At 53.9% G+C, this 53,692-nt stretch overlaps 4 protein-coding genes across 12 annotated transcripts; 3 read left to right on the top strand and 1 right to left on the bottom strand.

Annotated features, from left to right (window-relative positions):
- The first annotated feature begins 1,321 nt into the window (after positions 1-1,321).
- On the top strand, positions 1,322-9,546 carry SH2B1 (SH2B adaptor protein 1). Of its 6 annotated transcripts, XM_028529765.2 has the most exons (11): positions 1,362-1,448; positions 3,035-3,062; positions 3,428-4,455; positions 4,719-4,820; positions 5,069-5,160; positions 5,270-5,445; positions 7,113-7,316; positions 7,493-7,704; positions 7,849-8,020; positions 8,481-8,580; positions 8,759-9,546. In XM_028529765.2, exons 1-11 carry the CDS (start codon positions 1,443-1,445, stop codon positions 8,793-8,795), a joined length of 2,157 nt encoding a protein of 718 aa, XP_028385566.1. In that variant the 5' UTR covers positions 1,362-1,442; the 3' UTR covers positions 8,796-9,546. The 6 variants fall into 6 exon arrangements, with proteins under 6 accessions (XP_028385558.1, XP_028385549.2, XP_028385532.2 ...); XM_028529757.2 differs by lacking the exon at positions 3,035-3,062 and having other exon boundaries at positions 1,322-1,448; XM_028529748.2 differs by lacking the exon at positions 3,035-3,062 and having other exon boundaries at positions 1,322-1,448; positions 7,849-8,076.
- A 4,047-nt stretch (positions 9,547-13,593) lies between these two features.
- ATP2A1 (ATPase sarcoplasmic/endoplasmic reticulum Ca2+ transporting 1) lies at positions 13,594-29,318 on the top strand. Of its 2 annotated transcripts, XM_036021214.1 has the most exons (23): positions 13,594-13,885; positions 14,209-14,226; positions 14,633-14,715; positions 16,126-16,230; positions 16,931-17,069; positions 18,991-19,071; positions 19,939-20,024; positions 20,180-20,477; positions 20,656-20,822; positions 22,506-22,594; positions 22,854-22,956; positions 23,202-23,333; positions 25,042-25,164; positions 25,289-25,507; positions 26,219-26,554; positions 26,743-26,963; positions 27,064-27,266; positions 27,449-27,534; positions 27,625-27,758; positions 27,871-27,988; positions 28,187-28,304; positions 28,585-28,628; positions 29,035-29,318. In XM_036021214.1, exons 1-22 carry the CDS (start codon positions 13,768-13,770, stop codon positions 28,587-28,589), a joined length of 2,982 nt encoding a protein of 993 aa, XP_035877107.1. In that variant the 5' UTR covers positions 13,594-13,767; the 3' UTR covers positions 28,590-28,628; positions 29,035-29,318. The 2 variants fall into 2 exon arrangements, with proteins under 2 accessions (XP_035877107.1, XP_028361100.1); XM_028505299.2 differs by lacking the exon at positions 28,585-28,628.
- On the bottom strand, positions 29,275-41,244 carry RABEP2 (rabaptin, RAB GTPase binding effector protein 2). 3 transcript variants are annotated; one of them, XM_028505307.2, is made up of 13 exons: positions 39,893-41,224; positions 39,231-39,440; positions 37,039-37,196; positions 34,803-34,913; positions 34,365-34,715; positions 33,165-33,260; positions 32,968-33,066; positions 32,015-32,170; positions 31,000-31,177; positions 30,846-30,857; positions 30,703-30,758; positions 30,339-30,455; positions 29,275-29,906 (listed from the first exon to the last, which is right to left on the bottom strand). In XM_028505307.2, exons 1-13 carry the CDS (start codon positions 39,951-39,953, stop codon positions 29,805-29,807), a joined length of 1,707 nt encoding a protein of 568 aa, XP_028361108.1. In that variant the 5' UTR covers positions 39,954-41,224; the 3' UTR covers positions 29,275-29,804. The 3 variants fall into 3 exon arrangements, with proteins under 3 accessions (XP_028361108.1, XP_028361116.1, XP_035877108.1); XM_028505315.2 differs by lacking the exon at positions 30,846-30,857 and having other exon boundaries at positions 39,893-41,244; XM_036021215.1 differs by lacking the exon at positions 32,015-32,170 and having other exon boundaries at positions 39,893-41,243.
- Positions 41,245-43,551: 2,307 nt separating this feature from the next.
- On the top strand, positions 43,552-49,831 carry CD19 (CD19 molecule). The gene is made up of 15 exons (XM_036021198.1): positions 43,552-43,927; positions 44,191-44,433; positions 44,928-45,137; positions 45,235-45,528; positions 46,546-46,656; positions 46,952-47,000; positions 47,322-47,410; positions 47,803-47,916; positions 48,045-48,146; positions 48,239-48,310; positions 48,426-48,485; positions 48,597-48,653; positions 49,199-49,291; positions 49,392-49,493; positions 49,661-49,831. Exons 1-14 carry the CDS (start codon positions 43,843-43,845, stop codon positions 49,481-49,483), a joined length of 1,671 nt encoding a protein of 556 aa, XP_035877091.1. The 5' UTR covers positions 43,552-43,842; the 3' UTR covers positions 49,484-49,493; positions 49,661-49,831.
- Positions 49,832-53,692: the final 3,861 nt, after the last annotated feature.

Here is a 53,692-nt window from a genome sequence, read left to right as displayed (position 1 = left end):
AGGAAGGAGGAGGATGACCAGAGAACTAACACCTTTTTCATTGATATCTTTCTGTGAACTGGGTCGATGGATGACTAAAGATGGTGATGGAGACAAAGGGCATCTGTAAGCTGATGTTGGTTCAGTTACAGCTGTAGAGGCTGGAGGACTAAAGCTGGATAGTCCAGAACTTGCCCTTCCACAATGAAATTTTCCAACTCCATCCAGCAGTCTCAGCCTTGAACATTTCCATGTGAATTAAGGCATTTACCCATCACCAAACTCTTGGGTCACTTGCCTCTGTGTTCCAGGATGAACACTTAATCCAAATCAGTAAGTTAAAGTCAATTTGGGGATATTGCAAATCTCAGAAGAGGCAAGCTCCTATTAGAGTTGCTAAGCTATTAGGACTATAGTCCTAATGGTTTGGAGCTATAGAAAGCTATTTCACCACCAAGAGAGGAAAGCCTGCCTGAGAATGAAGCCAAATGTGTGGGGGAAAGCAGAGCCTAGAGAAGATGAACCACAGGTTCCAGATAACTTTTGGCCCTTTTATTCAGCTAGCCCTGAAGAAGCTTAATCTACTCTGGGATTTTCAATAGCTTGAGTAAAGAGATTCCCTTATTGCTTAGGGCAACTGGAGTTTGGTCAGTGAGAGACCTGAATTGATTAAGGATTTCTTCATGCTCTTGACTTAAACTACCCTCTATACCTTAATGATTCTCAATTCCTCTATCTGGTCTTGATGGCTCTTCTAAACTGCAGACTGTACGCTCACCTGCCTCCAGACGTCCACGAGCATGTCCCAAACTGACCTCATTATTTTTGGCTCCCTCAGTCGCACCCCTACTCCCGCCTTTATTTCCTGTCAGAGATGGAGTCTCCAACCTCCAGTCTGTTTCCTCGGAGAAGCCAAGGTCGCAAGTTCATGCTCCGCCTCCTCGCGGGGCCTCACCAAGGTCACCCGTTTGTTCCCTTGCCCAGCTCCTTGAGGGCAGTAAGCCGTCAGCAGCCGGGCCAGGCGCTCTAGGCTGCACTGGGCCTTCAAAAAGCTTTCTCATCTCTCTGGTTTCCACTACTAGGTGGCCACTCTAGCCTTCAACAGGCCCTCGGGACTCTACCGCCTAAAGTGGCTTTTCTATGGTTAACTTCTCTCCTTTGTCCTGAATTTCCTCTGGGAAGACGCTCTGATGGGACCCAACTCCCCCCCTACGGCTGCTTCTGTCACCGATCCCTCCAATAGTGACACCCTGTTAGGTCTTCAGGGTTGCCCAGAGTGGGAGGATGGCGGAAGTGAGTGTGAAGGTGCCCTTCCCTCTCGCCACTCTTCTCTATGATCGCTTCCTTCGGTGACGAGAAAAGGGGTCCCGGAGCTTGCGCAGAACGGGGCTGGGAGATTGTGGCGGAGGGGGGGCAGGGAGCGGGAGCTGCCGCCGCCGCCGGAGCTAACCGCGGGGACCGAGATGCAGGTGGGACCGGAACCGGAACCCCCCCCTCTTCAAGTCCTTCTTCCCTCTCCGCGGTCCGGCCCCGGCGCCTCTGAGGAGCCCTGGGTGGGAGCGGGCGTGGGGGACCAGAGGCAGGAGGGCACTCGGCCCAAGAGAGTGCAGCAGATAGGGCTGGTCCCCAGAAGACTGCGGCCCCGGGGTGGGTAGAGCGTGTCCAGGGAGTAGGGTCGGGTCAGAGTGGACTGCAACGGGCCCAGTGGGTACGAGCCAGGAGCGGAGCTTGAACCCTCCACCACCCGCCGTTCGGGAAATACCAGAACTGAGCCAAGAGGCAGGTGCACGGGGAAAATGTGTCTTGAGTCCTGCTTGACAGAAGAGAAACTTCAATCACCGGCTCAGTAGCCGCAGGGTCAGCGGGCCTGAAGGGGGCTGGGTCTGCGTATGGTTAGAGGGTTGGGTGGGCCCTTGTGAGCTGAGGTGGCCTCTGTCTAGAGATTGGTTTCTCTTCTGTGTCTGCACCTCTTGGCTCAGTTTCCCTGTGCTCCATGACTCGTGCATCGACTGGCTTCTTCTCATTGGTTTGGAATTGTCCCTGTGGTTGGAGCCATCTGAGTGTGTAGGGCCTAGGCCAAGGAGGAAGGGGAAGGGTTGCTGACTGTGGTTCTGAACAGGAGTCTGAGATTTTAGGGAGACTTTCCTGAGCTACCCTCACCCCGGTCCTGCTGCCAGTCATCTTCCAGTATAATATGGGGGGGAAACACTGACAAAAGAGCCATGGCTTGTAACTTCCATGCCCAGTTCTGCCATTTGCTATGTGTAAGACCTTGGGAAATCTCCTTCTCTAACTTCTGTTCTAGAAGATTGGAATCCATAAAGATAATAATAATGGCAGTCGTTATCATGTGCTTACTTTGTCAAGCACTGACATGTTCCATTTAATTCCCCCGACAATTCTAGGGGTTGGAGATCATTAGCTCTTTTATGGATACAAAAACTGAAGCTCAGAGAGGACATATACTTTGTTCAAGATCACACAGCTAGTAGGTGTGAGAGCCTGGATTTCTGATTGCATAACCCACGGCCTTAGCCAGCAGGCTAGCCAGCCTTTAGAGCACACTCCTGAGTGAGAGAAGACGGCTGTGAAAAGTCCTAGGGCCCCAGCCCCCCGTAATGTTTTACTTACTTTGTGGTCAGCAAAGACTTGCCCTGACCCAACCCATAGTCTTTCTTCACCTGGTGCTGCTGCCTCTGAGCCCCAGACCAAAGGGGCACCAAAGAAGTGGGCTGTGACCGTTCCAGGCCTTCCTCGTACAGCGCTTGGGTGTAGGGCCCTGGGGTCAGCTATCAAGACAATTGCTGTTTGAATCCATCATCCATCCATCCATCCTCCTCAGTGTGCATCCTCCCTCCTCAGAGCTGGACCTCATGATATATGAGGCAGGGTCTCTAAGCTCTACAGACCTAGCTCCTCTGAGAGCTGGGGCAGTGAGGGGCTATGACTGAGCCTGGTCCAGCGAGACCCTGGGGACAAGGACTATGCAGTGGGAAAAACAGTAGACTTGGAGGTCTGAAACTTTTCTGAGCTTCGGTTTCCTCATCTGTTGTAGAGGTTATTAAAGCCTCTCACAGGGAAAGGTAAGAACAGCATGTGGGAAGCATGTGATAAATATTGAAGGATCTGCTTTAGAGAAGGGAGGTGACATGAAAAAGATTCCTTTTTAGAGGAAGGAGCTCCACAGCCGTTTATCACTCCTGGAACCAAAGCCTGGGAAGTGGGGTTGGGAAGACAGCAGGATAGGTGTAGGCTAGACACTGGGGAGCCAGTTGTCTGGGGCTTGTGGGGTTCGAGGGTCGGGGAGAGGGAAGGGAAGCAGTTGGTGTTCTTCCCCATTGCTTTCTGAGGAGCCTAGACCAGATTAGGGAGTCTGGCTCGGGTGGGGCTCCGCCCCCAGTCCCACCTCAGCAGTGACTCGGTGTATGTGCCTCTCTTCCTTCTGCAGCTGCTGCCGCTCACCCCGTGTCTTCTGGCCGCTTCCCTCTTTGCTGCCCCTCCCCACAGGTTCCCCCTCTCCACTTCCTGGGGACCATCATGAATGGTGCCCCTTCCCTGGAGGATGGGGCCTTCCCCTCTCCTCCCCCCTTGCCACCACCCCCGCCCCCTAGTTGGCGGGAGTTCTGCGAGTCCCATGCCCGGGCTGCTGCCCTGGATTTTGCCCGCCGTTTTCGCCTCTACCTGGCTTCCCACCCCCAATATGCAGGGCCCGGGGCTGAGGCTGCCTTCTCCCGCCGTTTTGCTGAGCTCTTCCTGCAGCATTTTGAAGCCGAGGTAGCCCGGGCCTCTGGCTCTCTCTCACCACCCATCGTGGCTCCTCTGAGTCCTGGTGTGGAGATCCCAGCACATGACCTGTCCCTTGAGAGCTGTAGGGTGGGCGGGCCCCTGGCTGTGCTGGGTCCTTCTCGATCATCTGAGGACCTGGCCGGCCCCCTCCCTTCTTCAGTCTCTTCCTCTTCTACGACCTCCTCCAAGCCGAAGCTAAAGAAACGCTTCTCCCTCCGCTCAGTGGGTCGCTCTGTCCGCGGTTCAGTCCGTGGTATCCTACAGTGGCGGGGGACTGTTGACCCTCCCTCCCCAGCCGGGCCCCTAGAGACCTCATCAGGCCCCCCAGTGTTAGGTGGAAACAGCAATTCCAACTCCTCTGGTGGAGCTGGGACCATTGGCAGGGGACTGGCTAGTGATGGAACATCCCCGGGGGACAGATGGACTCACCGTTTCGAGAGGCTGAGACTCAGTCGGGGAGGAGGGACCTTGAAGGATGGAGCAGGGATGGTGCAGAGGGAAGAGCTGCTGAGTTTCATGGGGGCTGAAGAGGCAGCCCCAGACCCAGCTGGAGTGGGCCGGGGAGGAGGGGCAGCTGGGCCTACCTCAGGGGGAGGAGGGCAACCACAGTGGCAGAAGTGTCGCTTACTGCTTCGAAGTGAAGGAGAAGGAGGAGGAGGAAGTCGTCTGGAGTTCTTTGTGCCACCCAAGGTGAGACCCAGAGGAGGGGGGTGACTGGGAATGAGTGATTGAGTTTCCAGAGTGGTAATAGCCTATATACATAGCTTTGCTTACTTTGGTTTTTAAAGCTAACTTCTGACTCTGAATTAGTAGCTCTGGGCAAGACTGAAAAAGTAGTAGTACTCGTTTTGTCTAACTCCCTTAGGATACAGAAGGAAAGATGAATCTCTGGAGGGACGGGAAAGATGGTCTTGGCCCACCAAAAATCTGGATCTCGTTCTCTTCCAACCTAGGCATCTCGGCCGCGACTCAGCATTCCCTGCTCTACCATCACAGATGTGCGGACAACCACAGCCCTGGAGATGCCTGACCGGGAGAACACTTTTGTGGTTAAGGTGGGGGCCCTGTGCTCCCCTGCCCCCTTGGAGCACCCGTGTTGGGGAAAATGCACTTAGCACATATAAGCAAGGGACATTGGTGGAGGGAGGTGCACGTGTGTCAGGTTCCTTGAGAGTATGTCCCTGAGGCTACAGCTTTTCTGGGAGGAGGGGAGAGAGAGAGGATGTTCTTGTTCTTACTAGGGGTGGCTTAAGGCCTCCGGAACTGGAAATGGCCTGTGGGCCTCCTGTTGTCCCCATCATAGGTGGAAGGCTCCTCAGAGTATATCCTGGAGACCGCTGACGCTCTGCACGTGAAGGCCTGGGTGTCCGACATCCAAGAATGCCTGAGCCCGGGGTGAGGATCCTGATTCTGGCACTGAGGGGACCACGGGCTGGGTTGGGAGCGGCCTTGTGCCGCTCACCTCGTGATTTTCCTCCCAGCACCATTTTCCCTGTCTCTGCAGACCCTGCCCTGCTACCAGTCCCCACCCCATGACCCTCCCTCTGGCCCCTGGGACCTCATTTCTTACAAGGGAGAACACGGACAGCCTGGAGCTGCCCTGCCTGAATCACTCAGAGAGCCTGCCCAGCCAGGATCTACTGCTGGGACCCAGTGAGAGCAATGACCGCCTGTCGCAGGGTAAGGGTGGAGCCTTGAGAACCACAAACCTCAGAACCTGCCACGTAAGACCTCTTCTGCCAGGCTCCACGCCCTCTCTCCAGACTCTACTGTGTCACCCCATTCCTGCTCCTCAGCGACCCACCCCCACCCACCAATTGTTTGTCTTTTGTCCCTGAACATGCCAAGACACAGTTTGCCATTGAGGACCATCAGCATCACTGTCCCACACAAGCCCCAGCGAAACTCCTAGCCTGCTTTCTATGCCCGGCCTTGTCACCTTTTCCATAGCTTTATGCAGACCACCACTCTGGCTGGAGATAACAGGTCTCTCCTTCGGGCCTCCATAACACTTTGTACACATCTCTTTCTTGCTCTTACTCTGTGTCTCTGTGCGTGTGTGGATGGTGCCAAATTTTCCTTTGAGTCTGTACTTGCTGGCCTGGCTAAACACACGCATCCCTTACTCACACACATAAACACACAGAGACCCCTAAGTCTACCAGACCCCAGCACACCTTTCTAAACTCCAGTGTACCCTTTCCTCATGACCCTCCATTCTGAGTTTTAGTTTCACAGTGCCTTGCACACAGGCTGTATTCTGTGAGTAAAACAAATTATAGAATCTTAAAGCTAGAATGGACCTTGAAGCCATCCGTTCCAATCACCTGTGTTCTCAGGCAACCAACAGCAGGGAGGAGAAACAGCGTTTCTGATCTCACCTGAGAGTCACTGACAAAGACAGGCTATGCCAGCTTGATGCCTGAGTCACCGCCCTCCACACCTCATATATACCTGTCTTCTGAGCAGCGACTATGCACGACAGTCCTGTGGGCTCAGGCCTGCCACTCAGCAGACATTTGGGAATGCCCTAGTACCGGCCTGGCCCTGTGCTAGGCTCAGGAGCAGGGTGGGGGAATGCAGACATGCCTCAGATGAGCTCCTTGCCCTCCAAAGGCTCACAGTCTAGCTGAATAAACATCACTTTCTAAAAAGCAGGACTCTAAAATGGAGAGCCTGTGCTGAGTGCCCTCTGAGCAGCACAAGAAGGAAGTACCTTTGGAGCTCAGAGGTGGACGAGAATCAGGGAAGGTGGAATAATAGCGAATATTACAAAGAGAAGGTGAGAGAAAAGAACACAGCTGGTGGGGTGGGGAAGAGCACAGCTTGGAGGAGGCACATGGTAAGAGCCGAGACCTGAGATGCAGGGAGCCTGGGAGATTGGAAAAAATTGGATGGGACAATTGGGTTAAAGTAGAAGATTCATGAATACAAGTTAATGTGAAGGTCAAGTTAGTTAGGTTGGGGAATTACTAGAAGGAAGATCTGATGCCTCTGAGAGTTGAAGGCTTTGTCCTATTGGCCAAAAAAGAACCCATTTTTAATGCAAAAATATTTGAGGTATTCTTTGCTCCATTTCTACAACAGTAGCTGTTGATTCAAAAAAGATGAAGGATCTTTTGGATTCAAAGGACCTACTTTCAGTAAGTGTAGTCCTTGAACAGTGGATGAAACAAGTTAGGAGCCGTTGGTAAAGACATCGGGGGTCCCTGCCTAGAGTAGGATCCAGCATTTTAGCCAGCTGACCCTGCCAGTGCACACGGGGTGGAGGGGCCCGGGCCCACCAGGCCTGCCACAGAGTAGCTTCTCCAGTTCTCAACTTTGCCCCCCTCTGTTTTTTTTTCCAGGGGCATATGGGGGCCTCTCCGACCGCCCCTCAGCATCCATCTCCCCCAGTTCTGCCTCCATTGCTGCCTCCCATTTTGACTCAATGGAACTGCTTCCCCCAGAGTTGCCACCCCGCATCCCCATTGAAGAGGGACTCCCAGCAGGGACAGTGCATCCCCTCTCGGCCCCCTACCCACCCCTGGATACTCCAGAAACAGCCACAGGTACCAGAGGTTTGGGTGTGTGCCTATGTCCAGGTCCAGTTGCCTGCCTACTTGAAACTCTTGCCTTGGGGTCCTGAGGAATCTGATCCAGGGGGAGGGAAAGCAAGGCTTTCTTCTCCCAGGATGGGGGAAGCTTCCTTGACACCCAGGTTTCCCTCCCTCTCTCCTTCCTGAAGGGTCATTCCTGTTCCAGGGGGAGTCAGAGGGAGGTGAGGGGGACCAGCCCCTCTCAGGGTATCCTTGGTTCCACGGGATGCTCTCTCGACTCAAGGCCGCCCAGTTAGTACTGGCTGGAGGCACCGACTCTCATGGTGTTTTCCTGGTACGTCAGAGTGAGACGAGGCGGGGTGAATACGTCCTCACTTTCAACTTCCAGGGCAAGGCCAAGGTGAGTGAGTGCCTGAGGAAAGGGCTCTGTTCTACGCAGAGAGCTTGTGGGTGGAGCGGGGGGAACATTGTTACCCAGGGGAGAAGTGTTCTGTAATCGGTAGGGGTTTGGGCTCCTGTTTCACCTCGCTCATCCTGCCCTCAGCACCTGCGTTTGTCACTGAACGAGGAAGGTCAGTGCCGGGTCCAGCACCTGTGGTTCCAGTCCATTTTTGATATGCTCAAGCATTTCCGGGTGCACCCCATCCCTCTGGAGTCTGGAGGCCCCAGTGATGTTGTCCTTGGCAGCTATGTCGTGTCCTCCCAGCGACAGCAGGGTGAGCAGAGCAGGTCTGCAGGGGAGGAGGTGCCCGTGCACCCAAGAAGTGAGGAGGTGTGTGTGCCAGAAAGGTGGGGTGGGGAACTGTGAGGAGCAGAGGCTTTGTTAGGGTGAGCAGGGAAAGAAGGGGCCAGTGTGTTAGGATTTCCGAGAGAAAGAAGTATGTTGAGAGGAAGGCAGAGGGCGCCTGGCTAGAACTGGGGAAGCAGCTGAGAGTGGGTCGGCGCATCCCCATTCCATCAGACCCTCTGTTCCATCATCTGTCTGTCTCCCAGATCCATCCTCCCAGCCTTGTCTTTGCCCTTCCTCACAGCCTTGCCTTGGGCCTGCCCTTCTAGGAATGCTCGGTTTGATATCCCTCCCACTTCCCTTGATGTTCGATGTCCCTGTCTGATCTGTCCCTTTTCCCCACCCCAACGTCCCATCTGTCCCCACGTTCCCCCCCCCCCCCCCCCCAGGCCGAGAGCAGGCCGGGAGCCATGCAGGGGTGTGCGAGGGAGATCGATGCTACCCCGATGCCTCCTCCACCCTCATGCCCTTCGGAGCGAGTGACTGTGTGTAAGTGTGGTCCTCCTCTCACCGCCGCCCATGATCCATCTTCCATGGATGGGGGGTTGCTCAGGAGACTGGATGTGGGGGAGATAGCACATGGCTCCTGGGGGGTGAGTGAAGGGGAGGCTGCTGCAAGAGCTTGCCTCCCTCCACAATCAGTCTGTCTCTTACCATTCCTATCCAGAACCGAACACCTCCCACGACTCACCCCCGCCCCCTGAACCCCCTTCATGGACAGACCCCCCACATCCTGGGGCAGAAGAGGCGTCGGGGGCGACAGAAGTGGCGGCAGCAACAGCCACAGCAGCCAAAGAGAGGCAAGAGAAAGAGAAAGTGGGCAGTGGAGGGATCCAGGAAGAGCTGGTCCCCGTGGTTGAGCTGGTCCCCATGGTTGAATTGGAAGAGGCCATAGCACCAGGCATGGAGGTCCAGGGAGGCTCTGGATCTGGTGGGGTCTCTGGGGCAACACTGATGGTGCAGCTACAGCAGTTACCACTAGGGGGCGATGGAGAAGAAGGGGGCCATCCCAGAGCCATTAATAACCAGTACTCCTTTGTGTGAGACACCCTACCCCCACCCTTTCTCCACTTTCTTGCTCCCCAGCCCCCAGTTCCTGAGACTGGGGCTGAACAAGGACATAGAGGAGCGGTAGGCATCCCCTCCCCATATGCTTCCTTTCCCTTGATGGCCAAGGGCATATATGTTGGTACAAGAAGAGGTTCAAGAGCCCTGTCAACTCCTCAGTTCATACACTACAGGTGCCCCATCCCCTGGGGAGGGGGTTCGGGCTCCATTACCTCCTCGAGGGGCTCTTAGGTCAGCCCCACCCCTGGGGGCCATTTCCCCATTAACTACCCCCCCAGCCCAAGGAAGGGTGAGGGGGAAGGGCTGTCAGTTAATGTTAAGGTGGTTGTTGTTGTTGTTTTAAACAAAATGGAGAAGCATAAATAAATAAAAGGGTTTATCTCAGTTCATTGTGGTGGCTGTGGCCAGTGTTTGCAGTGGGGGCTGGGACAGGTGGGTCAGGAAGGCAGCCCACTTGTGCTGTGAGCTCTGGAGCTGAGAGGCAGAGGGCTGGGTCAAGTCACGTCCCTGCCGCTCCCTTGGCCTGTGCTTTGCTCCTCTGTGGGCTGTCCTGTTTGTGGGCGGTAAGTGCAGAGCCAAACAGTGCTTCTCGAGGTCTCCAGCTGAGCTCTCTTAATGGGACAGGACAATGAACAAGCAGTGCTGATGATCTCCAAGGACCTCCTGCTCCAAATTCCTCAGCTAAGGCTTCCTACCCTGGGTAGAAAGCAGGCAGAGAGAGATCATGGGGGTGGGGCTGGGGGCATGGTGGCTGTATAGGGGGAGGTTTGATGTGGCGGCCATGGAATCTGGCTGCAGAGGGGTCCAAGGATAGGCTGATTGTCCCCCTTCCCAGAGCCAAGCTGGGAAGCTAGAGAATAGATGGCAGAGAGCACTGGCTTCTACTCCTGGCTTTGCCTCTTATTGTGTGGCCTGGGCAAGGTACAGCCACCCCAGGCCTCAGCATCCTCATCTGTAAAATAGGAAGTTGCCTGTACGTTGGAGCTGTTGACATAATTTGCTTGTCCTGGATAATGTTTCCATTGGAATTCCACATAAAAGTTCAAATTATTGACGTCTTTTGAAAATCAGACGATTTCATGCGGTTCACCATCCACATCTGCTCCATCCCCGCCAGATCACTTCACTCACATGACATGCCTGGCCCTGTGGGTACTTGAGTTGGCAAAGTCTCCCCTTCCTCCTCATGCCCACACCCCCACACCCGTTTAACCCAGGCTCTGCTCTCCAACCTGCAGCTGTGCCCTCTGCCAGTGGAGGGCGCCCCCAGGCTTCCCAGCTCTGCACAAGGTGGGTGCCAACACGGAGGGGGCAGATTCTGAAATCTTATTTTGCTTTGCCGTCTCCCCTTCCCGCCTCCATTCAGCTCTGTCTCTTGCCATCCTGCCTCTCCCCTTCCCTCCCAGGCAGTGTGCTGGAGTTCTCCTGCCTCTCAGCCTCTGTCCCCACTTCTAGGCCCTACCCGTGCTTATGACCTTGCTATTCTGGGCCTTGTGTCCTGTTGGGAGATGGACAGGAGACAGCTGGGCTCACAGGCCACCCAGGCTTGGGGCTAGCTGGGGGAAGCCTGCTGGCTCTCCCAGTTTTGTTTAATCCCTGGGACTCCCCAAAACCTTGGCTTCAGGAGACTGGAGATGGAATTGGCCTTGCAAAGGTGGGATGGTTTGGGGATCTGGGTGCTATATATTTTAAAAGGGAGATGGTGAGAAAAGATTATGGCGTCCTAGCGTAGGCAGGGCCTGATCCTCTCCTAATCTAGCAGCAACTGGTGCTACCAGGCTCCCCCTCCCCCTAAACCCTGCCAGCTTTCTGGGACTTGCCTTCTGAAGATGGGTGGGGAGGGGTACATGGACCCTCCTATATCCCAAGATTCGTATGCCTTGGCTGGAGGAACCTGAGACTATTTCCCTCTTAGCCTTTATGGATCGTTCAGTTCAAGTTCCAAATTGGTCAGGGATGGGCCAGCCTCTGTCTCCATGTCCTTCAGAATTAGACCTCTCCCATTCTGGGTGTCAGCCCTCAGATAGGAAGGGAAGAACACCTGCCAGCTCTGGGCTTGGAGACCCCCAGTGGGAGGGATCCGAGAGCGCGAGGGCCTCCTCGTGAGCCTTCTTCCATCCCAGTTCACCCTGATGGTGGTGGCATTTGCAGCTCTTGGCTGGTGTTTTCCCTCTCTGGCTTCATGTTCCCCCTCTGGGAAGTTGAGGGAGGGGGAAACCACTATCCTTAAAGGGCCCTGTTGGCAGCAGTGTCCTGTAAAGCCTGCCTCCTTTCCTCAGCCTCATGCTCTCAACTCCCTTGAAGCTGTGATCTGTCCAGTCTTCTCCCCCTTCTCCATGTTTGGGCATTCCTGCTTCTTTAAGACAGTGCTCCTGTCACTCCTCCAAGTGGTGGCGGGGAGAAGCCAGCCAGTGCAAAAAGCTTGGCAGATGCTGAGGCTGACTTTGGCCTAAGAAGGTGGGTGGGTGCTGGGCCAGGTGGAGGTGCCTGTCGGTGGACATTCATACCCCATTGTCTGAGCCCCCCTTTCCCCAAATCACAGGAGGATTCTGCTTTAGGGGAGGGGTTTGTCGGAACCATGAAGAGGGGGAGGGAAGGAGTCCCGTGTCCTTAACTCACCCTGGAGGCTGCCCTCCCCTAAATCTAGGAGGAGGAAGGGATGAGTGTGGGGGACTAAATCCTTAAGTGTCATCTACTCCTGCTGGCCTACCCACTCTCCAGAAGTGGGGCTTCCCTTTCCTTTGCCTCACTGTCTCCTATACCATTGTCTGCTTAGGAACTTGAGCACCAGAGAGGGAAGTAGCCTCGAGAACCCATTGAGTAGACTAAAATCCTCACTGTTCATTTCAGGAAATTGAAGCCTAAACCGAGGAAGGACTTAGGGTCAGGGTCGTGGGGCTGCGTCCCCTCACTGACCTTTCACCATTACTGTCATCGAACCTCTCTCCTCTCTCTGCCCTCCTTTACTCCCAGCCACACACCCCATGCTACCCTCCCGCTGCTCCAGCAGCTGCCCTGGTAATAACCAAAAGATGCCCCCATCCCAGAGTGGGGGTGGGGTGGGGGGCTCAGAGCAGCTGCCTCTCTGAGGAAGCTGACACCAAGGCCAGCCGCTCAGCAACAACTTGTGGCTTTGCACCCAGCCCGTGGCCCCCACCTACCTGGCTGCCACATGTTCAGCTCTCTGCTGTCCCTTTTCCCCACTGCTCCTCAGACTTCCCTCTGACCCTGGCAACTCTGCTTCTGCTCCCCCAGCTCCATTCTGTCCTTATTTTCCCTAGACTTGTCCCCATCGATCTGCCCCTGTCCATGCCTTTTGTCTGGAGCCTCTGCCGTATGCAGCTTCCCTGGGCCCCTTTCCATGATGTCCCCTCCCTCGTGCCTCTTCCGATGGGGTGTGCCCAGGCTCAGAGCTCCGATCCTCCCTCCCTTTGAGGACAGATACTTCAGGGCCAGGTGTGGTGCAGACCACAGCTGTCTGGGGTCTGCCAGGTAAACCCCTTGGGTTAAAGAGAACAGTGTAGAATGAGGTAACCCTTATTCCATGACTTGGGGTGACCCCCACCCCCATCCTAAAACACTTATCCCTCCCCCTCTGCCATCAGCACATTCTGTATGTAGCCTCTTGGGTTACCTTGCTGCCTGGGTATCCCATTTTCTTCAGGGCGGGGATTCACTTTTAGGGATGGGGGGGCCCTGAAGGCTATGTTCCCAGAGGCTGAATTAGAGCAATGGGGGTGGGGGGAGTTTAGGGGAGAGACAGGCAGTCCTGGCTTTGCTCACCAGGGCCTGGACACTAAATCCCTTGTTGATGGCTGCAGCAACCCCTCCCTAGGGTAGGGTTACCGTCTTCTGCTCTGTCCCCTTGACCCTCTCCCCTCCCTGCGTCCCCTTATTCCTCTGGAGCCGCTTCCTCTAACCCCCAAAGGATGTCCTCCCCCCCTTCAATCCCCTTAGGGTTGGAGTGTCTCTGCTGTACTTTAAACAAACGAGGTGAGGAAGGAGGCCGGCGTGGACAAACAGGTTTAGGGTGGATGATGGGAAGTGGGAGCTGTGAAGAAAGTGGAAGGCGAAGGCCTGAGAGTAGAAGTGGGCTTAAGGGAAGACCTAGAGGGATGGGTTTAGACTGGGAAATTCAGTGCAACTAAGGAAGTTGAGGCAACTGGGGGAGGGGTCAGTAGCAGATGATGGAAAGTGAAGTCTCTCCTTAAACCCCCCTCCTTCCCTGTGGCTGGGGCCACCTTAGCTTCCCTCTGAGTGACATCTCAGGCTGCAGCCCCACTGTTCCCCCTCTGTCAGCAGAAATATCTCTCTTCTGACCCCTCCTGCTGGAGTCTCCGCCAGCCAATCCCTGATCTGGGTGAGGGGGGAGCCTGGCCCCCCCCCACTCCCTCATAAGGACCAGCTGGGGGCTGGGGGGTGGTGGCCGGCTGCTGCAAGTGGTACGGGGGTCAGAGCTTCGTGAAGGGAAGAAAAACCTGGGGGGGGCAGGAGAGAAAAAGGAAGAAACCCAGACAAACAGGCAGGCGAACACACTGAGGAAGGACCCCCACGTGTGAGAACCCCCCAGAAGGAACACCGCCCCCTGGCCCCCAGGAAGGGAGCACAATGGAGGCTGCACACTCCAAGACCACAGAAGAATGTCTGGCTTACTTTGGCGTGAGTGAGACCACAGGCCTCACCCCGGACCAAGTGAAGCGGCATCTGGAGAAGTACGGCCCCAATGGTAAGTGTTCTTTGGAGGAGAGGCTGGCAATGCCCTCTTGAACCCCCAAAACACCCACACTTGAATACCCTGGAGCCTCTCCCTCCGGGGTGTCTTAGGGTAGAGCTGGGCTGGGCTCCAGCGACTACAGTGGGGAAGAGGATACTGACAGAACAGGGTCCCTGAGACCCAGAGTTTGGGAGGTTTTATGGGATGACCTTGGTGAACCTCAGATGCCCTATCGATGGTCTGATTCTCCTACCTTAGTCACAAACTCCTGGGTGTGGGGGCCATTGGACTGAACCCCAAATGAATATGTCCTTTTCTTCTTTTTCCCTGGGTAGAGCTCCCTGCCGAGGAAGGTAAGTTACTGGAATCCCCGAGCTGTCATAAATGACCCCCTCTTCCCTCAGTGCCCCACTTCGTTCTCCCTGCCGCCTCCCTACTGACTCCTGGGCAAACACCCCTCCCCAAAAGTTAGAGTCTGGCTGGGGGCAGAAGTTTCTGGGCACTTGCTCCTTGAGGCATCCAGCCCTTGAACAATTGCCCATCGCTTAGAGGAAGGAGCCTGTTTTTGGAGCCTTGGCCAGCTCCTTCCGCCCTTCTGTAAGTTCCAAGTGGCCTGCCCACGGCCCCAGAGCCTCACTGTTCCAGGCTGGAGGTCAGGGCACTTTCAGTCTCTGGACCCCAGCTTGCACCGGAGTCCAAGCGGTTCATCCACTAGACCTTAACCCTGGGGCGGGCTCCTCCTCTTGCCTCTTCCCCCAGGGAAGTCCCTGTGGGAGTTGGTAGTAGAGCAGTTTGAAGACCTCCTGGTTCGGATCCTTCTCCTGGCTGCCTGCATTTCCTTTGTAAGTGTGGGAGTGCATCTGGGGGATGGTTGAGCGTGTGGGTTGGGGGATCTGGAGAGTGCTGGGGGTTGGGCTCCTCCGAATCATAGGCTGCTGTAGCCCAAGCCCTCAGCATCCTATTCTACAGACCAGACTGAGGGAGGTGGGGCTCATTTTCGTCATCTTCTGTCCTTCCCCCACACCCCACAGGCAGGTTTTATTTTAAGCTTTAAGAGTGTTCTCAGCCAAAACACAGAAGCTAAGCCACCCCTGAAGCTTCAAGGGCTCCGATGGCTCAGGTTACCCCCTGAGCATAGGGCTCCCCAGCTCAGAGACTGCTGCCACTCCCGGCACCACTACTCCCTGCATGCCCTGGGCGCATGCAACAGCCCACCAATCCCTGAGCATCCTAGTGCCCCTGCCCCGCCCTTCTGGCAATGATTGGTGGAGGCAGACTCCCTCCTAGAGGCGGGAAAGAGCTGCTGGTGTGAGGGTAACTCCAAATGCTGGAAGGCCCAGACTCCTCACCTCTCTGGCCTTGCCTCCCCCACCCCTCATCAGGGCTGGAAGTCCTGAGATCCTCCTCCTCACCAGCGTGGCCTGACCTTCCCTGTCCCTGCCCTGCTCAGGCTCGTCGCAGCCTCAGGGCTGGCCCCACCCTCTCCTCAAGGTCCTGGCACCTCTGGTGTCCTGGAGTTCCCCTCGGCACCCACCTTCCCAGCAGTCCATCCTGCATTTGGGAATTTCTTCCTTAACATCTTAGTCCTGCTGGAAGACAAGACTCTGGAGGCAAAAAAGACTCCCTGTCGTCCCCTGGTCTCCTTAGTGGAGGGCCTGTGGGCCCTTGAGCACTAGTTGGCAGGGCCTCACTTCTGCCGTCTCAGATTTGCTCCTTGACATTTGCCTGTGGCTGTTGCTTTTGCCTGGCAGAGGCAACAGCTGGGGTGGGGTGTGTACAGGAGGCCCAGTAACACTATCCCCCCTCTCCTGCTCCCTCATGAAATTGGAGCTTCCCTGGCTTGGGCTGTGGGGGAGGGGTATGGGTGGGCCAGGCGCCTGCGAGGACCACAGGGTTTTTCCTACGGAGTTTTGGCTCCCAAGGGATGGATGTGGCCGTGGGGGTATTTGGCCTGGGTGTCCCCTGAGCTTCGTTTACAAGCCAACAGTCAGTCAGGGAAACCTGAAAGCATTCCTACTTAATCCCTGAGTTGTGCATATCTGTGCCCGCCTGTTCCCGCTGAGTATCAGCAGTGGCAGCGCTTGTGTGAGCATGCGCCTCAGAGCGCAGAACCTCGCATGGATAAGTGATGTAGTGCCCCTGTGACACCCGCCCCATTTGCTCCTGCACCTGTTCTCACCTTCATTTGCTTTCTCTGTTTACCTGTTGGAGGGGCTCCATTTCCTATTATTCTCCCTTTCCTTGCTTCCCAGGTGCTGGCCTGGTTTGAGGAAGGTGAAGAGACTGTTACCGCCTTTGTTGAACCCTTTGTCATCCTCTTGATCCTCATTGCCAATGCCATTGTGGGGGTTTGGCAGGTTAGCTTTGACCCTGCCTCACTCCTTCACACCTCCACACTGAATGGGAAGCCGCCCTCCCCCCACCCTTCTCCATCACTTCCCTCCGGCTTGCCTTGCTCTCTGGTCCTGTCACTCCATTTGGAAATGAGACAGAGTGTCGGAAAAAGTGGGGGACTGTCGTTCCCACTGTCACTGGCTGGCTGTGTGACCCTGGGCAAGTCCCTTCATCTCCCCGGGCCCCAGTCTCCTCATCTATAAAATGGAGCTGATCAGCCTGCCCCTCAGAGCTGTGGTGAAGCGAAGAAGACGGTGGGTGCAGAAGTGCTTGGCCCACGCCTGGTGCATAGTAGGAGCTCAGGAAATACCAGTTTGAATTTCTTCTTTCTCCTGCCTTAGCACCCTCTACTTTCCCTGTCCCCTGCTTTCTGATTTCCTTTGATTCTTTTTTTCTCCCTAAAACCCCCTGTTTTCAGCCATGAGTGACAGTTTACTCAACACAGGCACACAGACCCTCACCTGGAGCTTGTCTCAGTCCCTGTGCAGGAGCCAGGCCTCCGAGGCCTCCCTCTTCCTCTGTGATCTCCCTGTTGCCCCCAGGACTCTGGCCCCTGCTCCGCCATCTCTACACGCCCCACGCACCCCACCCCCACCACAGCCTTCCCTCCCCACACCCTTCCTCCTTGTGATGATCCTCCTGTCCTCCGCCCTGTGCCCCCAGGAACGTAATGCAGAGAATGCCATTGAGGCTCTGAAAGAATACGAACCCGAGATGGGGAAAGTCTACCGGGCCGACCGCAAGTCGGTGCAAAGGATCAAGGCTCGGGACATTGTCCCTGGGGACATCGTGGAAGTGGCCGGTGAGCGATGGGAACGAGTGGTCCAGAATGGGTTTGAGGCCAAGAAGATGTGTATGTTGGGGGTAGGGGCTGGTCAGTCTGATTCTGGTTTCCAGGAGGTAGCCAGAGTGGTGGAGTCTTTGCTTTTCCTTCCCAGACTCCTCGGGAGGTCGCCCCAGGGCACTGTGGCCGCCGTACCCCCTCCCTGTCAGAGTCTCAGCAAGAACAGCCAGTCCTGTCCCTGAAGCTGCAGGCAGACCCCCTGCTCCCCCGCCTCTCACCCAATACTTGCAAGCAACAGGTGGAACCCAGTCTCTGCCAATGGTCCCATCTCCACCCCCTCCTAAGGCCTGGCTTCCCTATCCTTCCACCCACCCCCAAGCTTGGTCAGCCTTAAATCTTGACCTCTCAGTGCCCTTGAGGCCTCTCAAAGGGGAAGGAGTGAGGGTAGAAGGGAAAGGGGGGGGCCAAAGGCTCAAGCCCCCGACCATGTAAGGGAAACTCAGGCCCCAGCAGAGAACACGGGACCTGGGAGGAGGAGAGCTCAAGGAGGGGCCCCGCCTCTCTGGTGAGGGACACTTAATGCCTGACCAGGGAGAGGTGGGGGCTGGGTGGCTAAGATTACTGGGATTCTGCCCCCTTCAGCGGTTTTTATATTTGCCCTTCGCAGGCCTTCCCACATCTCCAGGCTGCTGGCATAGGGGAATGTGTCTTTCTCAGTGGGCTTCCCTCCACTAGACACCTCCACTGCCATCATGGGAAACTTGGAGCGGGGGGGCAGGCTGAAGACCCCAGTGCCCCATCACAGGGCTGTCTTGCTATGGTGACAGTTTAGAGTCAGCGCCATGAATGTCTATAAATATCACTTCAACTTGGGTGACAGGGTGTCCCGCCCAACACCATGGCCAACCTCCTCCCGCCTCCATCAGCTTCCTCTGGCACGGGAGGCGGGACCTTAGAAACAAGGGAGGAAAGCAGTCAAACCCTGTCCCCAAAAGCATCCTTGGGACCAGGCAGGATTGGGCAGAGGTCCTGGGAGGCATTTAGACTCCTCAAAGATCTCCAGTCCAGTGGGGCATCCGCTCCGCAGCTTACCCGCAAGGTGGCTTCCGCACTGGGCCTTCACCGCATCTTCTCAGCTCCCTGCCGTGTGCTGCTTCCCCTGTCCCTTCACTCCTTCCCTGCAGACTCCCCTCCTCGTCTGCCCATCTCCCCAGGGCACTCACCCAGTTTCCTGCCCTTCCTCAGATGCTCGGACTGGACAGCGTTTTGGATGCGTGTCTTCTCCACGCGGGCCTGTGCCCTCTGCCTCAGCTGCTCCAAGATCCGCTCTCTCCTCCGCACCTTCCCTTCTCACGCCTCCTCCCACTCGCTCTCCTGCTTCTGGCTCTACCTTGTGTCTTGGTCAACGTTGACTTTCTCAATTCCCATATTTTCTCCTGTTTCCTTCTACCTTCCCTGGCTGTTCCGCTTCATTCCCTTCCCCGACACGTGTCCCTCCAGCTCACCTTGTTTTCTTCAGTTGTTTGTTTGCCTTTCCCTCCTCACCTTTCTCACACGTTTCCCTCTCTGTTTCACCGTTCCCCATTCTCAGTTGTAGTTTCTCGTCATACAACTGGATTATTCCTCATTTTCCCTTCAGTCATTCAACATTTACTCCGCACACCAGGCAGTGGGCCAGACTCTCCCTTCACAGGGCTCAGAGGCCAGGGGAGGGGTGCTTTCAACCTCGGGGTCAGCCAGAATGCGCGTTAGGAGGGAGGTGCTGGGGCTGCAGGAGCACCTGCTAAGGGCCTGCCTAGTGCAGGGGTGGGCGTCTAGCCCAGGTGACCCCCAAGAGCTGAAGGATGAGGTGAGGTAGTTGGACAAAAATTGCGTTTTTCTTAGGACGGGAGAAAAATACTTTCTCAACTGAGTTCACTCTTCTCTCCTTTCTCCACAGTGGGGGACAAAGTCCCTGCAGACATCCGCATCCTCTCCATCAAGTCCACCACCCTCCGGGTGGACCAGTCCATCCTGACAGGTCTGGGCCTGAGGAGGCGGGTGCGTCCGGGGGGCATGGGGTGAGGGTCTGCAGAGGAAGGGCTGGCAGACAGACAGGGCTGAAACTCCAGGTGCAAAGAGAAGCCCCAGCAGCAGGGCCCGCTCCTGGCTCCGCAGAGGCATCAGGGGCGGCACTGTGCAGCTTCGTTCACTGCTGCAAAACTGCAGTGTGAGGAGGAGGGTGGAACGTTTGTGCCCATTCTCCAGGTGGCCATCGACCCGTCCCTTCCACACACACACACCGGTGCACCCACCCAGAGAGCTCCTGTCTCCTCAAAAGCCCTCAAGTAAGGAACTGTAGAAGCTAGGCTAAGGTGCACTTAAAACACAGCTGCTACTGCGTCTCCACTGGAAGAGAGGGTGGTGACGAGCCAGTTACCATGCCCACGGACCAGGGTGACAAGTCTTGCCTGGCCTGGGGTGACTGTCTGAGCCCCTGCCATCCGGGTGTGGCAGGCAAGATCCCACGGGTCAGGGCCACTCCCTCCCAGGAGCGTGCTCTTCAGTGGACAGTGCACTGTCACGTAAGTCAGCCTATTTGATGCCACCCAAACCTTGTTCTGAAGTGTGCGTGTTATCATCGCCACCTTACAGGGGAGTGAACAGGTTAAGTGATCCGAAGTCACGCAGCTTGTAAGTGGTGAAGCCAAGGCTTGGGTGGAGGTCTTTTTGCTCTAAGTGCAGTGACGTTCCCATCTGCCTCCGGTGGCTTCTTCCAGATCCAGACTTCCTCTGCGATTGCTACTTGGTCCTTACCAGGCCCTGTGCCTCCGAGCAGAGAGGGAGTTAGGGAAGAATGGGAGAAAGACATGATGCCATCTGAAACCCCACCTTGTCCCCTTCTCAGGCGAATCTGTATCTGTCATCAAGCACACAGACCCTGTCCCTGACCCCCGAGCTGTCAACCAGGATAAGAAGAACATGCTCTTCTCGGTGAGCCACTCAGGGCCGGCTGTTGCGCGCTCCAGCTGGAGGCCCTGCACAGGGAGATACCTGTCGGTGTGAGAAGAGATGAGTCCCGCAGATGAGGGGCTGCGGCACGAGCACCGCCTCTCACCCAATTTTTTGCCTCTTCTTCACCCTCCCAGGGCACCAACATTGCAGCTGGCAAGGCCATAGGCATCGTGGCCACTACTGGTGTGAGCACCGAGATTGGGAAGATCCGCGACCAAATGGCCGCCACAGAACAGGACAAGACCCCTCTGCAGCAGAAACTGGATGAGTTTGGGGAGCAGCTCTCCAAGGTCATCTCTCTCATCTGTGTGGCTGTGTGGCTCATCAACATTGGCCACTTCAACGATCCCGTCCATGGGGGCTCCTGGTTCCGCGGCGCCATCTACTACTTTAAGATCGCTGTGGCCCTAGCTGTGGCTGCGATCCCAGAAGGTATGGCAGTCTCTCTCTTCCCCCCTCTCCCACCCCATTTGCTAATCTCATCTGCAAAGATCCTTTTCCAAACAAGGTAACAGTTCTAGGTTCTAGGGAGTGGGGCCTGTTATCTTTGGGGGGGTCATTCCTTCCCATCTCTATTACTGTTCCTTAACCCCTCTTCTTCCCCCCACAGGCCTCCCTGCAGTCATTACCACCTGCCTGGCCTTGGGCACCCGCCGGATGGCAAAGAAAAACGCAATTGTCAGGAGCTTGCCCTCTGTTGAGACTCTTGGCTGCACCTCTGTCATCTGTTCTGACAAAACAGGCACCCTCACCACCAACCAGATGTCTGTCTGCAAGGTCAGAGAAGGGTGGGCAACTCCCATTCAGAAGACCACCCTTGGGTGAAACAAGCCTTCCAAAGATGGCGGTACCCCTTCATCACTGACCACTTCTCATTTTGACCCCAGAAAGAGATGCTCGGAGGGCAGATATAGTGCCATCCTGTGAGCTATGAGAGGGATCAGTGAGGCCCCTCTGTCCAGCCCAGTAGCTCTCTCCAGCCACCTCCACGTGCCGGACATTGCCCTGTTCTCTCTAATCCGCCACAACAGCCCCATCAGGGAAAGGCCTTGTTTACCCCATTTTCTGGAGGAGGAAACTGAGGGCCTGGAAAACTCAGTGCACAGTTAGTGAGAGCAGAACTCGGCTTCAAACCCCAGTCTGTCTGGCCCAGAGCTCCTGCCTGTGCACCAGACTGCCTTCCAGAATGGTCATGCACAGCCAGGGCCGGGGAGCCCAGCACACTCACCTCGAAAAGCATTTCCAAAACCAGGGCGCTCAATATTTTCTGTGCCTTGGGCTCTTTGGCAGTCCAGACCTCTTGTCAGTATAATATTTTAAAGTATAAAATAAAAAACATAGGATTCTGTTTTAAAAATACACCAGATTACAGAGGAAACCAATGATGTAAACACAGTTATCAGAATCTTTTAAAAGCGAATCTGTGATTTGGTAATGCTTAGGCTTCTTTATTAACACATTTGAGTAGCAAGTCCGGCAGAGGGTCTAAGAACTACCGTGACGCAGGAGCCGTAGTCCACTGCCTGCATGGATGATTGGAAGGAAATGCTAACTGTCAGAGGGAAAATAAAAGGTGTCTTTTTTTTTTGCCATCCAAGTTCACAGACCCCCCCTTAGTGGATTGAGATCATCCATGCACTGACCCCCAAGCCAAGAACCCCTGCTGTAAACAGAGTTCTTGGAATAGCATGTCCACGAAGTACAAATTGTCATTCCAGGAACTGAGGCCTCTGTGGTCAGACCAGGATGAGAAAGGCTGTACCCTTGGCCCCTTGGGGAGACCCATCACCTCTTGGCATTTGAAAGCCTCAGAGAAGGCTGACTGTAGCGAGGGTGGATTTTACTTTGTTTGACCCAGAGTTTCCCAAACGGACTTTGACCACAGAACTGTTTTGTCTTGGAACATGTCTTAACCCCTGTCCCTTCCACACTCGCCCTGGTTCACTGTGGGCTGCTCCCCTCTGAGCACGGCACACTTGACGTCCTTCCAGAGCATGGGCTTCAATGCCAGACTGCAGGCTTGTGCAGCCTGGCTCCTGTCATGTTCCATAAAAATTAATTCATTGCCCACACTTGAAAGCCAAGAGATTCCATAGGAAAATAAACTGAATTTCTAGCTGTTACTGCAAAACTAGGAGGTCTGGTCACAAGTGGCTGGACCTATATATGGGCCATGTGCCAACAGGTGGACTGGTGGCCTCAGTCCCCACCACACCTTGTTGTGCATGTCTTACCTTTTGTCTAAAGCCACTGACCGAACATGGAGAATGATCGCAAGGGCATGGTGGCAGAGGGGAGGGTGCAGAGAGAAAAAGGAGAGGCAGGTTGGGGGTGGTGGGAAGGTAGTCTACACAGGTGGCCGGGTGGAGGGATGTTCAGAGCCTGGGCCCCGCCCAGTACAGACTGCCTTCAGGGGGTGGGGAGAGCTACACATGTGTGCATGTGCCCTTCCCCCCACAGATGTTCATCATCGACAAAGTGGACGGGGACCTCTGCGTGCTGAACGAGTTCTCTATCACGGGTTCCACTTATGCTCCAGAAGGAGAGGTGTAAGTTTCCCCCGGAGTCTTCTCCTCGGCTCCTCATGCCCCCTCCACACACCCCACCTTTCTCCTTGGGGCCCTCCGTCTAGTTTCGTCTGCCTGTCTCTGTCTTCTGCCTTCCCTGACCTTGTTCTCTGTCCCGCCTGATCTTGGTTGCCATCTCCCCGACTGTGCCTCGCTGCTTTCCCCTTGCTCTCTCTGTATCTCATTCCCTATTCTTCTCTACTTGTTTCTTTCCCTTCCTTCCTCCCCACCTCACTGCCAGCTTGAAGAATGATAAGACAGTCCGGGCAGGACAGTATGATGGGCTGGTGGAGCTGGCCACCATCTGTGCCCTCTGCAATGACTCCTCCTTGGACTTCAACGAGGTAACCTCTGCACCCCTGAAGCAGCCCCTCCTTCCCTTCCAGCTGGCTCAGAGTCCAGGCGTCTTCAATGGGTCACAAGGAAGGGGTCATGGGAAGGGGACCCCTTTGCTGAGTCTTTTCCTGGGTGAGAGAGGAAGGGAGTGGTTTGCTCCCTTCTCATTCCAGGTGGAAGGTGGGTATATCGGTGGGAGCAAGGGACCAGGAGCCCAGGGCACCTACTTCCTCTTCCTCCTCTGCCCTCTCAGGCCAAAGGTGTTTATGAGAAGGTCGGCGAGGCCACCGAGACAGCACTCACTACCCTAGTGGAGAAGATGAATGTGTTCAACACTGACGTGAGAAGCCTCTCAAAGGTGGAGAGGGCCAATGCCTGCAACTCGGTGAGTCGGCTGCTCCCTCCCATGGGGTCCTTCTTCAACCCCATTGCAGGATCCGGACAGGACCCAAGGAGCCTCAGGAAGCAGAGGCTGGCCAGGGCCCTTGCACTCCAAGCTGGGACCCCAACCGGGACAGACAGGTGGCCTCTCCACAGGTTTTCTCGGTCAGGCTGCCTTTGAATAGGACCTGCTGCCCCTGGACCAGTACGGTTCTTTCCACTCCCCAGCCGCAACATCCCCTGATGAATTTAAAATCACTTCCTCCTGTTCTATCCCTAGTTGAAAAGGAATGGAGCTGGACACAGACACCACAAGTGACCCATCCTGGGGCAGCCCCCACTTCAGCCATTACCCCGGTGTCTCTAGAAGCACACTTGTTTTTATCAGGTCTCAAGACCTGATCTAGGATTTGGGACATGTGACTACTGCACATTCTTTCACTTCCCCTTGCCAGATGAGCACGCCCAGTTCTGTTTCATTTACTCTGAGTTCTTGCTCTTCATGTTCACTCAGTGTCTACACTGCACTCCTCTGGGGTTATGTTCCCCACATCACCCAGTCTTACATATGTGCGTGTGTGCAAGATGCTCATGTGTATGTCAGTAGATATTTGATATTGATTTTAATCATTTATAAATGATAAGGTTTACAAATGATATTTTTAAATTTTAAAAAATTTACAAGTCCTAGCCCTGGCTGGTATGGCTCAATGGATTGAGTGTTGGCCTGCAAACCAAAGAGTTGAGGGTTCGATTCCCAGTCAGGGCACATGCCTAGGTTACAGGCCCAGTTCCCAGTCAGCATGTATGCAGTAGGCAACCAATTGATGTTTCTCTCACACACTGATGTTTCTCTCCCTCTCTTTCTCCCTTCCTTCCCCTCTAAGAATAAATTTAAAAATTAAAAAAAATTTATAAGTGATAATATAAACATAAACTTTATTTATTGTTATTTTTATTCTTGTTTTATTTTATGGAGAAATATCCATGATGCATTTGGTAAAAAAAAGGCTCTCTTTCATTTAAAAAAAAATTTTTATTTATTTTTAGAGAGAGGGGAAGGGAAGGAGAAAGAGAGGGAGAAAAACATCAATTTGTCAATGTGTGTCAATGTATCGATCAGTTGCCTCTCACATGCCCCCAACTGAGTACCTGGCCCACAACCCAGGCATGTGCCCTGACTGGGAATCAAACCAGTGACCTTTTGGTTTGCAGGCCATCATTCAATCCACTGAGCCACACAAGCCAGGGCTCATTCATTTTTATGGAGCATTTATCATCTTATGCCAGGCACTAGGTCTGCACTGTCCCAACTGCACGTCTCAAGAAGCACACATGTGGTTGTTTAAGTTAAAATTAAACGTAAGGAAAACTCGATTCTGCAACTGCACCAGCCACATTTCTGTGCTCAGTAGCCATCGTTCAGTTGTACCACTACTAAGTATTCTGTTGGACAGTGCCACACTACACATCTTCTCTTGTACTTTAAACAAGACACACTGTCATGCAGTGGTAGCACTAGCCTTGGAAATCTCTCTCTTGGTGTTGTTAGGTGCCACACTTGGCTTGACTGGGCTTGGGGTCCACTCGACCTGCAGATCCTCTTGATTATGTTTGGAGGGGCCTGGGACCCTTCCCTTCGGGCAAAGTGTCATCGCTCTTTTACTGCCCATCTCATGTCGGGCCTCCCCTTCCCTGTCTCCTCTCTACAGGTGATCCGCCAGCTAATGAAGAAGGAATTCACCCTGGAGTTCTCCCGAGACAGAAAGTCCATGTCTGTCTATTGCTCCCCAGCCAAGTCCCGGGCCGCTGTAGGCAACAAGATGTTTGTCAAGGTCAGAAACCAGAATGTGCCCTGGCCCCTTTTCCTCCTAATCCTGACTCCCCCTCCTATCCCTGCCTGCTCACTGTGCCCTGGAAGGGAGACTGTGGTCTCTGAATGCCGTTCTGGTCTCCTAGGGTGCCCCCGAGGGGGTCATTGACCGTTGTAACTATGTACGAGTTGGCACCACCCGGGTGCCGATGACTGGGCCGGTGAAGGAGAAGATCATGTCTGTGATCAAGGAGTGGGGCACTGGCCGGGACACCCTGCGCTGCCTGGCGCTGGCCACCCGGGACACCCCCCCAAAGCGAGAGGATATGGTCCTGGATGACTCTGCCAAGTTCATGGAGTATGAGGTGAGCAGGTGGAAGCCAACCATTGGCCCAAAGTCATCCGCCTCACCTCCTCCACCACCCTTGTCATTTCCTACTTTGTCATGGGTCCTAGAATCCCCAGGCATTAGAGTTTGAAAGAACCCCAGTGTCACTTTACGTGTGATCTGTGGACCTGTCTGTGATGAGGTGAGGAGCTTGGACGCACCAGGACAGGAATCAACTATCACTAAACACGCCGGTTCAGCTGACGTGTTTCCATAGTGAGATTTTCCTGATGCTGAAGCAGCGTGTCGACCTGCATTCTGGCACAAAGCTCCTTTTTTTCTGTAGTGGACTGGTTCTCTGGAGAGTACCAAAGTCCACACCCTTTGTTTTAGAGAAGGGACGCTGTGGCATGACTGTTCACACAGATTCACTCAGAGTTGTAGACCAAGTGAGTGGCCCTTCTGAAAGCAGAAACCACTGCCCTAACGTTCCGTTCAGTTCTTCCTGTGAAAGACACAGTCTGCCCCTTACCGTGGGTCTGGCGCTGCCAAGCCTGTGGGTACACCTGTGAACAAGGAGTGCTCCCTGCCCCTGAGCTTGCAAGGCCGTGCTGAGGTTTAAACGCCAGGCCCGGAGTCAGCTCTTCCTCCAGCTCAGACCTTTCTCCCCAGCTCCCCAAGAGCATCCTCCCTGGATCAGTTTTTGAGCCCCTCCCTGACCCTGCCGCCCTCTGTTCTGTCTCCCCAGATGGACCTGACATTCGTCGGCGTGGTGGGCATGTTAGACCCTCCGAGGAAGGAGGTCACGGGCTCTATCCAGCTGTGCCGTGATGCTGGAATCCGAGTGATCATGATTACCGGGGACAACAAGGGCACAGCCATTGCCATCTGCCGACGAATTGGCATCTTTGGGGAGAATGAGGAGGTGGCAGACCGAGCTTACACTGGCCGAGAGTTCGATGACCTGCCCCTGGGTGAACAGCGGGAGGCCTGCCGTCGCGCCTGCTGCTTTGCCCGAGTGGAGCCTGCCCATAAGTCGAAGATTGTGGAGTATCTGCAGTCTTACGATGAGATCACAGCTATGGTGAGAAGACCAATGGGGCTGCTCAGGCTGGGGCCCCTGCGGAGTCTTGCACGGGGCAGTTTGCTTAATGCCCACTGAGACCATTGTCTTCAGGAGCTGGGGCCCCAGGAAGGGAGGAGCCCAGGGCCCTGGTCAGATGCACAAGGGGTGTGTGGGAGGGGCCAGGTCCCACCTCTCTCTCCCCTCAGACAGGCGACGGTGTCAATGACGCCCCGGCTCTGAAGAAGGCTGAGATTGGCATTGCCATGGGCTCCGGCACCGCCGTGGCCAAGACCGCCTCCGAGATGGTGCTGGCTGACGACAACTTCTCTACCATCGTGGCTGCTGTGGAGGAGGGCCGGGCCATCTACAACAACATGAAGCAGTTCATCCGCTACCTCATCTCCTCCAATGTGGGCGAGGTGGTCTGGTGAGCAGCCAGGGCGGGCACCCATGAGGAACCAGGTCAGGGTGGGGGATGAGCACAGGTCTGGGAGCAGGATGGACATGTGACCATCTCCTTCTGGCAGCATTTTCCTGACGGCCGCCTTGGGGCTGCCTGAGGCCCTGATCCCTGTGCAGCTGCTGTGGGTGAACTTGGTGACTGATGGGCTCCCGGCCACAGCTCTGGGCTTCAACCCGCCAGACCTGGACATCATGGACCGGCCCCCCCGGAGCCCCAAGGAGCCCCTCATCAGTGGCTGGCTCTTCTTCCGCTACATGGCAATTGGGGGTGAGTAAGATGAAACTCCACGATCTTTTCTAAGCCTCCAAACTGACCCCTCTGGGACACCAGCCCCTCCAGAGCCGCTGCCCTGACCACTCCTTTTCCTCAGCCCACTTCGTGGCCAACAGGTTCTCTTGATGCCTCCCATTTCCCAGCCCTAATCTCCCAGCCCCCACCTTCTACCACAGGCTACGTGGGTGCAGCCACTGTGGGAGCCGCAGCCTGGTGGTTCCTGTACGCGGACGACGGGCCTCATGTCAGCTACAACCAGCTGGTAGGGGAGGATTGAAGAGGGAGGACAGAGGGGCGCAGGGTGGCCTGGAGGCTTCAGTGGGACCCATTCTTTCCCCCCACTCCCCTGCAGACTCACTTCATGCAGTGCACCGAGGACAACCCCGATTTTGAGGGTGTGGAGTGTGAGATCTTTGAGGCCCCTGAGCCCATGACCATGGCCTTGTCTGTGCTGGTCACCATCGAGATGTGCAACGCTCTCAACAGGTAGGGCCTGCACAGCCTCCCCTGCCACCTCGCCCTCCACGCTCCTCTCTCCCCTTCACCACTCTTTCTTCTGTTCCTCCACTCTCGCCCCTGCCTGGCCGTCCTTGTGCAGCCTCTCTGAGAACCAGTCCCTCGTGCGGATGCCGCCCTGGGTGAACATCTGGCTGCTGGGTTCCATCTGCCTCTCCATGTCCCTCCACTTCCTCATTCTCTACGTTGACCCTCTGCCGGTGAGCCTTCCTCTGGCCAGGGCCCCCTGTTCCCCAGCTCACACGGAGCCTCTGTAGCAGCCCGTGACCACTGTAACTACAAGCGATCACGAAGGGAAGGTGGGGTCAGGTTGGGGTACAACTGGGTCCTCTGGCCCCTGCCTGCCCTCCCCTCAGAGGGGCACATGGCCTTCTCACTGCCCTGACTGCCCCTCCCAGATGATCTTCAAGCTCCGCGCCTTGGACTGTACCCAGTGGCTCATGGTCCTCAAGATCTCATTGCCAGTCATCGGGCTTGACGAGCTCCTTAAGTTCGTTGCTCGGAACTACCTGGAGGGTAAGAGGCTTTCCTCTTCTGAGCGCTGCCAGCCCCTGGGCCCTGAGTACAGCCCCTTCCCCTCTGCGCTGCGAAGGCGCCCGCCCCCACCCTTTTCCTTTTCAGGTGGGTGTGTTATCGGTCCATCAGGGAGGAGCGCCCAGGTCCCTTTCCTCCCCTCCCCACTCCTCTGTGCCTAGAGCAGACACCTTCTCCTTGGTTCCCCCACAACTGCCTCAGCCCTCTTGGCCCTACACGCCCCCTCCGATAACGGCTGTCTCTCTGTCCTCTCTGGTCATAGGATAACTCGTTCCCCCTCCTCCATCTCTTTGAACCGTGTCACAGGTATCTCCCTTCTTGCCCTCACCCTCAGCTGCTGTGCCCTCTACCCAACCCTCTCTGCCCCACGGGTGGCACCCGAGGCCACTTGCGCTCGCACACCGCCACTGCCGTGCTTCCAAGCCAGGGGTGGGCTGCTGCCCTTACTTTGCGGGTCGGCACTGCCCTGGCCTCTGGGCACCACTGCGTCTGCTGCGCTGCGCTGCGCTGCGCTAGCTGGGCGCTGCGCTAGCTGGGCGCCGCGCTGTCTGCCGCTGGGGCTACAGTGGTTGGGAGTGGGGTCTGGGGACACAGGTGGGTAAGGGGGTGCTGGGCGACCCTCCAGGTGAGTCTGCAGAGGGTGGGGGCAGTGAGCCTGAGACGGACTGTTCCCCTCCTGCTCCTGCTTCAGGCCTTCCTTTTCTCCTTCCAGATCCAGAAGATGAAAGAAGGAAGTAACCAGTCTTTTGCCCCTTCTTCCCCACCCTGATAGTGACACATCTTCAGCCTGAGCTGTGGCACAGACCCCACATCCCCTCTCCCCCTTCACATTCTTGTTTATAAACACGGTGTCCCCTTCACTGTTCCTCCCCACCCCAGCAACCCTCCCTTTTACCCTGTAAAACCTTCCCTTCCCCAACCACGTGGGGCTTGCAGGGACAAGGCTACCGACTGAGCTGAGCTGCTTATTTATTGAAAATAAATGACAGAAAAGTCTGGCCTTGCCTCCATGCACATCTTGGGGCCTGGGTCAGGCCCTTGGGGACAAGCATCTTAGTGTCATGCAGTCCAGAAAGCAGCTGCCTGTCCAGGGTGCATGTATGGACAGAGGCTCCCAGCTACCACCCATAGCCTGGCTGTGCCTTAGGAAAGGGGACAGGGGATAGACCGGTAGTCTGCCTGGGGGACAGGGGCATGAGGGTTAGGGCCCAGGAGGCAGCATAGCAGCCAGAAAGTCACAGGACTGAGCCTGCACCTTTGGTTCCAGGGGGCAGTTGGGACCTTCACCCAGTGTCATCCTCGGAAGCAGAAGACCCAGTCACTCCTGGGAGGAGGCCCTGGAGCGCCAGGGTGGTGGTGGCCCCATCCCCTAAACCCCAGGCTTGGAGAGGGGAAGACTCCATCCCAAGGCCCCCAAAGCTTAGGCTTAATAGTTCTGCAGTGGAGAAAAGCAGTCTCCCCACACTGGGTGGGTCTGGCCTCTCAGGAGTCCTTGATGTCCCTGATGTCCCTGAGGGGCGCCTCGTCCATGATGCTGCGCACTTGCTCCAGACTCTCTGCCTGGCGGATCTGTTCCAGGCGCACCTGGGGGTGTCCAGTGAGGAAAGCAGAGGGCCCTTGGTGCAGCCCCCACCCCACCTGCCAGCCCCCAAGGGGAAAGGGCCCAGCACCAAAGTACCCAGGGGCCTCACATCCCCCAACCTATGGCAAAACCAGGTTCAAGGGGAAGAAATGGGTCCCAGGGGAATAGCCTGAGGAAGTATGGGGCAGGGGCAGATGACATAATGAGCATGCCGCATGTCTGTGGGCCGGGCCCTGGGCTGGAGGCTTCCCGTGACCAACAAAGATGGACACACAAGAGCTTTAACATGTTTGAGCAGCAGTGCAGAGGAAAGACCCATGCTAGCCCCAGAAGGAGAGAGAATCAGTGCCCCTAATTTGGGGCACTGTCCTTGCACGACCCAAAACAAGTCACCTGGAGTCTCAGCAGTCTGGTGGTGAGGGGACATGCCATACCTGCAGGGCCTGGGACAGTCGTACAAAATCCCTCTGCACCTGTTCACTGGTCTCCAATTCGGCCTGCAGCCGCAGCACCTTTGCCCTCTGTTCTGAGAGGAGGTCTGTGAGCTGAGCCTGTGGGGACAGGGCGCTGGCTGGGGCCTTGGCCCAGATGGGAGGGTGTGTGGCCCACTGGAGGGATAGCCCCTCCACCCGCCCCTGACTAACCCCTTCTGTAGGGCCTGAGCCTGGTGACTGCCTCAAGGCTTCCTGCCACCCGGTCTGAGACAGACACAGAGGGCAGAAGGGTCTGGTTGGGTAGGGTCTTCTCCACTCTGCCACCGCTTCCCCGTCATTCCGTCTGGCCTGACTTCTGCCTCACCTTGCTCTGTTCCTGATGGATCCGCTCCATCTCTGTCCTCAGGCTGCACAGGGAGGCTAGGAAGTCAGGCAGGGACCAGACGTCAGGCCCACGCCCTCCCTCCTTTACCCACCCCAGCCCTACCAGCCCGGGTCCACACTTACCCTCTAACACCTCTGTGTGGAAAGGAAAGAAAGAGAGGTCAGGCTCACTCTTGCACTGTCTCCTCTCTCCCCTCCTGGCACCCAGGTGGTCCACCGTGGGGAGGTCACCCTCCCAGAAAGCTGGGGTGGGGAGTCTCATCACTTCTTCTCTCACCTGTCTCCTCCCGCTGCACCCTCAGCTGCCCCTCCAGGCTGGCCCTTGCCGCAGTCTCTTCCTCCAGCGCCTCCCGCAGCGTCACAATCTCAATCCGAAGGCGCTCGGCCTCATGTTCCCGGGCCTGCTGATGGACCCTTGCCTCCTGCCCCATGCGGCGTACCAGCTGCTGCAGTTCCTGAAAGGGATGCAGTCACTGGCTGGGTGTGGGGTAGGAGGGGCAAAGGCAGCAGGGGCCACCAGCTACACAGGATTACGAAAAGGGGAAAGGAAGGGAGGAAGGAAACTGTGAAAAGGGGAGATAACCCAAACACCCAGCATGGGACATCCATCGCCCTTGCTGGGGCGAGTGGACAAGTACATTGTTCTCCAGTGACTTCCACTGCAGGCAACCCCGCCCTCCAGGGGCAGACCCTGCAGGACGGTGCAGGTTACCCAGAGCAGAGACCCTTTAATAAAGCTCAGAAACACTGAAGTTAGCACTCCATTGTTTAGGCAGGCACATGTTTATAGTAAAAGTGGTACCAAAGAAGAGCAAGGGAACTGTCAAATTCAGGAAGGTGGAAACAGCCAAGCAGTACAGGTACACATAAGGAGATTTCAGTTATATTTTCAGGGTGGGCAACAGTTCCGGGTGACCTTCATATTTTTAATACATTAATTTAATAATATCCACAAAGACCTTGCACAGATCAACGAGGACAGATTACTATGAACCATGATGAATTCAACCTTGTGGATCTCAGGTCGCTTAAACCAAATTACTGCTTTCACATCAAGCATTCTGTTAACTTATTTTCTCCTCAGGCCAAGGCTGGCAAGGGGGTTTGATCCCATTTTCAGATGAAGAAACTGAGCCTTAGAAAAGTTAAGTGAGTTGGCCAAGGTGATGCAGTTAAAACAGCAGCCTGGACCTGTCCCCAAGTCCCATGGTCCCAGGCCAAAGCTTCTCTGTGAAGAGAAGTGCCAGCAGGGCGAGCCCTGGGCTCTCAGTGCCTGCACTGCTCTTACTTACCGGGACTGAGCTGGGCAGCACCTCCTCCTGGCCCACATCCTGCTCCAGGACCCGGGGAGCTGCAGGTGGTGGCTGCTCGGCCCGGAGCCCTTGGTTTTCTTCTGTCAGCCGCTTTACCTCATGGCTCAGGCACTTGTGGGAGGTGGCCAGCTCTGCCTGGGTATGGAGAGTCAGTTCCGGGAAATGAGGGGGGCAAGTATCTCTGTCCCCCGTGAGGCCAAATCCTGAACCCTCCTCCAGATGTGCTGACAGCCAGAAAGCCCCCACCCCCCTCCTCTGCTGAGAAAGGAAGGAACAACCTTTATTATGTGTCTTTGTCTCCCAAGTCCTTTATACACTCAGTGACATGGAGGTCACACCATGACAGCTATAGGCCAGGTTGGGTGTTTTATTTGGTCAATGTTCTTTTTTCCTTAACATTAAATTAGTTTTGAACTTTAAAAATTTGGAGACTACCCACCAATATTCAGATTTCTGGCTTCCCTTGGCAAATCAGTAAACCTAGCAGCATCGAGCTCAAACTCCCGCGTGGAGAAGTCAAGGAGCAGCTGCCCTGTGCACCATCTCTGTTCGCCACGCCGCTCCTTCCGGCCTCACGCCCAGCCCAACTCAATAATTTACAGCTCTCGTCTGGCCTTGGGAAGTTCCTGATTTTGCAACCCTTGCTTTTAATTTTCATGACTCTCCAAACTAGGTCCCATTATCTCAATATCAAGGCGGCAAGGCTAAGGCTCCCTGCTTATGGGATCAGCTCAGGATCATAGAGCAGGTGTATCGTGGGTTCTATCTGAATGCACAGCCCCAGTTCTGGCCACAGTGCCAACCCTTTTACCCACCTGGCATCAACTTCAGCTATAGCCCACACGGGACAGGGGCCTCCACCTTCCACGTGCCCTCCTCAACCAACTCCCATCACTTTCCTCTCCCTCTTGCCCCAGCTCCAAAGCCCTCACCATCTGCAGCTGAACCCGCTCCTGAGCCTGGCTCACAGTCCCCTGCAGGGTCTGCAGCAGCTGCTCTGAGTTCTGGACCTGGGCCAGGAGCACCTGCATCTGTGGGAGGAAGAGGGCAGAGGTGAGGTGAGGCCAGGGCCCAGGAGGAGGCATGCAGCCAGAGGTCCTGCTGGGGCCGGAGTAGAGGCTGGACCCACCTGCTTGGCACAGTCCTCATTGCTTCGTCTCAGGCCTTCTTGCAGCTCATCCCGCTCACGGCTGATGCTCTCCAGGTCCTTTTGCAGCTGCCGCCCCTGCCACAGACCTTGGTCTCAGTCTCAACTTCCAGGAGAGGCTTCCCTCCTCACCGTGCCTCTTATGCCTTGCCTTTTCTCTTTTTGCATCTCAGTGGGTGGTACCATCATTCTCACAGTTGCTCAAGCCAAAAGCCCAGGAATTGATGCCCTTCTCTTTCCTCCACTTCCCATGTCTAACCTACCAGCAGATCCTGCCAGTCTGCCTACAAAGTAGATTCCCAAACCACTTCTCTTCATCTCTGCTGCCATCTCCTGGTCCCAGTCACAACCCTCTTCTAAACTACGTCAAGTGTCTCCAACTGGCCACCCCACTTCTTCTGTTGCCCTCTTCCCCCACTACAGTCCATTCCTACAGCGAGACCCAAGTGGTCTCTTAAAAGCCTAAAGCAGGCCCTGGCTAGCGTAGCTCAGTGGATTGAGCACAGGCTGGGAACCAAAGTGTCCCAGGTTCGATTCCCAGCCAGGATACATTCCTGTGTTGCAGGCCATAACCCCCAGCAACCACACATTGATGTTTCTCTCTCTCTCTCTCTTTCTCTCCCTCCCTCCCTTCCCTAAAATAAATAAATAAAATCTTTAAAAAAAAAAAGCCTAAAGCACAGCAGGCCTCTCCCTGGTTTAAACCCCTCAGAGGCTTCCCACTGCTCCTTGTCTGAAATGTACTCTCCATGGAACTGAGGCTGGCCTCTTGGGGACCCTGCCTTCCTTTCTGATCTCGTCTCTCTTCTCCCTCTCGGCAGCCTTCCTGTTCCTCAGACACAGCACGATCTGCCCATCCTTAGGGCCTCTGAACTTGCAGTTCCTCTGCCCCCAATCTTCGAAGAGTGCCTCTTTTCCACCATCCAGGTTAGCTTCCAGCACTGCCATGACCCTATACATTAGTTCTGGGCCTGTCACCCTGTGACACTGACTTCCTCATGTGCTCACGTGCACGTGTGGGTCTGTCTCCCTCACTACGAGGAAGCGCCAAGAGGGAGTTTTCTCTTCACTGTGGAATCCCCAGCTCTAGCTCAGCCTAGACATAGTAGGTGCTCAGTAAGGACCAGTGCAGGGACAGATGGATGCATGCATGTAGACACGTACCCCATTCACTCCACTCACCTCCATTTGCAGCTGCTCCCACTGGGTGTCTGGGACAAGCTGGTAACCAGGAGGTGGCAGGTAGATGCCCTCAGGGACAAGGGTGCCCGTGGACACCAGGGAGGCTGTCTCTTCCTGCTCAGGGCTCAGGGCCTGGCGGCTACGGGGCAGTGAAGCGCTGCTGCCAGTCCCGCCGCCGAGGGAGAAGGAGGAGATGGAGGCGCTGTCATCACAGTTGTGGGCGAAGGCCTCGGCTGCTGCACCCCCATCTCCGCTCAGCTCCTCGAGAGGCTCCAGCGGGGGAGACAGGTCTCGGGACAGAGGCAGCAACTCCGCGGAACCATGCAGGGAAGGGGAATGCCGGGGACGTCTCTAGGGAAGGGGGTCAGGGAAGACGCTGGGGGGCCAGGGTCCTACAACGCCCCTTCTTCCCTCAGTGCCACCTGGCCTCCCCCTTACCTGGATCTCTTGAATCAGCTCCTCCGCCCTCAACAGTTTTGCCTTCAGCTCCTCTATCTCCTGCTCCATGGGCAGCACAATCTCTCGCAGCTTCTCCGAGTCCTCATGGGCCTGAAGAAGCAGGTGTTGGGCAGCAACATTCCCTCTCCTGACTTCATGACCCCTCAGGTCTGTTCAGAGCTTTCTTTCCAAGCACTTCTAATTCTCCCAAGAAGGTTCTGCCCACCCCATTTTAGAGACAGCAAAGGCTACGGGAGCTCCATGACCTGCCCCAGGTCACGCAGTATGCAAGTGGGTCAGAGACAAGACTATCTTCCTGTAGCCCACGGCCTCACCATACTTTTCTTCCCCAATATTCATTTTTTTCCTTTATCAAAGAACCTAACATTTTTAGTTGGACACAGAGCCTAAATTTTAGAATGCCATCTACATGTCTCAGCTTCCCAGCCTGGCCACGTGACTAAGTTACAGCTAACGAGATGGAGCAGGTGTGCCGTGTGCAACTTCCAGGACAGCTCCTTCAAGGGAGAGGGTGTGCTTTTCTTTACTCCTCCTCCTCCTCCTCGCTGGCTAGATCCTGGACGGGGCTGCCACTCAAGCAGTCACCTTGGACTCCAAGGCAGCAAGCTCCCTGTTTTACCTACGACAAAACAGCAACACAGAAGGAGCCCGAGTTCCTAATGGCTTTTAAAAAAATTTGTATAGCAGTTTATCTGAGACAAACTGAAGACATATGCTGGGGAGCAAGGGCTCAAATGCTCTGGAGTACAGCAGTTTTGCAGCTTCCCTAATGACTTGATGAGCTGCCGTATCAGTCCTGCAAATGTCTACCTCTGGACTTGGAGAGAAATAAACTTCTACCTTATTTAATCCACCGTTGACTTGGGTTTTCAAAGTTCGTCCTAACTGGTATGTCCCCCCGCACTCCCGATCACCACCATATTGCTGGCTACTTTTTGGTCCCTCTTCAAGTTTGGGATCCTGCTGAACATGCACAGCCAACAGCCTCGGGACAGCCCCACTCGGCTGGCGTACAGGCTCCTCCATCCCAGTACAGCCGCGTCTGAGTGGAGTCACGATGCCATTTCTTCCTTCCACAGATGCTAGGTCAGCAAGAACAGCCCCGCTAGCCACCCAGCTGTCCAAAGCAGAAATCTGCCAGTCATACATCCTCTTCCAATTCATGCCACATCTACTTCCTGAACCACTAACAACCTGTGTCAAACGAGTTCAGTCTAACCCTCCCATCTCCTCTGTGAGCCACTACAACAGGAGGGTAAGCCTGTGTGGCCCAAACAAAACACTCAGGATCCCACCTGAAGCCCTGGAATCCATGTTTTGCAGACAGCCAGGCCATGAACAGACAATGGCCTAATGCAGGAGTTGGGCCAGGACTGGAACTGCCTGACCCCAGGCCTGCATTTCCTCCTGCTATCGAAGGAGGCTCTCCGTGAGCAGAGCCCTCCTTTACCGCCCTGGGGGGTAGCTCCTGGAGGAACCCTCTGAGTGCATGCAGCAGCCTCTTCTGGGTGTGCGTTAGATACCCTCCTTTCTTGGGTTCCTGTTTTGACCTTTGTCTTTCTAACCAGCCAATGGACTGATCTCTCCGGACATAAAATGAGCTAAGTACCTGCTTCACAGGGCTTCTGTGAAGATCAAGTGAGGTAACAATATAGACTTGTTTTGAAAGATGAAGGGTTTGGTAGTATGTGCATCCTACTATTGTCAATAACAACAATAATAAAGGAGGTGATACACCATCTTCAGAACAAACTTTACAACCAGATTTCTTAGATTTTTAAGACCCAAATCTCCTTTTTATGTGCAAAACCCGGGGAGAATTACTGAACTTCTCTAAGCCTCACCTTTCTCATCTGTTACGTGGATCTAAAGGGCCTTGTCTTCGGGAGAAAGGCTGGGCAGTCTGAATCTGATAGGCAGTTAGCAGAGTACCTAGTGCATGAGAGGCATCCTTAAGTGTTAGCTCCCTTTCCTCTACATGACTGTCCTTAATTTGGAGGTAAATGGACCTAACGAAGCCACTAGTAAGTGGCAAGCCAGGACCTTGCTGAGTGCAGAGCTAGCATGTGCTACGCCTAGAATGATGACTAGGTACCCTGTTCCCAATGATCTGGGAGTGGCACACCAACAATCCCTCTGCCCCACCATCACCTATGGCTGCCTCAACATCTTTCTAAATCTTAAGGGGTTGTAGGAAGGCTACCCGAACCCCAACCTTTTCCATCTGCTTCTCCAAGGAGTCCAGGGGGTGAGCCCGGGACAGCAGCTGCTTCAGGCGGCCGAGCTCCCGCTCCTTCTCCTCGCAATCCTGCTGCTGCTGCTGCCGCTCCTGCTTCAGAGAAGTGATCTGGGCTTCGTAGCTGCTGATGGAATCTGGCAGGGCAGGAGGGCAGAGGAGGAGGGTCAGTGTGCTGGCCCTACATGTGGGTGAGTGTGGGGCTCTCCAACACTGATGCACTCTGCGAAGCAATTTACCACAGAGGAGGACGGGGGCTTTGTGGAGAGATGGCCCTGTCCACAAAGCCCCCGCTTTGGTACCGCTGTGAACAGGGTACCTATGGACAGGATGGAGAGAGTCAGCCTCTCTCCATCAGTGTCTTCAGCTGCAAAATGGGGACAGTGTGACTACCTCACTGGGTTGTTACAGGATCAAAAGAAATGACATCTGGAAGGTGTTCAGCCCTCTTCCTGAAGATATATGGTCTCTATTCCATATGTATACCAATAACAATATATACATATATATCAATATACACCAATGCCAATCAATATCTAATAATGGTTAATACATTTTTTTATGTGCATGGCTATTTTAACAGGTACTGACGTTAAAAGTAAAGGTTCTGCCAAATTGGAACAGTTCAGCCAACAGCCAGGTAGCAAAACTTTATCAGGAAAACAAACAAGAATATGAGAAAAGAGTTTCAGCCATTGTTGAACAAAGCCGGAGTGACCCATAACAGACCATTGGTCTATTATCTGTTTCATCGTTGTTGTGTATAATCTACCCCTCAGGAGAAGGGCTAACATGTTTTAAGTGCCATAGGTTTTAAGGATTCTGCAGGAAAAAAAGAATGTTGTTTAGAATCTACAAAAGCTTGTGTTTCTAGATTAATGTACTTTTTATTGCATGTTGTGAACTAAGTTATTGCCTACCTAAGTTTGTAATATATCCTATTAAAAAAAAATTAAGGGTTCTGCTGCCAGACTGCCTGGATTCAAATCTGCTGCTTTATAGCTATACAACCCTGAGCATGTTACCTAATGTCCCCAGGCCGCGGGGCTTCCTCTGTAAAATGGAGCTAGATGATAGCTCCCACCTCATTGGGATTGTTATGAATACTCATAAGGCATTTAGCTCAGTGCCTGGAATATGGTATATGTCAGCCATTATTATTATCGCTGTCATGACGAAGATTTGGGACAATTTCTCTTATAAGGACAGGAAATTTCCTTTAAAATAACTGTTTGTAAGTCTTTAAAAAGTGGCCCTACTTAAAGAACAAATATTAAGTAGATAACAGGGTAAGTCATGGGAGGAGACAACCATGTCTCGCAGGTCGTTTGTGGAAGGGAGGCGTCATGTTGGTGGAAAGGGTACTGAGTGAAACACAGCCCCAGGAGTCTGGAGGCAGGAGCAGGTGTCTGAAAGGGAAATGATGTGGTGGGATGGGAATTTGAGAAAGTTTATTCTGGAAGCCAATGTTAAGGCCCAATTACAGAAGGAGACCTGTGAGAAGTCCAGGGGAGCTGTCCAGAGCTTCACTATAGCAATGGCAGTGGAACCAGACGGGTGGGACAGGACTGGAAGCTGTTTTAGAGACTTTGGCTTCTGACTAAAGGAGAAGGGGAAAATAGGAAAAGAAGCCAGGGAATCTGGGGCAAGGGATGGTGTTGCATCCCAAGTACATACAAAAGATGTAAAGAAGGGAAGGAAGTCAGTGCATGTGTATGTGTTGGGGTGGGATGTGGGGGGGCAGGTGTAGGGGTGCTTGGGAAAGGAAAGAAAACCATAGGTAAGACTCACAGAGACCGAGTCCAGGGCTGAGTCTGAAGCCCAGAGGCTCAAGTGAAGGTGCTTCAGGGAACTGAGAAGTTGCTCATCTCCAGGGTTGATCAGTCATCAGTGAGGAACAAGAAATGACAGGGGGCAAAGGAACAGGTAGAAGCTCAGAGCTAAACTTAGTTGGAACTGACACAGCTGCTGCTAGCATAGGCAGCATCCCTGTGCACATTAGAAAAGGGCGTCCCCCCTCCAAAATGAAAAAAAAAAAAGGTGTTCTGTCCTTTGGGTCCATAGGCCTGCCCTGGGTTAGGGGGCCCTTCTGACTTATTACTCAGTAGCTTATCTGTCCCCTTGACCCTTTATGGGGCTGATGGGGAATCTGGGAAGAGACCCTGCCTCACCTTTCAGGATGGCCTGCAGGGAGGCCACCTCCTCTTGGCATTGCCGCTGCACCGCAGCCACAGCCTCGGCCTTCGTGCTCTCGCTCACTTCGGCCACAGCCTTCATGGTCTCCATTTCTGCCAGGGCGCCTGCCAGCTCAACCCGCAGTCGGTCGAGCTCCGCTGATTCGGCCTCAGCCTTTGCCCCCTCCCGGGGCTGGGGATCAAGGGCTGTGGGGGACAAGGATCAGCCTCTCTTCCCATCACTCCAGCATCCCCAGTAACCCAGGCTTCAAACTCCGAAAGCCCTGCTATCTAGTTGTACTGCAGCCGCGGTCCCCGCCCCTTTCCCCAGACTAGACCTGCTCACCTGGCCCCGCCTCCTTACCTAGCTCGGCGGCGCGTTGCTATAGCCCCGCCTCTTCCCCCTCCCACGGGTCACCCAATCTCCTTTCCTCTGACACGACCCCTCCCTTCCAAAGGACCCGCCCCCTCACTAGCTAGGTTCCACCGCTCACCTGGCCCTACCCCTGGAATCGCCAGGCCACGCCCCCCGCCGGTGGCTCCAGACCCCGCCCCTATCTCCAGTATCCCCTTCACCACCCCCCAATCTGCCAGCTGCTGAGCTCGGCCCCGCCTCCCCCTTTGCCGCTCCTCTCGTGCACGGACGCGCCCTTATTTACCAGTCGCCGGCTGCCGTCCCAGGCCATCCTCGCCCGAGGCCGCCGGCGCAGCTGCCGCCATCGCCTCCGCGCAAACGGCGGGGTCCCGTACTCCCTGGTGACCGCGTTCACCGCTTCCGGGTCCGCTCGGCTGTTTCCGGATCCGCTCGGCTGTTTCCGGATCAGTGGGGCTTGAGGCTGAGGCCGAAGTTGGCGGACCGACTGCCGAGCCTCGGCCGAAGATATCCGAGGCGACGCCGGGCTTGGCCCCGCCTGTCTTCGTCTTCCTTCCTGGGTAGCGCTGTTCAAGGAGGATACTAGTCCTTCAAACCCCGACGAAGTTCTCTTCATCAAAGGTTTCCTAGTGTCTCCGTGTGACTTTAGAAGCTCTGTTGAAATTATACTTCCTCCGGGACCCCCGCCGCTCAGAAGACAAAGCTCTCGCGGTCTCTCCCGAGCCCAGGAGCTGAACCCTTGCTCAGCCCCTGGCCGCCGTTCCGCTGGAGCCTGGCTCACTTCACAGAGAATTGTTGCCAGGCCTCCCTACACCTCTGCCCTCGTGGAACGTCCCTCGGCGCAGGGCTGGATTGGCTCCACTTTGGGGGTCTGTGTCCCCGCGTAGTCGGTCTTAGAAGTCAGGAACTTACACTTTCCCCACTTTGATATTCAAGCTTTCACCGCTTCCTGCTAATCCCCCTCCCCTTCCCAGTGCCTCTCAAATCCCTCCTCTCCTTCCGTCGCCACTGCCCTAGATTAAGCTCTTATTTGTGACCTCGCCCTCCCCCAGCGGACCAGTTATCTCCGGTTGGACGGGGATAGGCAACTCAAATTTAGGTCCAGAGCCTTGATTTCCCTTCTCTCAAACCCGTTTCTCCCTCTGCAAGGTACACTCCAGGAACCTGGAAGTTCTGTAAGCTCTACCTCTGAAGGACTGGGTATACCAGAATCTGCCCCCTTTTCTTCAACTCCGGTGCTAAAACCCAGCCCGTCCCAATCATCTCTCTCCTGAACTTTCAAAATGTCTCCTAGCTCTTCCCACGTATGTCCTTTTGGTTCCTTGAGTTACTCTCAGAGCAACTAGAATCATCGCGTCGCATCCCTGCTTAAAATCTAGTTCAATCCAGTTTGAAAATGGGCACAGGACAGTAATAGACATTTCACTGATGTCACATAGCAAATACACACATGAAAAGATGTTCGACATCATTAGCCATCAGGGAAATGCAAAGTAAAACCACAAGGAGGTACCACTTCGCACCTACCAGGATGGGTAAAATAAGAGATTGATAATACCAAGTGCTGGGAAGTGTATAGAGAAACTGGGTTTCTCATATATTCCTGATGGGAATATAAAATGGTATAGCCACTCTGGGAAAGAGTATGACAGTTTCTAAGAAAACTAAACATGACCTTACTTGAATACACCAAGCTTTGAGACCCCTCAGGTCTCAGGTCAGAAGTCTCCTCAGTGAGGCCTTCCCTGACCACCCTATCCAAAGTAGTGGTCCCCAGTCATCTGTCCACCATTAGATTACATCAGAGACTTTTCACCTTCTGAAATTGTTTATTGGTTAGCTTGTTTATTATCTCTCTCTTTACATTTCTGTGGCCCCAAAACTTGAATCAAAGCTCCATGAGATCAAGAACCTTGTTCTTCTTGTCCCCTGCTGTTTCCCCAGCACCTAGCCAAGAATGAATGAATCTGGCGAGTGAATGAACACTTTCCTTACTGCTTTCTCCGGCCTCCCTCCAATTCCCTACCACACTGCAACCAGGGGGAGTTTTTAGAAAGTGCAAACCTGGCCAGGTCAATGCCTGGCTTATAAGTCCCCAATAGTTTACTGCCTTCAGTAGCTTCCTGTCCTTAGGACTCCCTGTGTATGCGGCAGGGTTTCTTGGGAAGGCGATGAAATGATGAGTATAAATAAAGCTCCAGTCAACTGTCAGGCTTGGGTTTTATCCTGAGGCCCATGAAGCCACTGAAGTCTGTTGAGCAGGGGAAGCATCTGACTAATACTAAGGAAGCTCTCTCTCTGTGGAATGTAGGTGGGAAGCAAAAGAGGTAGAAAACAGAGCCCACAGAAGAAGCTGTTGACATGGTTCTGGTTGGGAAGGGTAGAGTCCAAAAAGAGGAGAAAGTTGATTCTAGAAATAGACTAGAAAGTGGACTAGCCTTGGTAAACAGTACATGGGGGGAAGATAAAAGAAAGTTTTCTTTCACTCTTCTTAACTTCCTTCCTTTATACAACGAAACCGGGCAAGCAACTTCTAGATGTCAGTGAGCAAGACAGTAAAGATCCCCGTTGTCGAAGAGAGGACATTTGGGGGCAGGAGGCACAGGAGAAGACTAGCAAACTAGCACACTTTGGGATTGGGGGAAGTGCCAGGAAGGAAGTAAACAGGGTCAGAGAGAGCCTGTAAGAAGAAGCAGCGTTTGCACTGAGACAGGAGGGATGAAAAGGAGCTGTTCAGAGGTGCAGAGTGAGGGGCAGAGTGGTAGAGGGTTGAGGTAGGAAGTATTGGTGTGGAAGCCTCACTCAGCCCTTTGGGGGCCATGGCTTGGAATGTTTCTTTTAGGTAGATGAAAAGCCACCGAACTGTTCTAAGCAGGAGACAGATATGCTCTAGCAAGAAGGCTGCCTGTGAGGCGGCTGGGAAGCTAATGACAAGATTGGAGAGATGCTGTTGAATGGAAAGCAAAAAAAAAAAAAAAAAAAAGTCCGGTTTTGCCCCGTTCTTCCCCTGCCAGCCACCCCAGCTTGACCGAAGGGAAGTGGAGGCCCTACCAGATGGAGGGTCCCCTGGGGTTTGCCTGAGGCAAACAGGAAGCCACAGCCCAGTGAGGCGACCCTGGGAACAGGCAACTGAGAAATCAGGTCTCCTGGGTCCCTGGCCCCTTTCCCTGAGTGACTGCGGCAATGAAAGACACAGACACGCATACAGAGAGAGACAGACAGACAGACAGACAGACAGAGAAGCACAGAGGAAGGAAAAAAAGAGGAGCAGGAGGAGGAGGGAGAGAGATGGGGGCAGAACAGATTTAAGGGTCAGGACTCCTGGGTTCTAGTGCTCATTTTACCGCCTGTTCAATGTGTGATCTCAGGCAACACCTGGGGCTCAGTTTCTTCGTTCCCAAATGGGTTCCTCCCATAACTGAAGAAGGGGCTTTCTGGGGGAAGAACGGAGAGAGAAGGAGGGATTAATCAGTCATTTCTCAGGACTGCTGCAAAGCAGCTACAGTGGTACTCTGGCTTGAGCTCTTAGCCTTTCACTGATGCTGTCTCTCACTAACTGAGGGCCTACTCTGTGTGGGAGCTGGGCTAATACAATATACATCTATTGTCCTATTTAATCTTCACAAAAGCATTTTAATAGTACTATTATAATCCCCAGTTTACGGAGAAAGAAACTAAGGCCGAGTAGTAGAGGTGGAGGATTCAAACTCAGGTCTGTCTCTGTGATGGGCTGGTTGTATAGAAGTGGACAGTGGCCCAAGAAGTGTTGGCGGTATGAATAAATTAGGGGTGTGTGTGTGTGAGAGAGAGAAAGATAGAGAGAGAGAGAAGGGAGATGGATTTAGAGCCTGAGGCTGAAGGAGGGATGAGTGACTGGATTCACTCATCCAATAAGTATTTTGGGGGCATCTGCAGTGTGCCAAGCACTGTTCCAGGGCACCGTGCAAGGGGCTTACTTTGGTGGGGAAACAGAAAGTTAGCACTAGACTTAAATAAGATCATTTCACTGGCGTTTAAGTGTTGGGATGAAAATAAGAGTATAGCAGGGAAGAGGGGAGTTTTGTGGGTCTGGAGAGGTGCATGGAGAAGGGGGCCTGAGGCGTGACCACCCCTTCCTCCCCTGGGGGACTGCCCACCCGCCCTCGCAAACACCCACGGTTCAGTGCCCACCAGGCCCCCACCTACCCCAGCATCCCCTGCGCGGGGAAGCTGGGTGCCTCGGGGAGTCTGGCCACCATGCCACCTCCTCTCCTCCTCTTCCTCCTCTTCCTTACCCCCTTGGGAGTCAGGCCCCAGAAATCACAGCTGGTGGATGCTAAAGGTATGTCTGAAGGGCACAGACATAAGGAGTTGGGGCTGGAAACCTGGGTTCTGGCTGGATGCCCTTGGCCAAGTAACTTACCTTCTCTGAACCCCCATCTTCTTAACTGTAAAATTGAGGCCAGGGTTGAAAGGATTCTGAGGGCTCAGCTGCTCCCAGTTGGTGTCTCAGTTGGTGGGGTCTGGGGTCATTGGGTTTACAGTCCAGTGTGAGGAATGAAGGGGCTAGGGGCTCCTCTCTCCCCACCTTCTCTCTTTCCACAGAGGGAAGGAGTGCTGTGCTGCCGTGCCTCACGGTTTCCTCAGCCGGTCCTCCCAATCAGCCGTCCTGGTATCGGAAATGCCAGGAATCATTTATACAGCAGAGCAGAGGGCTGCCAGGCCTGGGTGTCCTGCTGCTCATCTTCAACATCTCTGACCAAATGGGGGGCTTCTACCTGTGCCAACAGGGGATGCCTTCCAAGTGGGACAGGCAGTCTGGCTGGACAGTCAGTGTGAATGGCAGCGGTGAGGTCTAGGGTGGGGCGGGGTGGGGTGGGGTGGGGGCTGGAGGGTCTGAAGATCAAGCAGGAAGCCAGTTGTAGGTGGCTCCTAAAAATTCCTGTGGCTTTGTGACTTCAACACTGAACTGCTCAGTACCTCTCCCAATCGTGTCTCTCTCTGGGTCTTTGTTTCTTTCTCTCTTTTTAAGATTTTATTTCTTTTTATTTTTTAAGAGACTTTATTTATTTATTTTTAGAGAGAAGGAAAGGGGTGGGGAAAGAGAGGGAGAGAAACATCATTCAGCTGCCTCTTCCACGCCCCACAACCCAGGCATGTGCCCTAACGGGGACTCAGACCGGCAGCCGTTCCCTTTGCAGGATGATGTCCAACCCACTGAGCCACACCAGTCAGAGCTCTGGGTCTTTGTTTTTATTTTTCTGGGTCTCTGTTTTTCTGGGTCTCTGTATGTCTCTGACTCTCCTGGATGTCTCTGTATCTGGTTCCGGGTTTCTTCCCAGAGGAGCGGTTCTGGTGGAACGCTTCAAACATAGATGCCCCACACTGTGACCTGGGGAACAGGTCCTCAGAGGACCGCAGGCCCTCTTCTGATCGCTTCACGAGCTCGCAGCTGTATGTATGGACTGAAGACCACCCTGAGATTTGGGAGACAGACCCTAACTGTGGCCTACCTAAGGAGAGCCGAAATCAGAGTAAGGAGCTAGGAGAATGTCAGGAAGTGGGGGTGTCCAGGGATAGGGGATGGTGATTGGGTTTGTGGGGGAGGAGATGCCAAGGCCTGTACCTTCTTGGTTCTTCTTGCTCTAGACCTCATCGTGAGACCTGGTGACACTCTTTGTCTGCCCTGTGGGGTGCCTTCTGCCTCCGTGGCCAGAGGACCCATCTCCTGGATCTACGTGCACCCCAATAAGCCTAACAACTCATTACTGACTGTAAACCTGAGCGAGGATGCTTCAGTCAGAGAGACTCGGGTCTTGAACACCCTCAGGGGAGGGGCTGTTCTGTGGCTGCCCAGGGCCACAGCTAGAGATGCTGGCAAATATGATTGTAAGCTTGGCAATACTACCATTGAGATGAAGCTGAAGGTCACTGCCCAGTCAGGTAAGGTTTCTCCCAATTGTGGGGCCTGTGTGTAGAGCTACTGGGGAGAACTGGAAGCCAGCCAACCTGGGCTCCCCTTGGCTAGTACCAGCTTTAGCCTGAACCCCAACCACCGCCTCTTTCCTTGTCCTTCCAAGGTACTACTTTTCTGGGTCTTCTCCCAGCACTGGCTGCGCCTTCCCATCAGCTTTGGTAGAGTCTTCCTTCCTCCCCCACACCTCACCACTGACGTCCTGAGCCCTCTTCTTATCCCTGTCTACACTCTCTCTTTCTTGTCTACACACCCTTCCTATTTGACCTCCTTTACCCTTTTGGCTCCTTGGACTACCATGCCTTGGTGACTGGATTCTAGGCTCCAAACCCCAACCCCAAGCCATCTCCTGGAATTGCCATTGGTGTCTCATGAACGCAGCAGGCTCAACATATATATAAAAAAATAAACTTGACATTTTCCTAAGCATAGTCTTCCAGGTAACCCTGTGTAAATGAACGACACTGCCACCTGATCACATGCCAAAGCCAGGAATTTGGGCATTCTCCCTTTGCCTTCCCTTATCCATCAAATTTGTCACGATGTTCTGGTCCATTGTCTCCCCTAATACTACCCTACCATGCTACCCTAAACACAGTTCTCACACTTAACCTCAACTTTCACTGTAAACTTACCTCAGCACCTTGCTTCATCCCACCTTCAACCTTGTGAACTAGATGCACCCTTCATTTTGACCATGACTGTTCTTAACTGCAGCAGGAAGCTGGTAATCATGCTCGTCTTAATCCTAACATTGCCTCGGACTATAGTCATGGATTTTCGTGGTTTGTGTAATAGACACGGCTCCAGGCCCTGTGCCAGGCTGAGGCACCGTCCCTGATCTCAGAGGGAAGCCCTTCTTACGGCTTGGGACTTCAAGGATCTACATCTTGCCCCTGTCCCCCAGATTTATGGTCCTTTGAGGTCTTGAGGCTGGGAAACAAGATGCCAGCCCTGGTCCTTGTCTCATAGCTCCTTCCCCCTAGCAATACGGCATTGGCTGCTGGAGGCTGGCGGCTGGAGAGTCCCTACTACGACTTTACTTTATCTGATATTCTGCATGGGTTCCCTTGCGGTCTTTCTTTATCTTCGAAGAGGTGAGTTATGTCCTCCAAAGGGTCTGCCAAACCTTAACTCTCCCTCGGGAGGGTTCACACTGGCCAGTCAGACAACTGTCTCTCTCTCCTCCCATGCCTGCTCCACGGACTTCAGAATCCTGCCCCGCTTCTCTAAACGCCCTCTGAACTTCCCTAGCCCCTTGGAACTTAAACTCCCATCTTTTTCATTGACCCAAGTGCCCTCCCCAGCCACTCCCCCCACCCCCCACGCCCTGCAAATCTTCACCTGGAGGAAGGAGTTCCTCCTCTGATCTCTCCCATTAACTCCTGCCAGCCCTGGTCCTGAGGAGGAAAAGAAAGCGAATGACAGATCCCGCCAAAAGGTAATGATGCAGTGCCCCCGCAATGTCCAGCTCCTGCACTTTCCACTGATGCTCTGCACCTGCTGTTTCCTCTGCTGAGGGTGCCTCTTCTCCATCTCTGGGGTTGAAATACCACCTAGCCTTCAAAGCCCAGCTCCAAAGCTACCTCTTCTGGGAAGACCTCCTTGGAGTGATCCCAGAGCCCTCTGTTGGCTGTCCCAGAACAAAGGAGCTACTTACAAGTGACCACATTTTAATTTCTGAGGGCCTGGCCTGATTTCTGAGCGTCTCCTGGTGCCCCCCAGGCCTGGCCTTACATTGCATCTTCCCTCCCTCCTCCAGGTTCTTCAAAGTGACACCTCCCCCGGGAAGCGGGGCCCACAACCAATACGGGAATGTGCTCTCCCTTTCCACACCCACCGGTAGCACGGGTAGGAGGCCCGGCCAAGTCTCGGACTCAAAACTAGGGCCCCATCCATTTGACCCATCCCTGAGATCTCCGGAGTTCCAGGCTTCCCCAAACTCCGAGCTCCGCCCCTAGAAAAGAGGCCGCCAGCAGCATGCGAGGTCCCGCCCAGATTTGAGCCCCGCCCCTAGGACCGTAGCCTGCCCCCAGCACACAGACCCGAAGTCTTGTTACAAGAGCTCGACGGTGCCCCTAGACTTGAGGCCACGTCCCTAGATTTAGATCCTGGGTGCCTAGATTCGGAGTTCTCCCGCCAATCCTGAAGCATCCTCTCCCGTAGTCCAGCTACACAGAGACCCTTAGCTCTGACCGCCCCCATCTCTTCTCACTCGCCCCCTACAACGCTCCTCACTCCAGGACGCTCCCTGCAATGGGCTGCAGGCCTGGAGGCCACAGTCCAGTCCTACGGAAACCCTTGCAGCGACGTCCAGGAGGCTGGTGCAGCGAGGACCCGGAGCCAGACAGAAGCTGGTGATGGTGGACGGGTCTTGACTCATATAGGGGGTGTTGAAGCAGTCTGTCTGTGACAGGAGTAGTTGGCCGGGGGCCTGGAGGAAGGAGACCGTGACTCAGGTCCCACCCTTGTCCCCAAACCTCAGGCCCAGAAGAAGAAGGGGAGGCCTATGAGGAGCCGGACAGTGAGGAGGGCTCGGAGTTCTATGAGAATGACTCCAACCTTGGGCAGGATCAGCTCTCCCAGGGTAAGACTGCCCTCTCCCTTGACTCCCCCACCTTCTCAGCAGGGGGTGGGGGTGCTGTGGACCCTCGCTGGACCCCACTCCTTCTCCACCAGATGGCAGTGGCTATGAGAACCCTGACGAAGGCGGGGCCTTGGGTCCCGAGGATGAAGACTCCTTCTCCAATGGTAATTTGTGGTCCTGGTGGAACCTCAGAGACTTGGGAGGACCCACAGTGCTGTGGAGCCCCCACAGGGCAGGAGTGGTCCCTGGAGTTCTCTCTTTTTTGTTTTTCCCCTGCAGCATCTGAGTCCTATGAGAATGAAGATGAGGAGCTGGCCCAGCCAGTCGCCAAGACAAAAGGTGTGTGTGGGAGGATGGTCACATTCCAGAGGAGTGTGAGTGGTGGTGGTAGGGATGGTGTGTGTGACCTGGAGGCGGGGAGGAACAGTGACTCCCCTCTTCCTTCTCCAGACTTTCTGAGCCCCCATGGCACAGCCTGGGACCCCAGCCGGGAGGCAGCATCCCTTGGTGAGAAATGCTTGGGGCCTGCCCAGCTCTCCCAGACTGGGTTGACCTGGCCTCAGCTCTAACTCTAGGCAGAACCCTGACCTTGACTTTGACCGAGAACTCAAGCCCAGTCCTGACCTTAGATTTGACTCTTACCTCTAATCTCAACATTTACCCCCACCCTAATCCTGATTCCAGTATTTACCCCATCCCTAACCCCAATCCAACTGCAGCCTGGACTTTGACCCCCACCTTATCCCAGCCCCAGTGCAGACTTCAGCTTTGAACTCAGCGCTCTCTATAGCCAACCTCCTCATGACTCTTTGACTCCTTCCAATTCTGTTCTTGACTATTTCACTGACCATGACCATAATCTAACCTCTACCTGACTGAACCCTACAATTAACAAGAGCCCCGAACCTTATGCTGACCCTAGTACAACATGGGTCAGTCCTTCCACCTCTTGCCGCCCCTCAGACTCCCTCCCTATCTTAGGCTGAGCTTCCCTTCCCCAAGCCCCCAGCATGGCTCCCAAGCCTCCAACTCTCTGTCACCTGCCCACACAGGGTCCCAGTCCTATGAGGATATGAGAGGGATCCTGTATGCAGCCCCCCAGCTCCGCTCCGTTCGAGCCCAGCCTAGTCCCAGTCATGAGGAAGGTGGGTGCTTCTGCTATTCCCTGTTGTCCTCTGAGGCTGACCCTCTCCTAGGGCTACTTTCAGCTCTGTCTGTGTTTCACTCCTTCCTGGTCCTAACCAGATGCAGACTCTTATGAGAACATGGATAATCCCGATGGACCAGAACCAGCATGGGGAGGAGGGGGCCACATGGGGACCTGGAGCACTCGGTGATTCCCTTCAGGTGAGCTGAGGACTGCTCTCTGCAGAGGGGGAGAAGGAGGGAGATGATGAGCAGGGATGGAAGTGGAGTTCTGGCTCTCAGGGAGGGAGAGGAGAAAGGGTTCCCAAGGCCTGGTGGGCAGGGGGAGGGCTCCTAGACTCCTCCCCATTACAGTTTCTTCTGCATAGCCTGGCCCTCCTCAGGTTCCTGAGATCCACTGAAATCTGGTGACCCAAAGCAGATGAGGCCAGCCTTGAGCGACGTTGCTCAGGATGTGAGAATCTGTTTGTGTTCGTGTACACAAGTGAGACTTCCAGTTCCCTTTGCACTGGCCAAATAAACTCTGCGAGTTCTTGCAATCCTGTGATGTGGTGCCCTTGTGTGGGAGGGGAAGGGAAGGTGAGGATGGTTGTACTCCCACCCTCTTTTGAATATAGTAGGGGAGGAAAAGCCGCATCCTGGGCACTACAGGACTTTTTCCTTCTTGTGTCTTGGCCTGCACCCATGTTCCCTACTTGCCGGCCATTGCCACCATCCAGTTATTCAACTTTCGTCTGTTCAGCAATTGTATTGCGGGTGTGTGGTGAAAAGGAAGCAATCCAGGAATTGGCAGTCACCACTGACATTTTTGAACTATGTTCTAAACATCAATTAGCTTGTTTAATAATCTACCTACTATGTTCTAACATCAATTAGCTTGTTTAATAATCTTTACAATAACCTCACAAGGTTATTAAGCACTAACGTGCCAGGATTTTCAGAGTATTTTATGTGTTTTACATATATATTATGTATATGCATGTTTATGTATATTAGCTAATTATATCTTCACAGACATCCCTATTTCATAGATGAGAAGACTGAGGCAGAGAAGCTAAATAACAAGGGGTCTGCTCTTGAACTCTGGCAGTCTAATTCTAAAGCCTATACTCAGTCTTGACACTCTCCCTTCCTAGGTGCAATTCTGCAGATGGGAAACCAGGTGTCAAAGGGCCAACTAACATGTCTAAGGTCACACAACTAGCACTTCAGAGCTGGATCTGAATCCAGAAATCTGGCCACAGTGCTGGCCACTGTGCCTACCTCCAGATCAACTGCCTGCTTCTGATATAAACCATGAACACAGGGACTTTCAGAACTAAGTCTCCAGGCCCTGAAACCATTGAGCAGCAAGCTCCACCACACCCAACTTCTTGCCTCAGGCAGAGGCAGAATCAGTCTGTGGCAGTCCTGTTGTCGTCTGCCTGGTCTTCCCAGCTCCAGTGCCCTCCTGAGACCCAGGACTGGCCTCTGATACCCAGTCCCTCTCTGGTCAGGAAGCGTCGATGTCTTTGCAAGGCTCTAGACTTGTTCAGTATCTACATTTTTACTTCTAGAATTTCTTTGCCTAATGCACCAGCTCTTTCTTCCTAATATCCTATTTTTGTTTTAGAGGCTCCTTCTTTATCTCTAACCCTTTAAAACTTACTTCATCTCTGACCCTTTAAAACTTACTTTAACACTATCATTATGTGCCAGGCATTGTTCTAAGAAGTGCTTTACAGCTAGCATCTCATTTTATCTTTATAACCTCCTATGAAGAAGGTACTCTAAAATTATTGTCAATTTACAGCCGAGAAGGCTGAGGCCCAGAAAAATTAATTGCTTGCTGACCTTATGTAACATACCTAAACTCCATGACCCTCAGCTTTCCCAATGATAAAAGAGCAGTAGGGGAGAGGGGCGATGTTGGTTACTACTATGTGTACAGCGGCGTGAACTCTCCTATGGCGGTGTCACCATGGGAGGTTTCTTTGACTTCTCTGTGTTTCTCCGGTCTGCAGGAATCCCATGAGTTACCTAGGCCCCACTGCCACTCCCTGGGGCCACCTTGCTTTGGCTTGTGCCACAGTCTTACAGGCTACACAGGTTTCTGATGATTATATTCACGAGTTTCTCAGCAGGTGTTTGCACCCGAGGCTTGGCCTGAGTCCAAGTTTGTACTGCGGTGGTCCTTGGGATTCTGATTTTCTGCCGTGACTTTTTCCATCCACTGCCTATTGGGTGGTTTGCTTCCATGTTGCACCTCAAGGCACACAAATGGATTTTTTTCCTCTGTGTTCTCTGCTTAGAAGAGACAGCCCTTTCTCAGCTCCCAGCCTTGTGTAGTGCACTCAGTTTCTGCCTCCACCTTGACCTCTGTCCCCAGTCCTAGGCATCCCAGCTTCCCTGCGTGTTGCTTGACTTGAGCCCCCTCTCACTGTTGCGACTTTGCTTTCCTTCTTTATTTCTAGCATCGGGAAGATTCTGCCTAGCCTTTGAGCTCAGAGGTATCTTTAAAAAGAAAGCAAGAAAACAATACTCCATGTTATATTTTGTGTAGTGTATGTTTGGAGTGTGGGTGGTGGCATATGAGTCTCCAGCATTTCCTTGGGTTTCCATCTTGAACACACTCCCCATTGCAAGACATAAAAAATAAAAATAAAAAGATCCAGTTTAGCATCCACACTCCCACCTTACCTTTCAGCTAAAATAAGCCGTCCATGTTGCCATAATCCCTGCCATTCCCTGTTCCCTTCCATCCAGGCTGCCTCATTCCTTTAGGTTTCCTGCCTGAGCCTGAAGCATTTGAGCATGTGATTCCTGGTGAAAACATCCTGCCTTCTTGAGAGTAAACCCTGTCTGAGTCTTCTCTGTGTCCCTGGTACCCAGCCAGTGGACGGAGTGGGAAAGGAGGAGTGAGTGGAGGAAGGCCCTGAGATTCAGGATGCAGAGGATGGAGACACTCTTGAGGACTCTGCCGCCCAGGGAAGTCTCCGGGGCGGTTGAGGAACAGAGGTGTGCCCACTCCAGCCCAGTGTTCTGGAATCAGACTATCTGAGTTTGAATCCCCTCTCTGGCTGTGTGACTCAAGCTCTTTGTGCTACAGGTTCCTGGTTTGTAAAATAGGGATAATAAATATACCTACCTTAATGAGTCTTAGATATAAAGCACCAGACAGTGGCATAGTAAGCACTGAAACATTAAGTATTATTATTATTATTAGGCATTTATTAAGGGTGTACTGTGTGCCAGGAGCCAGAGGGCACCCAGACCATTGGGATTGGGCCTTCCTTTTAGGTGGCTGTCTACCCAGGAGAAAGCCATACTCCAGAACTTCTCAACTTCCCACTCCATAAGACCTGGTTTTATGACAAGGGCTGGACCACTTACAGCCACTGAGGAAGGTTTAGGGAGGAGACTTGAGGGAAGTTTCAGGCCTTTATGGCCACACCCTTATTCCATAGTTTGCAGTGGCCTCCCAGGGGCCCAAGGCTGGCAGAAGGGCTTTTAGTGCAATCTATATCTTTCCAGCATGGCTATAAAAAGTGGCTGAAGATTTCCTGGGAGAGAGAGGTCCTTGTTCCCCCGGAGCCCAGGAACTTGTTCTCCAGGAAATAGCCCCACCTGCTGGGGATGTGCACCCTTAGCCTTGGCCTGGCGAATCCACAGGGAGGATTTGAGATGATGTGGGCTGACTGCATCTGAGTATATGTGTGGGAGATAATCTGTGCAGCAGAGGAGAGGGATGGGATGGGATGGGATGTGCGTGGTGGTTGAGATGCTGCACTGGATGGATGTGTGAAGTACATGTTATGTGAATATTATGTGTATGAGAGGCAAGTAGCATTGAGTGTATGCTGTGTGGGTATCATTTATGGTGTAAAATGTCAGAGGCCATGCAGTTGGAGGTGATGCTGGAGATGCGCAGTGTTGAAGAAGTGTGTCTGCTGCGTTGGGTGCATGTTGTGCAGGAATTGTGAATAATGTAGACGTGTGGAGGATGTGTAGCCTCTGAGTGTGCAATGTTCTTGGTGGGTGTTGGGAAATACAATGAGAAAACAAAATCTTCTCCCAACCCAGAAAACCTTTCCATAAAGACACCATATTTTGTTGTGTATAATGAGCACTTTTTGCCCAAATTTTTGAGGAAAAAATAAGAATGTGCATTATACATGGGTAGTACTGATTCTGTATCCATATAGATGTTTTAAATTATTTTATTTATGCTTATGTGTTAAAAGTGTAACTCTAGAGAGCAATAACAATACCCATATGCAAAAAATACCCTTAAATATGATAATCAGTTTTGTTTCTAAGTATAAGTAAATAAATAATGCTTGAAATAAAAATTTGAAAGTTTTTTTTCCTGAAAATTTGGGCCACAAACGTGAGTGTGCATTATACATGGCAAAATATGG

This window comes from Phyllostomus discolor, chromosome 3 (genome assembly GCF_004126475.2).
Source record: "Phyllostomus discolor isolate MPI-MPIP mPhyDis1 chromosome 3, mPhyDis1.pri.v3, whole genome shotgun sequence".
NCBI lineage: Eukaryota > Metazoa > Chordata > Mammalia > Chiroptera > Phyllostomidae > Phyllostomus > Phyllostomus discolor.
Note: the sequence above shows the minus strand (reverse complement) of the source record. Positions and strands in the feature narration are given on the sequence as shown.

Excerpts from the sequence above, each read along its gene's own strand:
- ATP2A1 (XM_028505299.2), top strand. The coding sequence starts at position 13,768 with ATGGAGGCTGCACACTCCAAGACCACAGAAGAATGTCTGGCTTACTTT. Across the intron at positions 20,025-20,179 it reads AGAAGAACATGCTCTTCTCG|GGCACCAACATTGCAGCTGG; the intron begins GTGAGCCACTCA and ends TCACCCTCCCAG. Across the intron at positions 23,334-25,041 it reads GGGCCAATGCCTGCAACTCG|GTGATCCGCCAGCTAATGAA; the intron begins GTGAGTCGGCTG and ends TCCTCTCTACAG.
- CD19 (XM_036021198.1), top strand. The coding sequence starts at position 43,843 with ATGCCACCTCCTCTCCTCCTCTTCCTCCTCTTCCTTACCCCCTTGGGA. Across the intron at positions 44,434-44,927 it reads AGTCAGTGTGAATGGCAGCG|AGGAGCGGTTCTGGTGGAAC; the intron begins GTGAGGTCTAGG and ends GTTTCTTCCCAG. Across the intron at positions 47,411-47,802 it reads CACACCCACCGGTAGCACGG|GACGCTCCCTGCAATGGGCT; the intron begins GTAGGAGGCCCG and ends TCCTCACTCCAG.
- RABEP2 (XM_028505307.2), bottom strand. The coding sequence starts at position 39,953 with ATGGCGGCAGCTGCGCCGGCGGCCTCGGGCGAGGATGGCCTGGGACGG. Across the intron at positions 39,441-39,892 it reads GGGACGGCAGCCGGCGACTG|CCCTTGATCCCCAGCCCCGG; the intron begins GTAAATAAGGGC and ends TGTCCCCCACAG. Across the intron at positions 37,197-39,230 it reads CCTGCAGGCCATCCTGAAAG|ATTCCATCAGCAGCTACGAA; the intron begins GTGAGGCAGGGT and ends CTGCCCTGCCAG.
- SH2B1 (XM_028529740.2), top strand. Across the intron at positions 5,446-7,112 it reads CAATGACCGCCTGTCGCAGG|GGGCATATGGGGGCCTCTCC; the intron begins GTAAGGGTGGAG and ends TTTTTTTTCCAG. Across the intron at positions 7,317-7,492 it reads TACTCCAGAAACAGCCACAG|GGTCATTCCTGTTCCAGGGG; the intron begins GTACCAGAGGTT and ends TCCTTCCTGAAG.